This window comes from Nicotiana tomentosiformis, chromosome 6 (genome assembly GCF_000390325.3).
Source record: "Nicotiana tomentosiformis chromosome 6, ASM39032v3, whole genome shotgun sequence".
Classification (NCBI taxonomy): domain Eukaryota; kingdom Viridiplantae; phylum Streptophyta; class Magnoliopsida; order Solanales; family Solanaceae; genus Nicotiana; species Nicotiana tomentosiformis.
Window position 1 is genome coordinate 73,403,446 of NC_090817.1, and position 72,089 is coordinate 73,475,534.

Here is a 72,089-nt window from a genome sequence, read left to right on the forward strand (position 1 = left end):
TGCCATGGTCTTATGTTTATCAATCCCCTCCTTCAATTGTACCAATAATGGGTCGTTGTACTGCTTTTCTTTGACTTCCACATCAAGCGATGAATCAACCCTATTTTGCACAATCACTCCTCCTTCACTAGAATCCGCAAGGCGAACTCCCAAACTATCCAACCAAAGAGCATCCTTGGCCATCGGCCTTTGCTATGCCTCTAAATGAGCCAAACTACCCATAGATTTCCGGCTAAGAGCATCCGCTACAACATTAGCTTTCCCCGAATGATATAGAATATCGATGTCGTAATCCTTGAGTAACTCAAGACATCTTCTCTGCCTCAGATGCAATTCCTTTTGTTTGAAAATATATAGAAGACTCTTATGGTCCGTGAATATATCCACATGGACCTCATATAGATAATGACGCCAAATTTTCAATGCAAACACCACCGCCGCAAGCTCTAAGTCATGTGTTGGATAGTTCTTTTCATTATTCTTGAGTTGCCTAAAGGCATAAGCTATCACCTTGCCATGTTACATTAATACACACCCAAGACCGATCCTTGAAGCACCGCAATATACCACAAACCCATTTGTACCCTATGGTAGATTTAACACTGGTGTCGTAGTCAATCTCGATTTTAACTCCTGAAAGCTCCTTTCACAAACATCTGGATATTCGAATATAACAGCCTTCTGCATCAATTTAGTCAACGGAGAGGCAAGGGTAGAGAACCCCTTCACAAACTTCTTGTAATATCTAACTAAGCCCAAGAAACTGCGAATCTCAGTTGGATTTGTAGGTCTAGGCTAGTTCTTCATCGCTGAAATCTTCTGAGGGTCAACCTTAATTCCTTCTATTGTGATGACATGACCCAATAATGTGACATATTGAAGCCAAAATTCACATTTCAAAAACTTCGCATACAATTGGTGCTTATATAGAGTCTGTAGAACTGCCCTGAGATGGCCGACATGGTCCTCTCAACTTCGCGAATATACAAGGATATCGTCAATCAACACTATCACAAAGGAGTCAAGAAAAGTCTTGAAAACTTGGTTCATAAGATCCATGAAAGTTGTCGGGGAATTTGCTAGCCCAAAAGACATTACCATAAATTCATAGTGCCCATACCGGGTCCTGAAAGCTATTTTCGGAATATCCTGCTCCTTAATATTCAATCAAACAAGTCATCTATCCTTGGAAGTGGGTACTTATTCTTGATCGTTACCTTGTTGATCTACTAATAGTTAATACACATTCTCAGTGACCCATCTTTCTTTCTTACAAACAGGACCGGTGCACCCCAAGGCGACACACCCGGCCGGATGAAACCCTTCTCTAATAAATCCTTCAATTGTTCCTTTAGCTCTTTTAATTCTGCCGGTGCCATTCTGTAGGGCGAAGTAGATATAGGTTGCATGCCTGGCATCACATCAATACCGAAATCAATCTCTCTGTCTGGTGGGATCGCATGGAGCTTATCCGGAAAGACCTCCGGAAATTCCTTCAAAATAGATACGGACACAGGTGTAGGTGTCTCAGCATCAGTGTCTATAACCCAAACCAAATGGTAGGTACACCCCTTGTTAATCATCTTTGTGGATTTAACGTAAGAAATAAACCTACCCTTCGGCACCACATCATCCCCCTTCTATTCAATCACTGACTCATTTGGAAATTCAAACCTAACGGTTCTGGTTCGACAGTCAAGCTTGGAAAAACATGAATAAAGCCAATTCATCCCCATTATTACATCAAAATCAATCATCCCCAATTCAATGATATCGGCCATGGTGTCCCGACTATACACCGTGACACTACAATCCCTATAAACCCACACAACCACAATAGAGTTGCCAACCAGAGTAGATACAGAGAACGGATCATGAACCTGTTTCGGTAATATCCCAAATACCAAAGCAACATAGGGAGTGACATAGGACAAGGTGGAACAGGGATCAATTAGAGGATACACATCATGAGATTAGATAGTCAATATACCTGTGACAACATCTGGAGAAGCCTCTGAACTCTTGCAACCTTTCATAGCATAGAAATGGTTGGGTCCTCCTGAAATTTGTGTACCATCCCTAGTTGCACCACGCCCTGCATGTGCTAAGGTTCCTTGATCTGGAGGAGGTGATACGAATGTAGTGGCTACAGAACTAGCTGGCTCTACTACATCCCTGCCTATGCTCTAGTGAGATGATCGGCAATCCCTCTGAATGTGACCCCTCATACCACACCCATAGCATATGGGCTAGTCCATGAAGCAGGCCCCAAAGTGCATCTTCCCATATCTAGGGCATGGGGGCCTCAGCTGCTACTGAAATCTCCCACCAAGCCGACCCTACTAGTAGGATCTCCTGTTGCCTTGGTTGGGCCTAAAACGGCTCCCCTGCTGCTGATTGGGCCCCGATGGCTGTGCACTAACTTAAGACTGGGCGAAAGACTGGGATTGTTCTGATGACCCTCCCCTAAATGCTAACCTTCCACCACCACCGCCAGAAATACCACTGAAGTTGCCCACAGAGCGGGCTTTGTTGCTACTCTCCCGCTCCATTTTACTCTTCAGTTTGCGGGTCTCCGTGGCTTGAGAAAATGCCACCATATTACCATAGTTCATATCAGAATTCAAGGAAGCTATAGCGGTCTCATTAATAACTAAGGGGCTAAGACCCTGCACAAACCGGCACACTCTATCCTCCATAGTGGGCAACATGTAGGTGGCATATTTGGATAGGCACACAAATCTCATATGATACTCCCACACACTCATGCTCCCTTGTTTCAGGCTCTCAAACTCAGTGACACGGGCTGCCTTAGTCTCGGCAGGTAACAAATGATCAATGAAAGCATCGGCAAACTCACTCCACCTCGTCGGAGGGCTCCCCTCCTCACGGGAGACCTCCCACATCTCAAACCAAGAATACACCCCCTTCAGGTGGTAGGAGGACAATTCCACTCCCTCCATCTCAGTAGCACGTATAACTGGGAGGGTCTTGTGCATCTCGTCAATAAAATCCCGGGGGTCCTTCTCAGGATCAGTTTCTGTGACCACTGGAGGATCCAATTGGTGAAACCTGTTCATCCTAGAACTAGTGGAATCCCCTGGCTGACTAGAAGAAGTGGGTGCAATATTTGATCTCTGGGCTTGGTAAGCCACTATCTGAGCCAACAGCTGTATGACTCCCCTAAGATCCCCATCAGATACACCGGGATCGGAAGCTGGGTCTGGAGGTGGAACAAGAATATCAGTTGGAGGGACCGTTTCAATTGCACGTTCTGTTCTAGATTAAGCAGGTCTAATTTAGGGAATTATCGATAGGCTAACAAAAAAAGACAATCATGGATTCATTGGAATTCTCACATTTATTTGGAATATACATATTTCGGATGGGTCACACCAATAGGATGAACCAAATGAGTTCTGCATCATGAACTTTGTACTGTGCACATTACTTAGATGGGTTCTAGAAAGGCATATATGAAGGAATAGAGAAATCCGCAATGAAGAAATCGAATATGAAATAAAAGACAAAGAAATGAGAGAATATGGGATTCTAATTCTTTGGATCTGAGCTGAATCTTATTTATTTCAACCCCCCTTTGGATTCCTATCTAATAATCCCGGACGTAATCCTGGACGTGAAGAATAAAATAAAAAGGGTTTTTCCTTGCTTGATTTTCAAATTTTCTTAAGATTTGTTCTATTCCACGCATTTAACTAAGAATAAGAACAAAGGATTTCGAAATTTGAAAAAAAAAATAAAGTCATCAACGGAAAGAGGGGGATTCGAACCCTCAGTAATCCATGTTGTATATTTGAAAGAGGTTGACCTCCTTGCTTCTCATGGTACACTCCTCTTCCTGCCAAGCCCCTTTTCTCCTCGGTCCACAGAGACAAAATATAGGACTGGTGCCAACAATTCATCAGACTCACTAAGTAGGGATCACTTTGATTGGCAGGTTCAATGGCAACGAGAAGGGGATTCATTAGCTCATTATTTAGTACAAATCAGTGAAATGACAAAATCCATAAAGATTATTCAACAGGCTCTGGAAGGAATTCCAGGAGGGCCTTACAAAAATTTAGATATCTGACGTTTTGACAGAATAAAAGATCTTGAATGGAATGATTTTCAATATCGGTTTATTAGTAAAAAACCTTCTCCAACTTTTGAATTGTCGAAACAAGAACTTTATGTGAGATTTAAAGCCCCAAAAGGAGAATTGGGAATTTTTCTCATAGGAGATCACATTTTTCCTTGGAGATGGAAAATTTGCCTCTACCATAATGGGCATTCAAGAATCGGTACATGAAATTTTAATGAATATGAAAGAAATTGTATTAAGAAGTAATCTATATGGAACTTCTGATACGTCTATTTGTGTCAAGTGTCCTGGATATGTAATTGCTCAAGATATCATCTTGCCGCCTTATGTAGAAATCGTTGATAATACATAACATATAGCAAGTTTAACGGAACCGATTGATTTTTTTATTGGATTACATATAGAGAGAAATCGTGGATATCTTATAAAAATATGGACATCTTGTTTGGGCTACTAGATTTATGTTCTTAATTTCTTGGCGTGGATATTGGCAGGAATTGATTGAAACTTTAGCATGGGCTCATGAACGCACACCTTTGGCCAATTTAATTCGCTGGAGAGATAAACCAGTGGCCCTTTCCATTGTACAAGAAAGATTGGTTTGATTAGCTTACTTTTCTATATGATCTTTTAGCATATAATCGGTTAATTATGAAAATAAAAATAACTCTTTCATTTCCAGATTACCCTTTCTGTCACGCCCCAAAACCGAGGAGCGCGACCGGCGCTCAACAGAGTGAACCCGACTGAGCAAGCCTGTTCGATTTCATTTTACCCAAATTTATTCGTGAATAAAGAGGAGATGTACTCCGTTAATCAAATACTGAAGAGATTTCATTAACCGCTTCCATATCATTCCCATTAATAGCATCATTCAATATTTCCAAAGTAGTACGAGTTTATAGATTTAATGAAAAACATGTTGCCAAATACCAACAGTTCTAATTCAATTCCCAGCATCAAATACCACCCACAACCTGCCTACGGAGCCTCTAAGTACAACTGAAGAGTAATATGAAAATGCCGGCAACAAGACCCCGGCTATACCTCAACCACAAAGTACATGAGAAACAAAAGATACATGACCCCGAAATGAAGTGGGGCTCACCAAATCAGCTGAAAAGAGTGTACTGCTATCACTTATCAATAACACCAGCTGTAGAACAACCTACATCCATTAAAGATGCAGCGCCCCCGGCAAAAGGGACGTTAGTTCTGTCGAATAGCACTAGTATGTATAGCTAGAAATCCTCTTTCAAAATAGAATGCCCATATGATCTATACGTGGAACACATAATATAATTTAATTGAAACAACCTGTACAAACAAGGACATGAAAATGGCACCTATTGTCTGCATTAATAATATGTCTCATTAGACCGTCCTTAGTGTTCACATATCATATTATACACTTATGCGTTTCATAGACCGTCCATAGTGTTTATTCATACCATACACCTATACCTCTCACACACCATGCACCTATGCGTTTCATAGACCGTCCACATGATTTCATAACACAATATACATATGCATTTCATAGACCGTCCACATGATTTCATAACACAATATACCTATGCGTTTCATAGACCGTCCACAGGATTTCATAACACAATATACCTATGCGTTTCATAGACCGTCCACAAGATTTCATAACACAATATACCTATGTATTTCATAGACCGTCCACATGATTTCATAACACAATATACCTATGAGTTTCATAGACCGTCCATAGGATTTCATAACACAATATCCCTATGCGTTTCATAGACCGTTCACAGGATTTCATAACACAATATACCTATGTGTTTTATAGACCGTCCACGGGATTTCATAACACAATATACCTATGCGTTTCATAGATCGTCCACGAGATTTCACAACACAACATACCTATGCGTTTCATAGACCGTCCACGGGATTTCATAACATAATATACCTATTTGTTTCATAGACCGTTCACAGGATTTCATAACACAATATACCTATGCGTTTCATAGACCGTCCACAGGATTTCATAACAAATTTGAAACAAAAGTACAAATACGTACATCTCATAACCTTTCACACCACATATCACCTAATCTGTACTTTCAACCACTTATAACATTATTATTTTATTGGCTCTCTTGGCCATACATGTGATTCTTTATTCATGGCGCAATGGCCGTATTTCATATTCTACGCTTTCATTTCTTCCCTTTCATAGATCATCATCATAATTATCAACAAGTAGAATATTTCGGAAATCATAACATTAAGTTCATTAGTAATGAAGGTTTTAAACACAATTGATTTCTTCCCAATAAATGGAGTAAAATGATTGGCAATCGAAGCACAAATTCAAATCATACACAATCTCCACTCACGAATATGTAAGAACGCAAAACACATTGAAAATTACTTACAAAGCATAGCATTAGCTAAAACAGCCACATATGGGCATCACTTAAGTTCATAAACATTTAGCCGATTATATTGTCGAAGTCAATTTTGGAATAGTAGACTCAAGCTCATTTCATAATCTTTCTCACATTATTTCATTTCATTGGCACCATTGGTCACAAGTATAACTTTTACTGTTGGCATGTTGGCCACACTTTATATCCCCAATTCACTGTCAACCATCTATATAGGTTATCAACAATAAGACATTCCAAATCAAGACTTTAGGTACACATATGAGCAATTAAGAGTCTTAAGAATATTGGGATTTTCTCACACAATTTGGCATAGTAGCTTTCATTTGAAATACGATTCAAAGCCACAACATTTTAATACGCAACCCAAACTTTGAAACTCACGGGAATATTATGGAATTCAATTCCAAGAGAGAAAGTTTAGCCAACATACCTCAATTGAGCTTTTCTTAATTTACCACAACGTTCCGGAAATTCTAGCAATCCCAATCTATTTTGAGACATAACAAAATTTAACAACAATTAGGAAGATATTCACGGTCTCAGCTCTTTTGAGCATTTTATCAAACACTAGGTGTGCAAATTTAACCACAAGGTTCTTCTACAAGATTTCCTTCACTACACAACCCAATCCTTACTTATTTAAGCTCAACAATCTTCCCACAAATCTTTTTGGTACATGCATGTATAGATAATACTCTCATACCCAAGAATCATACTCCTAATCAACCATCTTCTACCCAAATTCGAAATTAAAAACTAGGGTATGGAACCTTACCTCTTAGATGAAGAACTTGTGGGTTTTTCTTGTTAATCTTCCAAGATTTGAGCAAGACTTGATGAATAATTAGCCTAGGGTTTTCTATCTCTCTAAAACACTCTCCCTTCTCTCTAAAACATCAGAATATTTGCTCAAAAATGACCCTTTGCGTGTATTTAACGAATTAGGGTCGGGTTTTAAAATAAAAAAAATGGAGCTCCGGAATGGTTCTACAGTCGCATATGCGACCACATAAGGGATATGCGGACCGCATATCGGTCGCATAATTGCTGACAAAAATGATCAAAAATATATCTGTGTATGCGGTCACTATGCGGTCCGTATAACTGTTATGCGGTCGCATAGCTGCTTCCAGAATGGTCCTCTCCTGCTTCATTTTTGCGGCCATTATGCGGCTCGTAGAGTGATTATGAGGTCGCATAAATGCACTTTTTCACCAAAAATTTTCTTTTACTTTCCCGTGCATTGTTCAACCCAAAAAGTTCGAGCCGCGGCGAGCAAGCTTGCCGCGAAGAATTTCTACAATCCTCAAACACGTAAGCCTAGTCCAGCAACATGAAACATTATTTTCTTTTCAAACTTTACCAGGCTTTACACTTAAGTACTTCAAAATTTTTTGGGGTGTTACACTTTCAAGTAAATTAGAACCTCAAAATTTCTTCTAATTCCAACACGTCCAAACACAACCTTTTTGATATGCTCGACAATATTCATATCAATAATTACTCTACCCTATCTATACAAATAGAATACCCATTTATACAGAATAGTAAAGGGGCTTCTATGATCATCGACCATAGAGATAGAAATGAAGCGTTAATCCTTACCAATTTGATCTTGTTGCTCCTGGCAACAAACATGCATGAACCATTTCACGAAGTATGTGTCCGGATCGTCCAAAGTCTCAATAGTTAGCTCTCGGCCTTCCGGTCAAAAAACAACGTCGATGAAGGCTAGAGAGACTGAAGATGATATTTCTTTTACTAGGTTATGGAGATAGTTAGGCGAACCGAGAGGATTCGTGGTTAGGGTATAGAGGAAGCATTTGAGAAAAGGCCTCGTCGTGGTTTTAGTGGTTCCTCATCGGGAGGCAAGAGTTTATTTGGTAGAGGTCATTCTACCAAGCCAGTTCAGTTAGCACTGCATGTATCTCACGGTCCTTCAGGTAGTCACGGGTCTCATTCTGAGCAGCCAGTATTCAGTGCACGTTCAGCTCCTATTAGTGCACCACCGCTACTGAGTTACTATGGTGGTCATTCGAGTCATTAAAGATCATCTCAGACTCAACAGTTACGCCAGCCACGGGGTTGTTTTCGGGTGGGAGGATACATGTCATATCATGAGGTATTGTCCTACAATGAGGAGCAATAGACCACAGCAAGGTACGCGTGCTATGATTCTAGCACCGGTTGCTCCACCACCCGCTCAGTCAGCTAGAGGCAGGGGCAGGCAGCCTGAGGTAGTGGTCAGGCCGTTACAGGTGGAGGCAAGCCCATTAGAGGCTGTCTGAGAGGCAGAGGTTAAGTTGGTAGGGCTCAACCCTGTTGTTATGCATTCCAAGCGAGATCTAAGGCAGAGTCATCAGAGATCCATTAGTTTTATTTTATCCGGGTTCTACTTATTCGTATGTGTCATCCTATTTTGCTTCATATTTGGATATGTCTTGTGATTCTTTGAGTATTACTGTTTATGTGTCTACGCCCATTGGGGATTCTATTACGGTGGATTGGATTTATCTCTCTTGCTTGGTCAAAATAGGGAGCTATGAGACTAGAGTTGACCTCCTATTACTTTATATGGTGGATTTTGATGTGATTCTGGGCATGGATTGGTTGTCACCATATCATGCTATTTTGGATTGTCACGCCAATACTATGACATTATCCATGTCGGGGTTACCGTGATTGGAATGAAGAAGGACTCCTGGTCACTCCACTAGGAGGGTCATTTCATATGTGAAGGCTCGGCGTATGGTCGAGAAGGGGTGTCTAGCATATTTGGCCTATATCTGTGATTCCAATGCAAAGGTTCCTTCCATGGATTCGGTTCCAGTTGTGCATGAGTTCCCAGAGATATTTCCTACAGACTTGTCAGGCATGCAACCAATAGAGATATCGACTTCTGCATTGACTTGGTTTCGGGCACTCGGCCTATTTTTATTCCACCATATCGTATGGCCCTAGTTGAGTTGAAGGAATTGAAGGAACAGTTGCAGAATTTGCTTGATAAGGGATTCATTGGACCGAGTGTCTCATGGTGTACCAGTGTTGTTTGTGAAGAAGAAGAAGGATGCATCGATGAGGAAGTGCATAGATTATTGGCAGTTGAACAAGATCACTATAAAGAACAAGTATATGTTGTCAAGGACTGATGACTTATTTGACCAGCTTCAGGGTGCCAAAGTGTTTTCCAAGATTGAATTGAGATTTGGCTACCATTAGGTGAAGATTAGGGCATCGGATATCCCTAAGACAACTTTCTAGACTCGGTATGGTCACTATGAGTTCTTGGTGATGTCATTTGGCTTGACTAATGCTCATGTAGCCTTTATGGATTTGATGAACCAGGTGTTCTAGCTTATTTGAATTCCTTTCTGATCATCAACATTGATGATATTTTGGTTTACTTTCACTGCAGAGAGGATCATGAGTAGCATCTTCAGATCATACTTCAGATATTGAGAGATAGTTAGTTATTAGCCAAGTTTTCAAAGTGTGAGTTCTGGTTGGACTCGATTGCCTTTTTGGCCATATTGTATCTTCCAAGGGCATCAAGGTGGATCCTAAGACGACTGAGGTAGTTCAGAAATGGCCTAGACCTACTTCAGCTACAGAGATTTGGAGCTTTTTGGGTTTGGTGGGTTATTATCGCCGGCTCGTGGAGGGATGTTTTATCTATCTCAGCCCTATTGACCAAGTTGACCCAGAAGGGTGCTCTTTTCAGATGGTCCAATGAGTGTGAGGTGAGGTTTTAGAATCTCAAGACTATATTAACCATAGCCCTAGTGTTGGTATTGTCTACAGGCTCGGTATCGTACACCATGTATTACGATACGTCGTATATTAGACTTGGTGCTGTATTAATGTAGGACGGTAGGGTGATTGCCGGCGTGTCTCGACAGTTGAAGGTTCGTGAGAAGAATTACCCTGTGCATGATTTAGAGTTGGCAGCCATTGTTCACACGCTGAAGGTTAGGAGGCACTATCTATACGGTGTTCCAATTGAGGTCTATACCGACCATCGAAGTCTCTAGCACCTGCTCAAGTAGAAGGACCTTAATTTGCGGCTACGGAGATGGTTAGAGTTGTTGAAAGACTATGATATCACCATACTATATCATCCGGGGAAGGCCAATATAGTGGCTGATGTATTGAGTAGGAAGGTTGAGGGCATGGGTAGCTTTGCATATTTACCGGCAATGGAAAGGCCACTAGACATGAATGTTCAGGCTTTAGCCAATTAGTTCGTGAGGTTAGATGTTTTGGAGCCTAGCCGGGTTCTTGCTTGTGTTGTGGCATAGTCATCATTGTTGGAGCGTCAAGGTTCGCCAGTTTGATGATCCTCACTTATTGGTGTTGAAGGAAACGGTGCAGCGGGGTAGTGCTAAGGAGGTTGTGATTGGAGATGACGAGAGTTATGCAACTTCAAGGCCGGATTTGTGTTCTAAAGGTTGATGGGTTAAGAGAGTTAGTGTCACGCCCCATCCTCGAGAGGCGCGACCGGTGCTCAACCGAGTGAACCCAGTTGAGCAAGCCTGTTAGATACTTTCTACCCAACTCACCCATGATCAAGAAAAGACATGATTTCATTAATTAGACATAAGGAAGTTCATACATATAACATTAAACCGTTTACTTAGCTATTTCGCCTTTAAGTCTCAAAATACACAGATTCTTATAGTCTGAGTGGAACAAGTGATCAAACACAACATATACTTGTTTAACATTCCCAACACCCATATACAATCCACATAGTATCTACGGAGCCTCTAAGGATACAAAAGAGAGTAAAGATGGTGCCGACAACAAGGCCCCGGCTATACCTCAAAAAGTGACCACAATATAAACAAAAGGTACAATACATAACCCTGGAATGAAATGGGGCTCACCGAGTCCGCTGAGAAGAGGATGCATTACTATCTATGATCAACATTGTCTGCTATGTAACCACCTGCATCCAATTAAAGATGCAGAGCCCCCGGCAAAAGGGATGTTAGTACCGTCGAATAGCACTAGTATGTAAAGCTAAACACCAACTCAATAGAATGAATAATAATACAAGAGGAACAGTCAAGAATTCAATAAGGGCTTCAAATAATATTAGAACAACAAGTTAAGGATCATATACGTTTTCAAGTCAATTTCCATATTATTAGGTTGACTGATCTTTAGTACCGATATTCCACAATTTACAATACTTTCGTATTCTTACACGGAGTCCGATCTCGACTCGATCGGCTAGGTCATCTCATTTGAGACATTACCACAATTGTGTTATAATTTCCAGCACAGTACCACCATGTGTGCAGCATGGCGTCCGATCACGGCTCGATCGGCTAGGCCATCTCATTGAGACATTATCCATTTTCACAATTTCATCCACAATACCACCGTGTTCTTACACAGAATCCGCTCTCGGCCCGATCGGCTAGGCCATCTCATTTGAGACATTACCTTTTTCAGTCAATCATCTCACATCGTACTTCTTTCATATACTTTCAATTCATTGGCACTAGTGATTACGATTACAAAGTCATTCTCGGCACTTGGCCGTATTTCATAGTTGCAGTCCCTTTTTTCCACATTCAAACATCATTATCATTATCCACAACAATAAGGCTTCCCATTGAAGACATTAGATTCACATATGAGCAATTTGGGAATCTTAGACACATAGATACTTTTCCTACAATTTGGCATAACAACTTTTATTTCGATCTTGACATGAAGTCTTAACATTCCTAACACATATTTCACATTTTGAACATATTTTTAAATGGAAAGATGACATGATGAAGCATTTAGAATAAACATTGAACAAACATCCTTCAACATAACCACATTAGGAACAACCAATTCAATAATGATCAAGGACTTACTCCAATTACATGAACACCATGGGATTCGATTCTAAGAAGAAGGGGTTTTAGCCAACATATCTCAATTGAGCTTCTCAAACTCTAAAATAACCCGGAATTCTTAGAAACTTCAATCTATTTTAGAAATATAACAAGTTGGACCAAAATTAGGAAGATGAACATGGTTTTAGCTCATTTGATCATATTATCAAATACTAGATGTGCATCAATGTTTTAAGGCCCTTTTTGTGGAAGATTCCATCATTCCCCAACCCATTCTCTATCATTTTTAGCTCACAATCTTCCCACATACTACAAGGATACATGCATGCAAGGTAAGCACTCCCATCCCCATGAATTACCTTACTAATGGCCCATTCCAGTTACATTTTGAAATTAAGAGTTTGGGTGATAGAATCTTACCTCTTAGGAAGAAGACCTAGGTGCCTTTCTTGATAATCTTCAAGGTTTTAAGTGAGAATTGAATAGCAAATTGATGAAGTTCACTTCCTTCCTCTAGGACCCTCCCTCTCACTCTAAAAATATCAGAAAATATGATCAAAATGGTCCAAGATAAGCGTTTTATTGGAATAGGGTCGGGTTTAAACATCTCAAAAATGAAATGACCGCGGAACTGGGGTGCCAAAACTGGAAAAAATAACTGACCGGGTCTGCGGTCACTATGCGGCCTGCAAACCTGTTCTGCGATCGCATAATGCACTGCAAAACGGTTCTGCGATCGCATAGTGCACCGTAGAACCTCCCTCCGAAATATCTCAAGGCGGGATCTGCAACAAGAGTGCGGCCCACGAAACGGTTATCCGATCTCATAATGGCCGCGAAATTGACAACAAAAATGCCCCAGAAAACTGTCCCACTCTGCGACCAGTCTGCGGTCCGCAGAGTAGTTCTGCTGCCGCAGAATGGGCCGCAGAAATGCCTACTTCTGTCCAACATTTTTCATCAAATCCCTAGCGCAAGGTTCAATCCAAAAAGTCCGAAGAAGAATTTCTACTAATATTAACCTCTACGCCTACTATGGCATCACGAAATCCGGGTTTTTAGGAAATCAATTATGGGGCCTTACAGTTGGTCCTTGATGTGGCTCACAGTTTACGCTATTCCATTCATCCAGGTATCACGAAGATGTATCGTGACTTGAAATAACACTATTGTTGGCGGAGAATGAAGAAAGATATTGTTGATTATGTATCTTGGTGTTTGAATTGTCAACAAGTGAAGTACGAGCATCAGAAATTGGTTGGGTTGACTCAGAGATTGGAGATACCAGAGTGGAAGTGGGAGCGCATCACTATGGATTTTGTGGTATGATTACCATGGATCTTTAGGAAATATGACGCATTCTGGGTTATTGTGGACCGATTGACTAAGTCCGTACACTTCATTCCGGTGATGACTTCCTATTCATCAGAGCGGTTGGCTTAGATTTACATCCAGGAGATTATCGCTTGCACGGCGTACCTATTTCCATCATTTCTAACCGAGGCACGTAGTTCACATCGCATTTTTGGAGAGTCGTGCAGTGTGAGTAAGGCACATAGGTCGAGCTCAGTACCGCATTTCATCCTCAGATGGACGGACAGTCCGAGCGCACTACTCAGATGTTGGAGTATATGTTGCGCGCATGCTCTATGTATTTCCGGGGTGTCAGTGGGACCAGTTTTTACCTCTAGTGGAGTTTGCCTACAATAATAGCTAATAGTCGAGTATCCAGATGGCTCCATATGAGGCTTTATATAGGAGGCGATGTCGTTCGCCGATTGGTTAGTTTGAGCCCGGAGAGGCTAGATTGTTGGGCAATGATTTGGTCCGTGATGATTTGGAGACGGTTGAGGTGATTCAGTAGTGACTTTGTACAGCTCAGTCCAGGCAGAAGAGTTATGCGAATAGGAAAGTTCGAGATGTGGCTTACATGGTGGGTGAGAAGGTTCTTCTCTGAGTGTCACCTATGAAGGGCGTGGTGCAGTTTAGGAAAAAGGGCAAGTTGATCCTGAGGTTTATTGGCCCGTTCGAGATCTTGTATATAGTTGAGGAGGTTGCTTATAGGCTTGCATTTCCTCCTAGCCTAGCAGGGGTACATACAGTGTTTCACGTTTCCATGCTTCGGAAGTACCATGAGGATAGATCACATGTTTTGGACTTCATCATGGTGCAGCTTGATGAAAAAATTTGACCTATGAGGAAGAGCCGATGGCTATTCTAGACCGTCAAGTCCATAAGTTGAGATCTAAGAGTTTTACTTCCATGAAAGTGTAATGGAGAGGTCACCTGATTGAGGAGGCCACGTGAAAGTCTGAGTCTAATATGCAGAGTAGATACCCCCACCTTTTTACCCGTCCAACTACTTTTCTATGTCTGTTCGAGGGAGAACGTTTCTTTTAAAAATAGAGAATGTGATGACCCAGTAGGTTGTTTTGAGTACTAGACTTAATTTTTGTGTTGTGAGACCTCATATAGCTTCATTAAATGTTATTGATTTGCGTGCATGGTCTGTGTCACTTTTCAGAAAGTATTTTTGTAATATTTTGAAGAAAAAGTGATTTTTTGAATTAAAATAAGGCTACAGTTGACCACGGTCAACGTTTGTGGTAAACAACCTTCGATCGGTGTTTTGACGATTCTGGTAGTTTCGTATGATATTTTTAGAATTATATGCATGTTTGGTTGGGGTCCCGGGTGACCCGAGCATGTATTGGCGCATTATGTGAAAGATTGTGGAAAATGAGTTCTTAAGTTAAAAGCTTGAGTTTTAATGATCGATTCTTGTTATTTGATGTTATTAGGATGATTTGAGGTAGTGAGCAAGTTTGTATGATGTTATTATACTTGTGTGCATATTTGGTTTAGAGCCCGAGGGGCTCGGGTGAGTTTTGGATGTGTTACAGATGGGTTTTGGAACTGTTGGTGCTCAATAGGTTCTGGTGCAAGCCTATATCAGATCTCGCATTTGTGAGGTCTGGCTCATATATCTGAGGTCTGGCGCGCATTTGTGAGCATCGCTTTTGCGGCCAAATGATTGCATTTGCGAAAGGCACTAGGATTGAGGAGCTTTTCATTCGCGAAGGAGGAGATACTTTTGCGAAGGCTGAGAAATTGCAAATGCGACTGGGGTCTTGCATTTGCTACTCTCACGGCTTTGGGGGAAGCTTCGGAAAAGTGAAGCTTCGTTCGTATTTGCAGAGGGAGGGACCTTCGCAAATGCAAAGGTTTTGTTGTATTTGCGACTTTTGTATATATGATGCACTGATTGTACTTGCGATCGGTGTGTCGAATTTGCGGTCATCGCAATTTCGAACAAGAGTTCGCAATTGCAACATCTGCAGCTGGGTAAATGTTTGGAAAATCAATATTTAGCTCATTTTACACCATTTTTCAACCCTAAGCTCTCTAGAGGCAATATTTGAAGAACTGTTTCTCGCCAAATTCATTGGTAAGCATCTTCAACTACTTTTCAATCAATTTCAACTACTTTTCGTGAATTTTTATCAAATCTATGAATTTCATGGTAGAAATTAGGGGCTTTGGGTTTAATTTAGGTATTTTACAAAATTGACATTTAGACCTCAAATTGAGGTCGGATTTCAAAACAAATTACATATCCGGGCTCGAAGGTGAATGGGTAATTAGAATTTGGTCCGGATCTCCAATTTTGACCAAGCGGGCTCGGGGTTGACGTTTGTTGACTTTTGCAATTTTATTAAAGATTGAACCTTTTTCACTCGTAAGTAGTTTCTGAAGCTTATTTTGGACTGTTTGAATGATATTGCTAGATTCGGTTGGTTTGGAGGCTTGTTCTAAAGGAAAGGATGTGGTTGATTATTAATTTGATTGCGGAAAGACTTAAATATCATGTTTAACTTTGACTTGTGGGAAATAGGACTTGTTGATCTATTTTCTACGTGAATTATGTGTGGGGATGGCATATATGCGAGATGACTAATGTATATGTGTTGTAATGTGTTAAAGCATGCGGGTTGGGCTATTTACCTTTATGTCATCACTTAGACTATTTTAGGTCTCGTTACATGCTTTGATTTCCACATGTCCTTACTTGATATTCATGCCTTACTTGTTATCTGTCATTAATTACATGTTTCGGTTTTTTCACTCTTCAATCAATATCTGCTTACCTGCTATATGTTCCTACCTGTATTAATTACATATCTTCATTATTTCATGCATGTACTTGCCTTTATTATCTTTACCTTACTTGTTACACTTTATTATGTTGTGTTCGATTGTGGAAGTCCTTTAGATATTCTTTTATTAATGAAAAATCGAGGTTTGTGAATATGAGGTATTGATTATTCTCTGTTTGTACTGGTAGTGTCGAGGTGTTCTACACGCTTTATTTCCTTTTATTCTGAGATTACAGAATTTAGTTGTGTTGAGTTGCTCATGTTGATGAGTTGATATTGGCAACGGGTTGCGCGCTGCAATAATATTGAAATGAATTGATAATGGGAATGAGTTACATGTTGCAACATATATTGATGTGATATTGGGATCGGGTTACACGCCACAATAGATTTTGTGATAACGTTGGGGTCGGGTTGTGCTCCACAACGGAGTATGATATGTTGTAACTATTTGTAGCTGTAGTGCTCTATTTCTGTACTAATATATGAAGTCATGAGATGATGTTATTCTGGGGGCCTCTATTATTTGACCTTTGGGTCCCGTTCTTATGAGTTTACTGCTTTATCTATATTTCTATTGTCTTTTATTTTTATTCGTAGAGGTTTATAGGGAGTGTCATGTCAGCCTAGTCACTACTTCTTCGAGGTTAGGCTCGACACTTACAGAGTACATGGGATCGGTTGTACTCATACTATACTTCTGCACTTCTTGTGCAGATCCCGGCATTGGTCATAGCGGCGCATAAAGGAGATTGTTAGGATACGACTTCCTCAGGAGACTTGAGGTAGAGTTGCACGGTGTTCGTACCCCTTATGTCCCCGTCTATCTTGTTTTACTGTTTATCTAGCTTCAGTCAATTGTATTTCATTTCAGACCATGTTTGTAGTATTCTAGACGCTCATGTACTTGTGACTCCAACTTTCTGGGATTAGTATAGAATGCATTACTTATGTAATTATTTCATGTATTTCTGAGATTATCAATCGTTAATTATCATTATTTTATTTTTAAATTGCTAAAATTAGTTAATTCTTTAGCTAATGTTGGCTTGCCTAGCAATTGAACGTTAGGTGCCATCACGGCCCCGAGGTCGGAATTTCGGATCGTGGCATATCTTCTCCTTAACAGATGCTATAACATTGAAATCCCCTGTAACACACCAAGGAAAAGTGTAAATAGAGGATTTGTATCTTAGTACATCCCACTAATGTCTTCTTAGAACATGTTTGAATTTGGCATAAATAACTGTAATGTTTAAAATGTTCTCATCTTCTACATGTCACATCTCCAAGGATAAATGTTTTTCATCATGAACAATAACCTTAGCTGTGAATTCTTTATCCCTAAAAACCATTATTTTGTCAATAACATTTGAAGCCGCTTGATGCATGGAAAGTTGTATTTTGAAGAGGTTGATATATGAGTTATCAAGAAAGGGTTCAAGAATAGCAATGAAGGAAAGTTTGTGGATTTGTTTTAGGAATCTGAGCCTCTCAATGGCTCTAGAGGTCTTAATACCTCTTGCATTCCAAATGATTGTACTAATCATTAGAGATGGGATAGGGTTTTGGATTTTGATGGGATGTTCCATTGGCTGCTTTAACAAGGAGGTTGCAATGATCATCATCATCAAAATCCTCACTACATTCATTTTTATCTTATGTGATTCCCAAAGTCTCATCTTCATATTAGATAGGTTTATACTCAGCCTCTTCTGGTCATGTTGGAGAAAATATATTCAAAGGACACATTTCAATGATTGGCTCAAATGAGTTTTTGTGACTACGGCCAGGAATTCCTGTTGCTTGGGTAGTTGTTGCGGGAATTATTTTTGTACCATCATATTGTGCAGGTTGAGGATCATCTGGGGGTTTATCAATATCATTACAACAGTCATCTCCTTTATCCACTAACAGTGGTTGGAGGAGGGTATTAACAACCTGATTAGCATTCTATAATTTACTGATCCTAACCGAGATATCAGAGCCATCAATACCATAATCAGGAATCCACTTCTGTTGAACTCCTGGGCTTTGGGAGGTAGTATGAGCCTTTGTATTGTGACCGCCAGTGTTGACATTGATTGTTGCTGCTATTTGTCCATTCCTCTTTTCAAAACTCTTCTCTTCTCTTCTTTTAACTAGGATTGTTTTGGATTTGGGAGCCTGGATATGAATATCTGATGCCACATGATCTTTGCACAATCTTAATTGGTCTCATATTGTTCTTCCTTTGAACTACTAATCTTAATACTCTAATCTTCAACAATATGTAGATTGGTAGGTTGAGCAGTAGTTGCAGGAGATATGTGGTCCACACTATGGTCTGTCAGTGGTGCTAAAGCACACGTATGCAAAATAGGAAGAATCCCCACCTTTTTTGGATCCCCTTTCTTAATATCTATAGGTACATCCTGACAGTCTCCCTTTCCTCCACAGACTTCATCAACATAATTCAATTTATGGGGAATGGGGATACAAGAATTATGATCCTAAGCAACAGGATCAGCACCCCTCTCCATATTATATGGAGGATCTCTATGAGGTTCAGAAGTTTTACCTGAGGGAAACCATCATTTGATTGTTGCACATTCATTGAGCCTGGTTTGGCATTTATAGTGGAATTTTTTGTTACAACATTCCTTTGTGTTCCTGATGTCTACTTTGGTAGAGGAGTTTGGTACCGCTTCTTGTTGTTCTGCCCCCTAAAGTGCCGTTTTTTAGTTTGCCAATCATCTGTTGAAGGTTTGAGCCTTGTATCTGGGTTTTACTTCCCTTTCTGGTATTCTCCAACTTTGAGATCCCTGATGTGATTAATTTTCTAGTTTTCTTGATTCTGCTGGCTAGATGGATGTTTCTATGAACTTGAGGAGTTGGTCTTCATCTCTACTCTAGCTTTGCCCTATTGTTGTTGGTCTTCCGTGCTTACTTCATACATAGTGGTTTCCTTTCTCCTCTTGTTTTCTTCATCCTTGATTCTGGTAGGGCATGCATGCATGTTATAATCCAGGTGCTTGCAGTACAAACAATAATGAGAGATATTTTCATATTAGATTTCAAGCCATTTCCCTTCTCCATTATCATCATGATTGTCATCAAACCCCAGCCACACATGATGAGGCCTAGATCTGGTCAAGTCAAACTCTACTTTAACTTTGACCACACTTTTTCTAATCTTTTGAAAGGATGCTAAGTCAAAATGCAAAATTGTTCCTACGGGAGATAAGAGACCTATGAGAATCTCCATGTAGTAGAAATTCCAAGGTAGTTCTGGTTTGACAACCCATATAGGAACTATAGGTGAGCCTTTAGTGGGATTGAAAGTAGGAGTCCAGGCTTCCAATTTCATCTTTGCCCTTATATGTACATGAATTGTCTAGTCCAAACAGTGAAATGATCATACTCATTGCCTAAATCAATGTTGACGGTTCTAGCATTGAACTGAGCAATTTTAACTCCTCCTTGTAGTTTAGTTTGAGCCACAAAATTTCTTCTGATAACTTCCATCCTAGGCATAATATTAGAGAACATTGCAACCACAATGAATTTACATCTAGTTTCAAGTTTAACCATGTGATCTTCTCTAGTGAAGTGGACAAAAGGCTAGCTTTGCTTTGTGGTGATCCTTGGAGGTGTGAACTCTATAGGTTCTCTTTCTGCTTCATGTCTAGCTCTGAGTTTGTTAACATATGAATTGTAACAATGGGTGGTAGGGGTGGATTGGTGATTAGCTCTTTAGGTTTGGAGTTGTCTTTAGGATTTTGTGGTTTGGTATAGTTGTTACTGGAGTTGATTTCCGAGAGGGCTATTGTATGTGAGTTTTTGGATTGACTGTTGTTATGACCCGACCAATCATTTTGAGAATTTGTGTCACATTCAGTGGTTTAAGGTCTCGAGCAGCTTCGTATCATATATTATGACTTGTGTGTGTGGTCAAGTTCGGTTTTCGAATGATTCGGGATTGATTTGGAAAAACAATTTTTATTGTAGAAGCTTAAGTGAAAAGAGTTTACCGGAGTTTGAATTTTGTGTAGACGACTCCGGAATGGTATTTTAATGATTCCAATAGCTTCGTATGATGATTTTGGACTTAGGCGTATGCCCGGATTTGGATTTGGAGCTTAGTAGGTTGATTTGATGCATTTTGGCGAAAGTTGAAAAATTGAAATGTTTGACCGGGAGTTGACTTTGTTGATATCGGTTCGGATTGCGATTACGGGAGTTGAAATAGCTTCGTTATGTCATTTAGGATTTGCATGCAAAATTTTACGTCATTCCGGGCTGATTTGATATGATTCTGCATGAGTCATAGAAGTTGAAAGTTAATAAGTTCATTAAGTTTGATTTGAGGTGCGATTCGTAGTTTTGATGTTGTTTGATGTGATTTGAGGCCTCGAGCAAGTCCGCATTATGCTATGGGACTTGTTGGTATGTTAGGACGGGGTCCCGAGGGGCTCGGGTGAGTATCGGGGTGGTTTAGACCATTTCTAGGTCATTTTTAGTTGCTGGTTTTTGACCACAGGGGTATGCATCGTGATCGCGGACATTGGGTCGCGTTTGCGAAGAGCAATTTTGCTATTTGGGCACTGTGAATCGCGATCACGGAAGCACTTTCACGATAACGTTGAGGAAAATTCTGCTACACTGACCTGACTTTGGCAGCTTATATCTTGCAATCTATAAGGAATTTGGAGATGATCTAAAAATAAAAGTTCTTGCCCTTTATGTCTAGTTTTCAGAAAATTAAACCGTTTGGCATTTCGAGTTGTGTAAAAAAGGTATAAACTACAGGTTATCTAGGAAGAGTTTTGAAATCGTTGTTGAAGAATTTATCCATCCTCACTTTGGAAGCTTATATCTTGCAATCTATAAGGAATTTAGAGATGACCTAAAAATGAAAGTTGTAGCCCTTCGTGTCTAGTTTTCGAAAAATCAAATTTTGGTCATTTGGATTTTTGCAAAAAATGTTATGGCTATTATACTACATGCTGTCTGAGAAGCGTTTGGGAAGAGTTAATAGAATTTGTTCATCGCGATGCGGGGAAATGGCCGTGATCGCATAGAGTAAAATTGTTCTGGAAAATTTGTGCTTCGCGATCGTGAAGGGTAAATCCCTGGCAGCAGAACTTAAGTTCTGAAAATGAGATTTCGTCTCATTTTTCTATTTTTGGAATTTTTAGCTCAGTGTGAGGCGATTTCTCGGGATATTTTCAAGGAATACATTGGGGTAACAATTCCTAACTCGATTTTGGTTAAATTACACTAATCAATTGTTATTTTTATTGACAAATTAGTGAATTGGGTTGAAAATGGTAGAATTTTTCTAGACTTTAAATTGAGGATTTGGAGGTCGAGTTAATGTCGAAATTTGGTAAATTTGGTATGGTTGGACTCGTGGTTGAATGGGCGTTCGTATTTTATAACTTTTGTCGGATTTTGAGGCATGGGCCCCATGTTGACTTTCGGTTGACTTTTTAGTCTTAAATTAAAAGGCAAAGTTTTATTAATCGAAATTGTTTCCTATGAATTTTAATGATGTTATGAAATTATTTTTGGCTAGATTTAAGCCGTCCAGATGTCGTTCAACGCGAGAAACCCATTTTGGAGTATCGACTAACTTCGTAAAGGTAAGTATCTTGCCTAACCTTATGTGAGGGATGTACCCCTTAGGGATTGAGTCTTATGTGAAATTTGTGTAATGTGAAAGTCGTGTACGTAAAGTGACAAGTACGTACTCGGGCTTATATGTGCAAATTTTATCGGTTTAAGCTCTTAGGCTTCTTTTATGTATAAATTGGAGATCATGGGCACACATTATATCCTTTATTTGCCATGTTCATCATTACATGCTTTATCTATAAATCGTGGTTGCCTGCCGCATTCTTTACTGGCCAAGTTTGTTTTTATATGCTTATTTGGACTTGATACTACTTTAGCATCTACATGAAACCTGTGATTATTGAGTTGCCACTTTGTGGAAGATATTTTCATTATTGAGTTTTTCCTTAATTAAATAATTGGAATTTAAGTAATTAAGAGGCATTAGTTTAATTTATTTGAGGTTGTGTTTAAAAGAGATATTGTTGTTATTGAGATTTTATATACGTCGTGTTGAGTCGTGGGCTATCTATTGTGAAATTATTTGATATCGTTGAACCTTTGGAAAGGTTGTGGCCCACAGGAATTTGTAATACGAGTTGATTATGTGGTGTTGCTATGATAATAGCACGTGTGAATTGTTGTGTGATTTGTATTATTGCTTTGCTGAGTATAAGAGTGGCATTCCATTGTTGTAATTATGCGGGGCATAAGGGTGGCATTTCACTATTGTTTTATGTGTTTTAATGTTGTCCGGGCGGAGTGATAACGGTAGCTATTATACGAAGTGATAAGGGAGGCTATTATACAGAGAGATAAGAGTGGTTATAGGATAGATAAGGGTGACTATTGATATTGTTTGGGCGGAGTGATACAGGTGGCTATAAGAGAGATAAGGGTGGCAATGTTAGGGATGATATGTGATGATGTGGGGTTATTGTGTTGGTGATTTTTATGTGATGGTGTTGCATTATTGTGTTGGTGATTTTGTATGATGTTGTGATTCTCCTTGTGTTTGTTATACACCTTGTGTAACTTGACTTGTGTTTTCGGTGAGCTAATTGATATCCTTGATATTTCTTATAGATTTGGGCTACAGTAATACACTTGCACATGCATACACTGTAGCATGCCACCTATACTAGCTCGCAAGTACGTAACCTGATAATTATCTGATTTGTGTTGAAATTGTGGACACGAGGTGCCGTGAGTATATAATGATTATGTTATTGGCACGTGAACTGTCCGTGCAGATGTGATATGAAATGTGGGCACGAGATGCCGTGGGTATATAATGATTATGATATTGGCACGTGAATTGTCCATGCAATTGTGATATGAGATATGGGCACGAGGTATCATGAGTAAATAATGATTTTATTATTGGCATGTGAGTTGTCCGTGTGAATTTTATATGTTGATATTTTGGCACCTGAGATGTCCGTGCGATTTTGAAAGAGATATGGGCACGAGGTGCCGTGAAAATAAGAAAGTAGGTTGAGACCCGTGTTTTATGATTATGAGATGAGGTATCACGGAGTGACTTTGTTGTGGAAAAACTTGTATTTGAAACACTTGTTTAATTGACTGTACTTGTATTCCTTATTTGGTTGGACAATATTTATGGTGTTCTTATTGCTTTGTTGTTTATATTACTGGTTGTTTCTTGTTGCCATCACTACTATTTGTTTTCCATTATTATCGTATATTGCTATATTGCACAGTTTATTTGACTAGTGAGTGACTTGACTCTACCTCGTCACTACTCTACCGAGGTTAGTCTTGATACTTACTGCGTACCGAATGTGGTGTACTCATACTACACTTCTGCATATATTTGTGCAGGGTCAGGTATTGGAGATATCGGACTCAGGAAGAGTTATTGTGTTGATCGCAAGGATTCAAGGTAGAGCTGCTTGGTCGTTGCAGTCCCTTGGAGTCTTTCCATTTTATTGTACTGTCAAATATTATTCAAACAATAATGTATATCCAATCCTTGAGATCATTTCATGTATTCAGTTAGAGTTTATGACTCAGTATTACCAGTCTTGGGAGGTTGTTATAATTGTTTCCATTTTTGGTTTCGAAACTTCTATTAAATTCTATTTTAAAAAATGACTTGAATTGTTATTGTAATCAGCTTATCTAGTCTTAGAGACTATGTGCCATCATGATGCTTGTGGTGGGATTTTGGGTCGTGACAAGTTGGTATCAGAGTCTTAGGTTCATAGGTTCTACGAGTCACGAACTAGTTTAGTAGAGTCTTGCAGATCATTACGGAGATATCTGTACTTATCTGTGAGAGGCTACAAAACTATTAGGAAATTTCCACTTCTTTCATTCCTTTCGTGCGAATTTGTTGATTTTTGAGTTTGAGCCCTTGTATCTCTATTCTCACACAGATGGTGAGGACACGCGCTACCAGGTCAGCTGGACAGACACCCGCGCAACCTACTAGAGCCGAGAGAGGCCGTGGACGAGGTAGAGGTCAGAGAAGGGCACATATCGCAGCTAGAGCACCTGTCAAAGCAGCAGTTGAGGAACTGCCAGTAGCTCCGGTTGGGGGACAGTTACCTGAAGCACCTGTTGTTACCCTCGGACTTTAGGAGACTTTAGCACATTTCCTGAGCATGTTTGGTATATTGACTCAGGCGGGATTGATCTCTGTTGCACCAAATATTTCACAGATTAGGAAAGTATCTCAGACTCCTAGCGCGTGTACTCCAGATCAGCGGGTTCACATTGGTCTGGTTCCGGTTGTGGTGCTGGTACAACCTGTTATTCCGGTTCAGCCTGAGATTAGGCCAGGGGCATCAGAAGAGGATCAAAAGAGGCTTGAGAGCTTCAAAAGGTAAAGTCCACCTACTTTTCGTGGAATGGCTACCGAGGATGCTCAGGGATTTCTAGAAAAATGTCACTGTATTCTTTGCACCATGGGTATTGTGGATGTAAGCGGAGTTGCCTTTACTACATTTCAGCTGTCAGGAGCAGCATATCAATGGTGGCAAGTTTATAAAGAGGGCAGACCAGCCGATGCAACACCACCCACTTGGGCTCCGTTTTCAGAGATATTTTTGAGGGAGTTTGTTCCTCAGACCCTCCGGGATGCATGGGGCACAAAGTTTGGACGGTTGTTCCAAGGCACCATGACGGTGTCGGAATATGCCATCAATTTCAGTGAGTTAACCCGTCATGCACCTACTTTGGTTCTTACACTCAGAGAGCGAGTCTGCAGATTCATTGAGGGGATCAGTTATGATCTTAAAATCTGCATGGCTCGAGAGTTGCAGACTAATACTCCATTCCAGCAAGTTGTGGAGATTTCAAGGATGTTAGAGCATGTTCGGGGTGAGGAAAGGGAGTCTAAGGAGGCCAAGAGGTCTCGAAGTTCTGGAGGATTCAGTGGATTCTACTCTGCAGGTATGACTCATTATGGCAGAGGCTCGGACAGTCAGCCAGCCTAATTCGCGCTTCAGACTACTCGTGGTACTCAAGTTAGTCAGGGTACTCATGTGGGGCAGTCATCTTTTAGTTCACCACCGGCACGGGATTCTTACAGTAGTTATTCCAGTTATACGGCACAAACTCAGTATGAGCAGCCGCGCCCGCAGAGGGGTTGTTATGAGTGTGGTGATACTAGGCACATCATGAGAGATTTTCCCAGACTTGGGAGAGGTGGATTTCATCAAAGCACTCAAGCTACAGGCTCTGTTCCAGTTAATACTCCACCTGCACAGCCAGTTAGGGGTGGAGGACACGCGGGTAGAGGGCGCCCTAGAGGGATAGGCTTGGCCCATTGATATAATTTCTATGGGATGGCTGAGGCCACTACACCATATGGTGTTGTTATCAGTATGATTTTGATGTGCTATAGAGGAGCACTATTCTTATTTTGATTCAGTTCCGATTATCGAGGTGAGACCTCCTATCATGCTCCACATTTGGTGAGTTTCGTGAGTTTGTACTCCGCTCATGTGTTTATCCATGTTGGGAGATTCTATAGTGTTAGCCCATGTCTATCCTTTTGTTTATGTTCACTACTGAGAGCTATGAGGCTAGAAGTGACTTTTTGTTACTCAATACAGTTATTTTGATGTGATTTTCGGATGATTCGATTGTAAATTATGATTTAAATGCCTACCGGTATGGGGGCTCATTATGTATTATGATTTTTGTTTAACAAAAATAATGGAAGGTTTTGATTACTTTATTACTTGTGATTCAGAGTTAAGGATGGGACCCTCGCGTTCCATATAGTTTGATATGTTTGAACCGGGCTACGTACCGCGGTGGAAGTTATATCAGGATGACATCCTTGTGGTTAATTCATGTGTTTTAATTCTCCCTTGTGAAATTGATTTGTATTATAGTACAGATATAGAGTTATGCCTTTTGGGCTTATTTGATAGTTCTCTTATGTGTTTCTCTTTGCATAATTAGTCATATTTGCATTGTGTTTATTGGGATTTAGCTTATGAAGTGTGTTCCTAGATGGCATTAAAAGTGACTCATTGATTCGGATGAATAATTACAAGGTCTTCAGGTTTCTTACATCGTTGTCAGTATTGTGATGGTTTGAAACAAGGTTTAAAGTAAGATGTGGTTAATTGTCGGTGTTGTATTTTGATTATGGGCAGTTATTGTGGACAGAGTTATTATTATGGGCCTATGTATGATGTGTTACGTTATGTGATTGTGTCATGCGAGAGTAGGCATGAATTGTTATAACTGGTTTAGGCTGATATCGTGTGTTGATGTGGAAATCGGGTCTTTTAGAAATGATCAGATAGTGAGAAATATGGTTTTAAGGTTTATGAGTGTGGATAGTAGAAATAATCTTCAATTGAGATGGTGTTATCAGACTTATTTCAATTGGGGTGACATGGGATCACCCGCGAGTATATGTGTAAGAGTACGTTCAGTTATTTGATAACTTCGAAATGGTTCCTAACACGTTCGAGTACAAACGATTGTTTAAGAGGGGGAGAATGTAACGATCCGACCGGTCATATTTAGAATTTATGTCTCATTCAGCGGTTTGAGGGATCGAGTAGCTTCATATCATGTATTATGACTTGTATGTGTGGTCGAGTTCGGTTTTCGGATGATTCAGGGTTAATTTGGAAGAACAATTATCGTTTTAGAAGCTTAAGTTAAAAGAGTTGATCGGAGTTTGACTTTTGTATAGACAACTCCGGAATGGTATTTTGATGATTCCAATAGTTTCGTATGGTGATTTTGGACTTAGGCATATGTCCGGATTTGGATTTGGAGGTTAGTAGGTGGATTTGATGCATTTTGGCGTAAGTTGAAAAGTTGAGAGGTTTGACCGGGAGTTAACTTTGTTGATATCGAGTTCGGATTGCGATTCCGGGAGTTGAAATAGCTCCATTATGTCATTTGGGACTTGAATGCAAAATTTGACGTTATTCTGGGTTGATTTGATATGATTCTACACGAGTCGTAGAAGTTCAGTGTTCATAAGTTCATTATGTTTGATTTGAGGTGCGATTCATAGTTTTGATGTTGTTTGATGTGATTTGAGGCCTCCAGCAGGTCCGTGTTATGTTATGGGACTTGTTGGTATGTTAGGACGGGGTCCCGAGGGGCTCAGATGTGTTTCGGGGTAGTTTCGGACCATTTCTAGGCCATTTTTAGTTGCTGGTTTTTTTTCCACAGGTGTATGCATCGGGATCGCGGACATTGGGTCTTCGCGAAGAGCAATTTGGCTGTTTGGGCACCTTGAATCGCGATCGCGGAAGCACTTTCGCGATCGCGTAGAGGAAAATTCTGCTGCACTGACCCGAGTTTGGAAGCTTATATCTTGCAATCTATAAGGAATTTGGAGATGATCTTAAAATGAAACTTGCAGCCCTTTGTGTCTAGTTTTTAGAAAATCAAATGGTTTGGCATTTGGAGTTGTGTAAAAAACGTTATGGTGGATATACTAAAGGTTGTCTGAAAAGAGCTTGGAAATTACTGTTGAAGAATTTGTTCATCCTGACTTTGGAAGCTAATATCTTGCAATCCATGAGAAATTTGGAGATAACCCAAAAATGAAAGTTGTAGCCCTTCGTTTCTCGGGAGATTTTCAAGGAAAACAATGGAGTAAGAATTTCTAACTCGATTTTGGTTAAATAACGCGAATCTATTGTTATTTTTATCAACAAATTAGTGAATTGGGTTGAAAATGGTTGAAATTTTCAAGACTTTAAATTGAGGATTTGGAGGTCGAGTTGATGTCAGAATTTGGTAAATTTGGTATGCTTGGACTCGTGGTTGAATGTGCATTCGTATTTTGTAACTTTTGTCATTGTTAATCATTGTTACCTGCCTCATTCTTTACCTGCCGAGTTTGTTTTTATATGCTTATTTGGACTCGTTACTACTTTAACATCTATGTGAAACCTGTGATTGTTGAGTTGCCACTTCATGAAAGATATTTTCATTATTGAGTTTTTCCTTAATTAAATAATTGGAATTTAAGTAATCAAGAGGCATTAGTTTATTTTACTTGAGGTTGTGTTTAAAAGAGATATTGTTGTTATTGAGATTTTATATACGTCGTGTTGAGCCGTGGGCTATCTCTTGTGAAATTGTTTGATATCGTTGAACCTTTGAAAAGGTTTTGGCCTACGAGAATTTGCAATACGAGTTGATTATGTTGTGTTGTTGTGATAATAGCATGTGTGAATTGTTGTGTGATTTGGATTATTTATTTGCGGAGTATAAGGATGGCATTCCACTGTTATGATCATGTGGGGTATAAGGGTGCTATTTCACTGTTGCTATATGTGTTTTAATATTGTCTGGGCGGAGCGATAAGGGTGGCTGTTATACGGAGCGATAAAAAAGGCTATTATATGGAGCTATAAGGAAGGCTATTGATATTATCTGGGCAGAGTGATACGAGTGGCTATAGGAGAGATAAGTGTGGCAATGTCAGGGATGATATGTGATGATGTGTGGTTATTGTGTAAGTGATTTTTATGCGATGATGTGATGTTATTGTGTTGGTGATTTTGTATGATGTTGTGATTCTCCTTGTGTTTGTTATACACTTTGCGTAACTTAACTTGTGTTTTCGGTTAGCTAATTGATATCCTTGATATTCTCTTATTGATTTGGGTTTTAGTAATATACTTGCACATGCATACACTGTAGCATGCCACCTATACTAGCTCACAAATATGTAACCTGATAATTATCTGATTCGTGTTGAAATTGTGGGCACGAGGTGCCTTGAGTATATAATGATTATGTTATTGGCACGTGAACTGTCCGTACAGATGTGATATGAAATGTTGGCACAAGGTGTCGTGAGTATATAATGATTATGATATTGGCACGTGAACTGTCCGTAGAATTGTGATATGAGATGTGGGCATGAGATGCCGTGAGTAAATGATGATTTTATTATTGGCATGTGAGTTGTCCATGCAGTTTTTATATGTTGATATTTTAGAACGTGAGTTGTCCGTACGGTTGTGATAGAGATATGGGCACGAGGTGCCGTGAAAATATGAAAATGGGCCGAGACCCGTGTTTTATGATTATGAGATGAGGTAACACGGAGTGCCTTTGTTGTGGAAAAACTTGTATTTGAAAGACTTGTTTAATTGACTGTACTTGTGTTCCTTATTTGGTTGAACAATATTTATGGTGTTCTTATTGCCTTGTTTTTTATATTACTGGTTGTTTCTTGTTGCCATCACTGCTATTTGTTTTCCATTATTATCGTATAATGCTATATTGCATAGTTTATTTGACTAGTGAGTATCTTGACCTAAGTTGCTCCGACATAGTGGTTTAGCTGTCGTACCCATGTCGACACGATATTAGTATGGGTGTGGGTCTGGGATCCGTACAGAATCTGGTAAAATAATTTGGGTACTTTGACCACGACGGACGAAAAAAGTCGAGACGAGGTACAATTTGAATCCCGAAATCAAAACCAAAACTGGGGAAGAAAATAACTTACTGTATCTAGGAAATCAATCATTTACTTATCTACAACTTGAGAATAAAAAAGAAATCCACATTTTACAAGTTATATGTAAGTATTCCTCAAATATTTCTTATAATTTAGAGATAGTTTTATATTTTTATTTTCTTGAATTATTTTTAGCCGGGTCCCTGCACCCGTATCCGTACTAGGATTTGTATACGCGAATCTTAGAATTTACATATCCGATCTCTAGATTCGCACCCGTGTCGGACACCCACACCCGTGTCCGAGCAACATAGGTCTTGGCTGTACCTTGTCACTACTCCACCGAGGTTAGTCTTGATACTTATTGGGTGCCGACTGTGGTGTACTCATACTATACATCTGCACATTTTTGTGTAGCACCAGGTATTGGAGATATCGGACTCACGAAGAGTTAGTGTATTGATCGCAAGGGTTCAAGGTAGAGCTGCTTGGTCGTTGCAATCCCTTGGAATCTTTCCGTTTTATTGTACTGTCAAATATTATTCAAACAGTAATGTATATTCGATCCATGAGATTATTTCATGTATTCAGTTAGAGTTTGTGACTCAGTATTACCAGTCTTGGGAGGTTGTTATAATTGTTTCTGCTTTTGATTTTGACACTTGTATTAAATTCTATTTCAAAAAAATGGCTTGAATTATTATTGTAATCGGCTTACCTAGTCTTAGAGACTAAGTGTCATTACGACGTCTGCGGTTGAATTTTGGATCGTGACAATAGTTTTATCAAAGTTGGAAGAAACTTTAGGAAGGGTGTGTTTGTTTGTACAGGGGTGATATTTCGAGGGAGCCTGAGGTTGGGTCAAAGGGGTAGGTTGAGGGATCTTTTCAACAGACTTTTTTGGGCTGGCAGATCTGCGGTGTGGTGGATTTCTGGGTTACTAAATCTTTGCACATGGGTTCATTAGCATTGGGTTGAGTTTCTATGATAACTAGACTAACAAGGGAAGCCTTAGAATTCAAATTACTATTTTGCGTGTAAGAATACCTGATTCTTTGTATTGAGTTGTCGAGGCAGCCTGCTGATCTTTGGATTGAATGGGGTTGTTAGAAACAATGTCCATAGTAACATGAGGCGCCTCCAATTAGTTTGGAATCATGTGATCAGCTGTATCACCATCTCCGACCAACTGTGACTTAGCTGAGTTTTGTAGGCAATTAGAGCAATCAATTCCCACGTTGGATTGATGTGAAACTTTGATGTGTAGATCCTCATGCTCCAAAAAAGAATCTCCGTTGGAATTGCCTGAATTGAGCAAGAATTAACGTTGGCATTTTGTCGAACACCTGCAGCATCCTCACGGTCTGGGCATTCACTTTGAAAATCAAAGCGATTAGTTGGTACCCATGGTGAATTGAGTTGATATTCATGTTCTCCTCATCAATGTGAAGATATTGGCATTGAGTTTGTATCAACTAGACCATCGGAACTCCATCTCCGGCCAACTGGAGATCATTGGAGCTCTACAACTGACCGGGGACCTCTTTTACCACGGTAAAAGGCTCCAAATATTTTGATGTAGATAGAACGCAACCTGGGGAAGATGTTTCAATGTTTGAAACAACTCGATTTGGCTCAGAATTCACAAGGGAAATATTTGAAGATGCCAGGCAACTTTTCTATAGTGATTCCAGCGCCATTTTTGAGATTTGCAGTAGCTGGGGAGGAGTTTTGGGATGAAACCAATTGGGGTTTGTGCGCAATGATTGGGTGCATCTTTTGGGATTGATCCGATGGTTGTTTACTGCCGGACAACGGAGTAGTGACCATTTATCTGTCCATGTGCTACTATTAACTTCAGTCGCCTGTACAGAGAGCTTTTGCAATAATTTTGAGCGACTGGTGCAAATGAAGCACGGATGGGGTACAATGTTTAGGTTACAAGGCTTACGTTTTAGGGTCTTGAGTTCAGAGTTTAGGATTTATAAACCATGTGAGGAGCTTATTGCAACGAGATTTTGATGGATGACAACATACGTTGTTAGCACTATACATCTCTACGTGGCCTTCACTTAACTAACCTCTATTCTCGACTTAAAAATTACTCATTTGACCCGTTCATATAAGCCTCAGCACTCACCCCACATTATAATTTTAATTTAATTTTTAGGAAAGAGTTTTTTAAGCTGAAATATGAGTCAGGGCTCGATTGTGTCTTGTGGGTCAAGAAATAACTGTCATTGCGGTATTGCATCTAGCTAATTTGGGGCTACAACTCCGGTGAATGCTGGTAGGCGATTTTAAAAGTATTTGAATCCTAAAGTAAGATAAATGTAACAATTTCTTCTCCTTTCAATTTTGGGTTTAGTGAGGCTAGTATGATTAAAATCCGATCTTGTTGGACAGGATAAAAGATACCATTTTTGAGAATGGGCCAATGATGAGCTTGATCCAAAGGTTGCTGACCTATTATGCCCTTTGAAGTACGATAAGGACGCTCTTAAGCATGAAAGAAGAGTTTTGCAAGTGAAGGTGGCTGAACTTGAAAACACTTTAGCGGGAGATGTTGATGTTAGGACTGTTTCGGAGGCAGCAGATATTTTTGTAGAAGATGATGTTGGCAGGATGATCAAGGCAAATAAAAAGAGGCAGAATAAGTGAATTATGCTTTGATGAGTCGCTGTTGGATTCGCGACAGCTTCGGTGATGAAATGAGAAAGGGATGTTGGTTAGTTGTTCATACGAATTGTTTATCCGGTTGCTTATCCTATTCCATGTTCCCCTTGTTGGAAGTGCATTTGACCCATGTAATGTTATGTTGTTAATTATTCTAGTGAATTTGGGATGTACTATTTTGTTTCCAGTTATATTATATACAACTCGTAATGTAATTGTGCACCGGACCGCATATAGTATGTGATAAAGTTATTAAACTCGACTATGAGTTTATACCGAACAAAGTAGCTAAATTATTGTTCGACCCATTATTTAAAATAAACCAAGCAGAATGTGAATGTCACATACGTCTATTAAAGAACATAAAAAGGTGTTTCCATATAGACGAAACAATATCCATTACAAAAAGGTAGATGTAGTACCAACAACTGCACATTTGACCCAGAAAGGTATTTCTAAATGCCAACAACAAAAGTTAACCAAAAGGTATTTGTCCCATGACCCAATATTTCCAATATTATTACAAAACCAAAATTTCAACTATTAAACCATTAAATATAACTAAGAATGATTCATCCTTCCCTGATGATATCCACTGTAAAATATTTCCTGAACATATCCATTTGTTTGTCGTTAAGCTTCACCATCGACATATCAGTTAGAAGGAAGTCAATAAATTTTACTGCACATGCGACATTGATTTTACTACAATAATCAAGGACATCATTCGTCACATAACGAACCTATATAAAGAATAAAACTAATGGTTAATGTCAATTTTACCTTTGTTAAATGGATGAGACGTCCAAAATATGCTCCCATGATCATTCTTTTAAAACTACATCCTAGTATAGGCATTTAAATTTGCCACTTTTCATCAAGATCCTGGGCATCATGTGTGCCCGAGGATGAACAAATGCATCAAATTTAGCATCATCATACAAACTAATGTTGCTATCGTAAATTTGAATTACCCCTTCTGTCAAGTGGAAAACAACAGCCGCAAAGTGAGTGTTCTCAAAGTGCCAAATACAGTACAATGCTTTAGGTTGTGGTAATGTTTTTCGAGGATAAATCATTAGCTTTGTAATGTTTTATACTTCAATGCCACACAAGAGGGGGTGATTTATGTGGTGTCTAATTTTCGCGCGTACTGATTATAGAAGGACCTGGTTCTTTTATGTGTTCCTTATACTACTGTTGCGGAAATAGTAAATGCGAAAAATAAAGAACACAAGTATTTTTACGTGAAAAACACCCGACTCAAAAGGTGATAAAACCACTAGCTACTACTCAGTAGGATTTTCCCCAACACTTCACTAAATCACTGAGCCAAAACAGCATTTACAAAACTCACTCTAAACCTAAGGATTACCTCTAATCTCGTTGTGGCAACCAGCCTCTAAAAGTTGCGACAACTTCAAGTTAACTCTAACTTGAATATTGAGAGTACCTAATACAATTGCCTCTAGATAAAGCTGAAAGGTACAATTTGAAAAGCCTTACTACAATTGAACTAGAATAAAAAACAGACACTTGGAGCTAGTTCTTCTATCTAGTTCATGTAGCTTCAGATTCAAACACTCGAATCACACAAGAATTGCTTGCAAAATGCCTTGCTATTTTTCTCTCAACTCAAGTTTAACTTCAGCATTTGTGCGTACCAGTAAAATAAGAACACCCTGCAATTTATAGAGTTAGTAGAATAAAAAATAACTAGAGTTCTAATGATATACTCTTCCACGGTGGAACAATTCTAGTTATCTTCAACTTCTAACTCATACCTTATCTAGGATAGAGTTCTCTCGAGTAAGGAGTCCTTCTCCTTATCATTTATGCAACCTTTTCGTTAAGGAGATATCAGATATAACCACTTAACCTTATCTCCTTCACTTGCATGCCTTGTGCTTGAATCTGCCCGTGTCTGTATACAATGTGTATGGACCTGGTTCATGCTTGAGTTCCTTTATCTATCATCAAAACAAACTTCACTTGGGCCAATAAATTCCCCATTTTTGATGATGACAAACTCTGTGCTTTTCATAAGCATAGGCCCTGTGTCAACTCAGCTCAACATCAACACAATGTTAGAACACTTACCATTTTAAAGTCACAAATTATCAAGGACCAGGTTCATTAGGTTATAAACATCACAGTCCATAGTAAAAAAGCACAACCTATCTTCCCCCTTTTGGCATAATCAAAAAGTTGCATAATTATGTTAGATAACCAGATTTTAATAGAAATTACTCATGGCCACTGGACTACTTCAAATGTAATCATGGATTCAAGCATCCTTTATCAATCTAATGATATTAGTCAACTAAGAAGCATTAACAAATAGTTAGAGCACAAAAACAGTTAATTATCATTGATACTAGTCATCAGCAAAGCATAAAGAGAAATAAAAACACTGGATCATGAGCAAAAAGATCAAAAAGAAATCCCATCCGGGTCACTGGTTTGTCTAACTAGGCTTGGAAGGTTTTAAGGCTGGGAAGGACCAGGTTCTTGGTTCTTGTCTTGAAGCAGTTTTAGCATATCATGAAGAATGCCATCATTCTTCTCCTTTTCCTTTGCAAGCTCAGCTCTGAGAGCATCTCTCTCAGTTTCTACTTCTACCAACCGCTTCTCCAATCTTTCAGTTTCAGCATCCTTAGCCTCACTTTCTTGTACCAAAGCTCGCATTTTGCTGTTCACAGGTACCTTCTTGGATGAACCAGGTTCTTTGGGATTGGTGTGGACTTCATAGTTATAAGCAGTCAAAGTGTTTGCCCCAAAGTGATCCTTGATTGTACCAACTTCCCATTTCTTGATGGGTACCTTGAAGTGTGTGAGTATAGCCATAAGAATGAGACCATAGGGTATGGCATGAGTTTTGGTGCCAGTCAGAACTCTATCGAGAAGTTGGACTATAAATCCAAGCCAATTGATTTGCCTTCTACTGTCCAGACATTCCATAAGGACCAGGTCCATGAATGTGGCAATGTGCCTCATTTCCTGCCTAGGCATCACAACTTTGTTAACAAATTCGAACAACACTTTGTGGGGTGGCTTCATCTCACGTATATATCCTTGGGATGAAGCTCTCCTTCATTGTCGCCAAACTTCCTTGTAATGGCAAGAGAGGTAGGGAGATTGTCTAAACTTGGCCATTTGAGTTTCTTGTAATCATTGTACCCTTCAGCAGGTACACCTAAGATCTCTCCCATATCCTTGTCATCAAAACTCACTGTCACCCCTTTTACCATACTGGTGACTCTGCCATTTTTGATCTCACAATTTGCCATGAACTTCACGATCTCAGTTCTAACAAGCTTTCCATCCATCTTAAGGATCATGTCCTTCCAAGCCTGTAGTTATAACTATTCCAGCAGCATTATCATACGTTCCTCCTCCAAGACCCTGAGGAGTCTACCTTTCAAGATGGTTCTTTTCCAAACTTAAACATCTTGTCCTTCTTTGCATTAGATTCTTCTTCTTCTTCACTCTCTTCTTCTTCCACCATTTTCACTTTTCGAGACTTCAAGGTAGACCTGGTTCTTTTAGCCAAGGTAGAGGGCTATGCAGACTTTGTCTTTGAAACAGACTTCTTTGTGGAAGTCTTTATTTTCTTTGCCTTTGGAATCATAACCTCCATTTATTCTGCCTACTCTTCATCACGAAGAACCAGGTCCATCTCCTCAATTTCAACTGCCTCAATAGACTCAATCACCTATTTGTTTTACCTTTGCAACAACTTTTCTCTTACTTTCTTCTAGGGCCTTTTCTAGTTCAGCCTCACTCTGCTTCTTCTTACTCCTTGTAGCTCTTCCTTTTGTAGGAGGAGTCACTGCAGGGATAGAAGAGGAAGTCTTTCTTTTCTTATTTTCCCTAGCAGTGCCGGGAATTTTAACTCCTGGACTCTTTTTCCTTTTAGGATTGTAGCTGTCAGACACTCTTTTGAATAGGTCTTCGAGGGTTTCCTGCATAGATGGAACATGTTCTTGGAACCTCTTCCTCAACCTAACCAACCCCTCAGTAGCTTCTCCAGACCCACTTCCCCCTTTTTCTCTCACACTTTCTTCGTCTCCAGCAGATTCCTCACTCCATACTACCATAGCTCCTGTTTCTTCAGTCAAACCAACATGAGTGGGTTAAGATTCAGCCACTCCTTGTCCCGTTCGCCTCACATTGCCTTGAACACCTTAATTCTCCTTTTCTTTTCTCTTTTTATTTTTACCACCAATTTTTCTAGACTCAGTGGTCTCTACCCCAGCCACAGTCCCTACCAAAACATAACTTTTTTCCAGATTTGTAGCAACCTCAGAGATTACTTCAGATGTTATTTTTGGACCAGATGTTACCTGCTCCATTTCTGATGAAACATTTTCTTCCCCATCAGCTGCAGAATTAAAAGAATCTTCATATATTTGGGGTTCATCTTCCTGACTTGCCTTCAGTTGCTCATTGATTTTCTTGATTTGTTCTCCTCCAGCGACTACTTTGCAAACAAGCATCTTGAATCTTCCTTTCTTAGAGATAGGTATGGTTGAGGGTGTGGTTGAAGGAGTGGGTATGGATTCTTTGGGTGGTGATGAGGGATTTCAGAAGTGTTAGCCATTGATGGTTAGAGGATGAGAGAACATGATTATGTGTTTTTGGAAGATGAGAAAAGAATAGAGAGAATTGTTTGGCGGTTGTGAATTAGAAGTGATGAAATGACTTAGGCCAAGAGTCTAATCAAATTGGGAGTCAGTTTGAAGAGACGTTGATGACTCTCCCTAGAATCTAGGCACTAATTGCATTTTTGGGACTCTTTTGGATGAAACTAGTTCATTTCGTAACGGATAAACTCAATGAGGTTAGGATCAAATGGGACTCTCCTTTTGATCATTATCCAAATATAACTATTTCAAAATATGTAGAGTGGAGAGTACGCACCCTGTAATCTGGATGAACTAGATTCTTCACTGAGAAATCTCTTGTGTAAGTCTAAATTTTCCAAGAAAATAAAGATAATATCTTTAGAGATTAATGAGGCATTTTATCACATGGCACAAGAGTATACTGATGAAAGTCTGAGACTGAGAAAAACCTAATCTAATTATGTACAAAAATTCATAGATTTTCTAACCAATTGTTTTGAGTTGGAACTGGTTCCTTTTAGGTAATCTTAATCATCCCTAATTCTAACCTGCTCATTTCAAAGTGATCTCTACTTAGAGATTTTGTGAAAATGTCAGTTATTTGCTTGTCAGTAGCACAAAATTCCACATTTATCAAACCCTTTTCATAGTTGTCCCTCAAAAAGTGATGCCTAACATCTATGTATTTAGTTCATTTGTGATGAACTGGGTTCTTGGTCATACTAATTGTACTGGTGTTATCACAAAAGATGGGGATGCAACCTACATCAATTCCAATGTCCATTAATTGTTGTTTGATCCGTAACAATTGAGCACAACATGAGGCAGCAGTAACATACACAACTTCAGCAGTAGATAAGGCCACAGAATGTTCCTTTTTGGTGGCCCAAGACACAAGACATGAGCCAAGAAAGTGTGCCATACTTGAAGTTCTCTTCCTATCCACAAGAAAACCTGCATAATCAGCATCAACATATCCCACTAAGTTGAAGTTACGACCTTTTGGATACCATAGACAAAAGTCAGTAGTGTCTTTTAGGTATCTCAAGATCCTTTTGACAACAGTCAAGTGAGACTCCTTTGGATTTGCCTGAAATCTAGCACAAAGGCCTACACTGAAAACAATGTCAGGTCTGCTAGCAGTAAGATATAAAAAAAGAGCCAATCATTCCCCTGTACAACATCCATTAAAAAAGAGCCAATTTGATGTACAACTTCATCTACATCCAATTTTTTGGTTGTTGCAATAGGAGTATCAATTTATTTGGAATCTTCCATTTAAACCTTTTAAGCAACTCTTTCACACACTTCTGCTGATGGATCATAGTTCCATTTGAATTTTGTTTAATTTGTAAGCCTAAAAAGAAATTAAGCTCACCCATCATACTAATTTCAAATTCACTCACCATTAGTTTAGTAAATTATTTACTTAACTTATCACCAGTTTCTCCAAAAATTATATCATCAACATATATCTGAACTACCAAGAGATCTTTACCATTTTCTTTCAATAATAAAATATTGTCAATTTTACCTCTCTTGTAGCCATGTTCAAGGAAGAATTTTGATAATCTTTCATACCAAGATCTTGGAGCCTGCTTGAGCCCATAAAGTGCCTTGTCAAGATTAAACATATGATCAAGACATTCCTTGCTTTCAAAGCCCGGAGGTTGCTTGACAAACACTCTTCTTCCTTTAGATAGCCATTGAGGAAGGCACTCTTGACATCTATCTGATGGAGAATGAATTCCATATAAGCAGCAAAGGCTATAAGGAGTCTAATTGCCTCCAATCTTGCAACTGGAGCAAATGTCTCATCATAGTCTATGCCCTCCTCTTGACTATAACATTGAACCATCACTCTTTCCTTGTTCCTTGTAACTGTTTTATCTTTGTCAAGTTTGTTTCTGAAGACCCATTTTATGTCAATTACTGATATGCCCTTGGGTCTTGGTACCAGATGCCAAACTTAACTTCTCTCAAATTGGTTGAGTTCTTCTTGCATTCGGTTCACCCAGTCTGAATCAAACAAAGCCTCAGCAATAGTTTTAGGTTCAATAAGATATTGAAAAGCATCAAAAGTACAAAGATTCTTCAAAGAAGATCTGGTTTTGATTCTAGAGGTTGGGTCAGTAATTATGTTCTCGATGGGATGAGAACTTTGATACTTGTAAGGTTTCACAACCAGTTGGTTTCCCCTCGATGTTCCTTCAATGTTTTGTTTTTGAGGAACAGGTTCATGTACAGGTTCCCTGGACGTTTGAGGATCACTCCCTCTTTGTTCAGTTCCCCTGTAAAGTTGCCCTGGGTGGAAGGACTTGTTCCTTCTACTAGTACAGCTTTAGTCTGGGCTGTGGTTTCATTTGAGTTTCTTACCAGCCCAATTGCTTTATCATCATGTTCCTACCTTTCAGAAAGAATGTTAGTTTCATCAAAAACCTTATGTACACTTTTTTATACACACATAGTTCTTTTGTTATAAATCTTACAAGCTTTATTATGTGAACAATATCCCGAGAATACCCCCTCATCACTTATGGATCAAACTTACCTAGGGAGACTTTACCATTATTATGCACAAAATATTTGTATCCAAATGCCCTAAGATGGGATATGTTTGGCTTTCTCCCTTTAAGTAACTCATAGGGAGTCTTCTCTACAAGAGGTCTAGTCTTGTACCTATTTATGATGTAACATGCATTGTTCACAGCTTCTGCCCAAAAACTATGGGGCAGTTTACTAGAAAGAAGCATAGTCATAGCCATATCTTCAAGTGTCCTATTCTTTCTTTCAACTACTCCATTTGGTTGTGGAGTCCTTGCAGTAGAAAAATTATGATATATGCCATGCTCATCACAAAATTCAGCAAATTTAGCTTTCTCCAATTCAGTACCATGATCAGACCTAATTTGTCATGACCCAACTCCACGTCAGGCCGTGATGGTGTCCAGCACCGTTGCTGGACAAGCCAACAGTGAACAACTTAGTGATTTCCCATTTTTGTTTATTAAGCAATTACAACATTTAGCTTTGCTTACATTTAAAGCATTTGATAGATAACGGATTTTTAAGACAAACAAACGAAAACATCTAAAAGCAGTTATAACTATTGAACTACAACCCAAAAATCAAAGTCTACTAATACGTGCCAGGATCTAGTGTCACAAGTGTGTGGGAAACTAGTAGAATATACAAAAGATGATTATCCTACAGTTTGAAACAGATTAGATAGATAAAAACAAAAGAGAAACTCTGGCATGCTGCTGAACGGCTCAGAAGGGGGCAGCTCACCATGAAGTCTTGATCCAAGATCAGGTATGCGTGTCGGGTAGGTAACTAGATGCACCAGCCTCAGATCCTGTACAATTAAGTATAGAAACGTAGTATGAGTACATAAACAATATGTACCCAATAAGTATCCCGCCTAACCTCGAAGAAGTAGTGACAAGGGGTTGACTTGACACTTACTAGAGCCAATAATAATGCAATTAAAGTGTTATGCTAAGTATAGATGTCATGAATAATTCTGACAGTTCAATAACGGGAAGAGATAAATGCTTCTTTCAAAAATTAAAATCTCAATTTCGGTCATATCATTTAACCACTTACATTTCAAGGCATTTAAGCAGTATAAATCACGGAGAGTTCCAAATAATTAACATGCGCAATTATGCCGAGGTCGTACGGCCCGGTCCAACATAATATTAAATTTTGCACTGCCGGAGGGTCGAATGGCGTGAATCATAGATGTATCTATTTACTACTGAGGTGCTTGACCCGATCCAGAAAAAGCAATTATTTTTAAGGAAACACAAATTCTCATTTTTACAATCAATTATTCTAATAAACTCTCTAAATAGGTGAACTTAGCCCTTTTTCGAATTCTTTTGTCAAATTCTAACATGATTCGAGTAATTGAATTAACAAGTAAGACACAAACATTTCGAATAAGGTATGATACGGTTCCTAAACTACCCGGACAATAGCACAATAGTAGCTACGTATGTACTCTCGTCACCTCGTACGTACGTGGCCCCCACAAATAGGTACACATATTTATTTAATTCACCTGTGGGGTTAATTCCCTCTTACAAGGTTAGAAAGGAGACTTAACTCGCCTCAAAGCCTATTTCCCAATTCAAGAACGCGCTCAAACCTCCAAATTTGTCTCCAAATGACTCGAAGCTAGTCAAACATTACATAAACTAATAAATCTATGCTCAAAAGTTGATAATTTCACCATTTAAGTGATTACCCAACATAAATTGCAAGATTCCTAAAATTCACCCTGGGCCCACATGCTCAGCTTCCGGAAATGTTTAAAGAAGGTTGTTACCCATAACCTTAGGAACATTAATATATGATTTTTACTGAATTCAATATTAAATTTCATGGTTAAATATGATTTTTATCAAAAACCTAGGTTTTCACCTAAACCCATGATTTTCACTAATTTACATGTTATAATCTACCCATAAACTATGTATTTAAATCACATTAAGTAAAAATTACTTACCTCACAAAGCTAGGTCGAAATCCACTCCTTCAAAGATCTCAAATCGCCCAAGGGTGAGAGAAAATGTGATAAAAATGGCCTAAGTCTGTATTAAATAAGCCCTCATTGCCCAGTGAGTTTCGCACCTGTGGTGCTTTGGGCTGCACCTATGTCAAATGCCTCGCAGGTGCACCTTTCCCTCATCTGGTCAGGCTCTGCATCTGCAAGCCTAGCCGCACCTGCAACCATGTCTCTCGCACCTACGCTTACATAGGTGAGCCCAGTCTTCTGCATCTGCGGATTCTAGGCTGCCCTCCATTTCTCGCTTCTGTGGCTCGTGCCTCACACCTACGAGCCCGCACCTACGGCTGACCAAGCACAGGTGCGATTATGACAGATCTGGGAGCTTCAGCTAATGCTCCAAGCTCCCAACTTGGTCTGAGCCTCGTCTGATTGACACTCGGGGCCCCGCTCGAACATACCAACAAGTTTAGAATCATAAAACGGACTCGCTCGAAATCTCAGAATGCCCAAAAGAACATTAAAACTAAGAATCACACTCCAAAACCAATTGAATCAAACTTATGAACTTCAAGTTCTTCAATTCACTCAAAATGTGCCGAAATGTACTTAGACTACTTGGATTGACACCAAACTTTGCGTACAAGTCTTAAATTATATTACGGAGCTATTCCCAGTCTCAAAATTCCGTTTGGACCTCGATATCACCAAAATTGACTCCAACCCTAATTTAAAGAACTTCTAAAATCTTCAAGAACAAACTTTCACTATTAGACACTAAAAGGTTCCCGGGTCATCTAAAACCCAATCCGAACATACGCCCAAGTCCAAAATTACCATACAAACCTGTTGGAATTGTCAAATTCTGATTCCGAGGTCGTTTGCTCAAAATGTTGACCGAAGTCAAACTTTCCCTTTTCAAGCCAACCTTAAGGAACCAAGTGTTCCGATTTCAACCCAAACGCTTCTAAATCCCGAACCAACCATCCCTGCAAGTCATAAATCAGTAAAAGCAAGTACGGGAAGTCTTATTTAGGGGAACGGGGTTCTAGCAAGTAAAAAGACCGGTTAGATCGTTACATAATTGATGCAAGTTGATTACCTAGTTGTTTCTAAGTTTTTCTAACAAAAGAAATGAACATGTCAAATGCTTCATCTTTAGATGTTAAAAACAATGTCCAAGTAAAACTATATTAATCATCAACAAGCACCATCACATATCTTTTACCACCTCTACTCAATGTTCTCATTGGTCCACAAAGATCCATATGGACTAGTTACATGGTCCTGGTGGTGCTTACTACTTTCTTTCTTTTCAAAGTGGATCTTACCTGATTCCCCTTGCACAAGCCTCATAAACTTTATCTTCCTTGAACTCAATGTTAGGCAGCCCTATCACCAAGTCCTTGGCGACTAGTTTGTTGAGTTGACTTAGACTAGCATGTCCAAGTCTCTTATGCCAAAGGAGGGGATCATTATCCAACACACTTAAGCAAGTGAGTTCATTATCTGAAATGACAGATCTACAACATATATGTTGTTCACTCTTTTTCCCTGCAAAATTATCTTGTCAGTGGTAAGATTAATCACAAAGCATTTTGTAGAGGTGAATGCTACCACGTAACCTCTATCACACAATTGTGATATACTTATTAGACTGTATTTCAGTCCATCTATCAAGTAGACATTCTCAATAGAGTGAGAATAAGTCTTACCTACTTTTCCAACCCCAATAATCTTACCTTTCTTCCCATTTCCAAAGGAGACATTACCTTATTTAAGGTCCTTAAGTAAACAGAACTAGTTCTTATTTCTTGTCATGTGCTTTGAGCAGCCACTATCCATGTACCATATTTGGTTGCACCCCTTTACTTAGACCTGCAAAAGGAAATCAAGGGTTAGTCTTAGGAACCCAAACTAGTTTTGGTCTCTTTCTATAGGCAAAAGGATGAATTAAATTCTTTTTAGCCCAACTTGGTAGCCTATTCTTCCCTTGAACAAGTTCTTTGTTCTTTTGTCTTGCCTTTTCTTTTGCAGTGCATTCACTTTTATAGTGACCTGTTTTACCACAGTGTGTGCAAATCTTGTTCTCAGGAAGTGTGAGGTACTTGCTTTTGGGATCCCACTTAGGTGCTAGGTTCCCAAAGCCAAGTCCTCTTCTATTGCTACTATGGTATTCTTGTAGCCATGAAAATGCATCGGAGGACCTATTCCATTTACAAGTTTTGTCTATCTCATGCTTGACCTTACTTAGATCCTCATTTAGGATTCTTACTTGATCATCCCTTTTATACAACTCATCTTTCATTTTCCTATATTTTCTTCTAGAGTGAGTTGTGTGTGATCAGCTGTCTTTTTACTTGTTCATAATTTCAGTTTTAGATTCTCAGATCTAAGCTGTAGGACAGTTGAATCAATTGCATGAACCTGGTTCTTCAACATTGTATTTTCACTTACAGTTTCGCTAACCCTATGTTCTAGGTTTTTGCACTTAGCCTTCAAAATCATGCATTCTTTAGACAACAGTTCCTTTTCATTGTGTACATCCCCGAATTCATCAATTAGTTCTAGAAGTAACTAAGATAACCTTTCTTTAGACAACAATTTAATCTTATCTTTGAGATGCATTACACTTACCTCAGTTTCTTCATCAGATTCTCCAATGAACTTAAGTGCTTGTTCATCCTCATCATCATCATTTGAGCTTTCTCCCTAATTAGCGACCATAGCTTTGGTTGATCCTTTGTTGTTTCTTTTCTTACGTTGAACCTATTTCTTCTTCTTGTTTCTTCATTCAACTCTTTCCTTCTTCCATTTGATTTCCCATAAAGGATAGTTCTTGATGTGGTGATCAGTCTTTCCACACTTGTAGCAGCCATCATTGGTTTGCTTTTCAGGAGCTTTTGACTTGCTATAGTTTCCACTTCTTGAAGAACCTTTTCCTTTACTCAGGTACTTCTTGAAGTCCTTGGTGATCATAGCCATTTCATTATCTTCTAGATCAGAACCTTCAGTGAATCTGATTGCCAAGCTCTTTTCCTTCTTAGGTACATCCATTTTCATGGTTTGTCTCCTAAGTTCACAGGCAGTGAGATTTCAAATTAATTCATCAAGTGAGAGAGTGTAGTGAACCTTGTATACATCTCTTGAATGGTTTCTCCTTCCTTTATAGCAAATTTCTCATATTGAGAATACAATAGAGTTCTTCTGGATCTCTTCACCTGAGGTGTTCCTTCATGTGACACTTGCAATGTGTCCCAAATTTGCTTAGCAGTGGTACAACATTGGATTCTGTTGTACTCATCTGGACGAAGTCCACAAATAAGTCATTTCTTGGATTTAGCATTCTTCTCCCATTTTGATGTTTTATACGCCAATACCACACAAAGTTGGGGGTGATTTGTGTGGTATCCAATTTTTGCGTGCACTGATTATAGAAGGACCTGGTTCTTCTAAGTATTCCTTATACTACTGTTTCAGAAATAGTAAATGCAAAAAGTGAAGAACACAAGTATTTTTATGTGGAAAACACTCGGCTCAAAAAGTGAAAAAACCACGACCTACTACTCAATAGGATTTTCCCAACACTTCACTAAATCAACGAGCCAAAACAGAATTTATAAAACTCTTTGTAAACCTAAGGATTAACTCTAATCCCGTTGTGGCAACCAACCTCTAACTGTTGCGACAACTTCAAGTTAACTAGAACTTGAATACTTAGAGTACCTTATACAATTTCTTCTAGATAAAGCTGAAAGGTACAATTTCAAAACCACTTTCTACTATGAAACTAGAATAAAAGACAGACACTTGAAACATGTTCTTCTATCTGGTTCATGTAGCTTCAGGTTCGCACACTTGAATCATACAAGAATTGCTTGCAAAATGCCTTGTTATTTTCCTCTCAACTCACGTTTTAACTTCAGTGTTTATGCGTGCCTGTAGAATGAGAACATCCTGCAATTTATAGAGTTAGTAGAATGACAAATAACTAGAGTTCTAATACTACTCTTCCTTGGTGGAAGAGTTCTAGTTATCATCAACTTCTAACTCCTCCCATATCTTGGATAGTATTCTTTTTGAGTAAGGAGTCCTTCTCCTTATCAATTATGCAACCTTTTCAATCAGGAGATATCAGATATAACAAGTTAAGCATATCTCCTTCACGTACATCCCTTATGCTCGAATCTGCCTGTGTCTGTGTACACAAGGGATCGACCTGGTTTATGCCTGAGTTCCTTTGTCAATCTTCAAAACAAACTTCACTTGGGCCAATAAATTCCCCCTTTTTTATAATGACAAACTGTGTGCTTTTCATAAGTGTAGGCCATGTTTCGACTCAGCTCAACATCAACACAATTTTTGAACATTTTACCTTTTTTTTTAAGTCACTTATCATCAAGGACCAGATTCATTAGATAACTAGATTTTAATTGAAATTACTCATGGTCACTAGGGCTACTTCAAATGCAATCATGGAGTCAAATATCATCGATCAATCTAAGGATATTAGCCATCTAAGAAATATCAACAAACAATTAGAGCAAAAGAAGTGAATTTCATTGATTGATAATATCCTACCACAAAGCATAAAAAGAAATAAAGACACTGGATCATGAGCAAAAGAAGCAAAACAATCCCGAACTGGGTCACTGGTTGATCTACACTAGGCTAGGAAGGACCAGGTTCAAGGTTTTTGGCTTGAAGTAGTTTCAACATATCCTGAAGAATTCCATCATTCTTCTCCTTTTCTTTTGCCAGGTCAGCTCTGAGAGCATCTCTCTCAGTCTCCACTTCTGCCAACCTCTTTTTCAGCCTCTCAATTTCACCATCGTTAGCCCCACTTTCTTGCACCAAAGCTCCCACTTTGATATTCACTGGTACCTTTTTGGATGAACCAAGTTCTTTGGGAGTGGTTTGGACTTCATAGTGTAACATCCCAAAAAATTTCGAAGTATTTAAGTGCTATTAAGAAAGTTGATGTGCGCTAATTATATTATTTTATGCGCAGACAGAGGCTATTATAAGAATTATATCAATTGATCATGATAATATATGTATGAGGTGCATTAAGAATGGTTTATGGTCTAAGAAGAGGCCCAAGGCTAAGTCAAGTTGAAAGTTTTATGATAGGATAAAGTTTCAAGTGAGTTCGCACAAGACCTAACTTCAAATGATCTTACCTCTCTTGATATGAAGAATTATATGGTGTATTACCTATCAAAAGAAAGGTCAATGTGTCTAGTTTCCAACTCTTCAAACCGTTCATCATGTGGACACTCCTACAAGAAGTTATGACCAAATTATAAAAGGCTGGATCTGCGATCAATTTCGCGACCGCAAAACAATTCCAAGGACCGCATAAGCATCGCAAACTGGAGCAGAGACGGACAAACTATTAAACTGCAATTATATTGTCGCATAATTGATTATGCTGCAATTATGCAGTCGCATAATAATTATGCTGCAATTATGGTGTCGTATAATTGATTATGCTGCAAGTCTGTTGCCCACAAAACGATTATGCTATATCATAATTGCACCACATAATTGACTTCAGGGGTCAGTTTTGAAAATTTTCATATCCGATCCAATTATAAGGCCTTAGGGGGTCATGTTAGAAGGTAAAATGTGATTTTTTAGACAGAGGAGAGGGCTATCTTAGAGAGATAAAGAGAATACCTAGCTATTTCGTTCATCAATTCTTGCTCAAGGCTTGAAGATTTCACAAGATCTTAAACTAATAGGTAAGATTCTACTCCCTAGCCCTAAATTTCGGGATTTTGATTAAAAGTAGGTCATGAGAAATATGATTCTTGGGTGTGAGAGTATTATGCATACATATATGTACCAATAAGGTTTGTGGGGATATTGTTGAGCATAAATAAGTAAAGATTGAGTTGTGGAATGAAGAAAATCTTGTAGAAGAACCTTGTAGTTAAATTTGCACACCTAGTGTTTGATAAAATGCTCAAATGAGTTGAGATTATGAATATCTTCCTAATAATAATTCAATTTTGTTGTGTCTCAAAATAGATTGGGATTGCTAGAATTTCCGGAATGTTGCAGTAATTTAAGGAAAGATCAAAGCAAGGTATGTTGGCTAAACTACTTTCTTAGAATTCAATTCAATGATGTTCTTATAAGTTTTAAGTATGGTTGTCTCAATTTCTTTATTCTATGTTTCGAGTTATTCCCAATAAATTCGATTATCCCGAATAAGCAAAGTGTCGAGAATTAAGTATTCAAAACATGTTCTGAATGTTCCTAACACATTATGTTATCCTTTGGGAATGTGTTCAAGAATGATACGTGAATTAAAATGCTATGTCTTTAAGTTATGTTTCAAATGAAGGTTATGATTTCAAATTGTGTGAGAAAACTCAATATACTTAAGACTCTCGATTGCTCATATGTGTACCTAAAGCCTTGTTTGAAAATGTCTTACTGTTGATAACCTATAAAGATATGAAATAAGTATAAAATGCGATGATTGATATAAGTGAAAGTTATACTTGTGGCCAATGGTGCCAATTAAATTAAAAGATGTGAAAAAGTATGAAATGCGATGATTGATATAAGTGAAAGTTATACTTGTGGCCAATGGAGCCAATGAAATGAAATAATGTGAGAAAGGTTATGAAATGAGCCTTGATTCAACTATTCCGAATTGACTTCGAAAATAGAATTGCCTAAAAGCCTATAAAATCAAGTCATGCTTATATGTGGTTGTTTTAACATACGTTATGATTTGTGAGTATTTTCAATGTGTTTTGCATTCTTACATATTCGTGAGTGGAAATTGTGTATTGCCCTTTGTGTGGAAAATGTGTCAAGAATAAATGTTGTGTTATTTGTTGATGATTTTAACTTGCGCATCAATTGCCAATCATTTTACTCCATTTCTCGGAAAGAAATCTATGGTGCTTAAATTGTTCATTTCTAATGAACTTAAAGTTGTGATTTCCGAAATATTATATGTATGTTGATATTTATGATGATATACATGAGGGGGAAGAAATAAAAGTGTGGAATAACAAATATGGCCATCATGCCTTGCATAAAGAATCTTGAGAATGGCCAAAAGAGCCAAGGAAATATTGTCATTTTGAATGACTGAAAATACTAGTGGAGATTTATACAATGTGGAAGATGATGATGTAAATACATTTGCACCAATAGTATTTTGTGAATTATTTCCCTTATTTGGAATGAGATTGATGTGATAAAATTATTCCTCTTAATTGGAATGAGATTGATTGATATAAAAGGGTTTATGTCTCGAATAAGACAGCCTAGCCGATCGGATCATGATCGGACACCATGTCGCACACATGGTGGTGATTGTGCTGGAAATTGGTATTGATAATAATTGTGGTTGATTCTCTAATGAGATAGCCTAGCCGATCGGGTCGTGATCGGGCTCCGTGCTAAAATTACGGTGGTATTGGTATTGATAATAATTGTGGTTGATTCTATAATGAGAGAGCCTAGCCGATCGGGTCGTGATCTAACTCCGTGCTAAAATTATGGTGATATTGGTATTGATAATAATTGTGGTTGATTCTCTAATGAGATAGCCTAGCCTATCGGGTCGTGATCGGACTTCGTGCAAAGATTACGGGTATTGGTATTGATAGTAATTGTGGTTGATTTTCTAATGAGATAGCCTAGCCGATCGGGTCGTGATCAGACTCTGTGCTAAAAGCCATCGGTATTGCGAACATCGGTATTGTGAACATTGACATTGTAATCATCGGTATTGTGAACATTGGTATTGTGACCATTGGTATTGTGAACATTGGTATTGTGAACGTTGGTATTGTGAACATTGGTATTGTGAACAGTGGTATATCAGCATTAAAGATCTCCCAACCAAAGATAATATTATCATCATAATTTGATTATCACTTCCTTGTGCTATCTTCATATTTTGGAAATTATTATGTTTTAACTTGGCATTTGAATATCATTGATTGTGACTTGATGTTTCTATGGATTTCCCCTTCTTACATTGGTATTATATTTTGAAAGAGGATAATTAGCTTTACACACTAGTACTATTCCATATGTACTATCGTCCTTTTTGCTGGGGGCGCTGCATCTTCAATGGATGCAGGTGATTTATCAGCGGTGCAACTTTGGTCCTCATTAGTAGTTACTCCCTATTCAGCAGGTTTTGGTGAGCCCTATTCTATTCCGGGGCCGATGTCACTTGATGTTACACCTTGTGTCTTGAGATATAGCCGGGGCCTTATTACCGGCACTTCCATACTATTCTTCTATCATATTTAGAGGCTCCGTAGATAGGTTGCAGGTGGTGTATGATGTTGGGAATCAAACTAGAAATATTGCTATTTGGCAAACATGTTTTGCATTATATCTATAAACTTGTAATTCTTTGGAAATTATGAATAACATAGCTAATGGAATGAAATGGGAGTTGTTAATAAAATATTTTCAGTGTTTGATTTATGGAGTGCATCTCCTCTTTATTCATGGATGAGTTTGGGTAGAATGAAATCTAACAGGCTTGCTTGACCGGGTTCACTCGGTTGAGCATCGGTCGCGCTCCCCGAATTTGGGGCGTGACAAATTTGGTATCAGAGCCTAAGGTTTTAAAGTGTCCTAGGATGTCTCGGAGTCGTGTCTAGTAGAGTCCTTCTTATCGGTGTGTTGTTGACCACATCTATAATGAGGAGGCTACTTGGACATTTAGAAAATTCACACTTCTTTGATACTCCAGATCGTGCGATATAACTCAAGATAGGAAGCTAATTTTCTCGTCATGTCTCATTTTCCATATGAGTAACCCACGGGTTCGAGTAAACGAGAAGGGAATGAAAGAACCAATTGCTAAGGGAAGTGTCCCTGTTTTTATTAATCTTACCCCGCCACCAGTTTATGTGGCGCGAGCACCTAAGAAATGAAAGAGGATTATTGGCATCAATAAGACGAAATGTTTGATATGAAAGAAGAGCCATTCGGGTTTAGCCACTTGGTTTATGTTGGATGATTCTTGAAATATATTATGGTTGTGGAAGGGGGGGGGGCACGAGAAGAAAAAATTCCCTTAGGTTGGATATACCCATCCCGGTCTGCCCGATATGCGGGCGAAAATAATTTGCGTCATGTTGTGAGTATGCTCAAAAGCGTGTTAGGGGTGGTAGATTTGGGCAATTCCAAAAGTCCATACAGTGAGCTGTTGCAGAGATTGTTACTCCCGCCATGAAGACTTGGAGGAAGACTAAGGGGAATGCTTATGATGTATGCAAAAAGGGTAAAAATCGTGTAAGTGGTGAGAATCAATTTAGCGGACCCCATCCTCATTGTGTGAAGTGTATAAGATGTCATTTGGGTATATGTCACTATGGTACTAATGTATGTTTTGGATGTGGAGTAGAAGGGAATTAATTAAGGTACTGCCCTGTCAATCTAAAGTCATCAAGTAAGTCACTCCTTAGTACATCATTATGAACACCGTATTATTTCCTTGTTGTATATGTACATCCATATTGAAGAGGCCTACATAAATATGGGCTTAACCAAAATGTTGAATCACAAAACATTGCATATATTTACTCTTTGAACGAGACACATTATTCGTGAATCCACTCTATCACAAATTCTCTTATTTACATCCTCTTGTGGAATTGAGCTCTATAATTATGTCCTTCAATTGAATTATAACTCTAGGATTAATACTTCCCACTTGCTTTCCTAAATTCTCAACAAAGGACTATACCTGATGAATTTCGTACATAACCTTTTTATTCAAATGGATAACATCTGGTCATTTGTGCATATGCACGCACCGCCATAATATTTACCTATGTGGTATCAAATCTAATGTAAAACAACCTATTGTTGAGATCCTTCTTGAGTCACTCTTTTTCTCTCCGGTGTATGTGGCTTCTATGGTTTGAACAATCACTTTGTTCCTTTGTGTATATTATCACGAATCCTTTTCACCATCTAGTAACATGAGAGCATATTGATTTGAAAGACAAGTTGTCGTATCTCTAGTCCTCTCATATAGGATCAACTATTGGCAAAGATTAAGTTGTGAGAATGATAATAATCTCACGTGTTCAACTTCTTTTTCATCCCCATGAGCTTGTGACATAGATTCCTTGTGTCAGTTAATGTTAAGAGTGTAATGCAATTTCATGCATTTTGAAACCCATATCACATTCGGGGTGCTAGAATATTTTCATTTCGAGTTAAACTGATTTTTCCTACACTCCAGGAGACGACTGGTGTCACGTACTTGGCTATTTCTCTTTGAGGCCTACTATTGAGAAACAAGGCATATATGGAATGAAACAATTGTTATTGTCCCTTTCATGAATAATAGTCTTCCAAGAATAATTGGTGCTAATGTCTTTATCCTTCCGATTATGCCTCCTATATGTCATATGCCAAAGAAGAAGTGTCATCCCGTGATCAAATATATTGGATAGGAAATTTTATGGTCATATTCAAGCTAGCACATCTTAGACTAATTGTTGGAGGTTACCAAAGGCTTAGGTTGGGTATCCGGCATAGAGATTTAGAGTGGAAGAAAGTGAACGGGTTATTCTCAATATTGTTTTCCCATGAGGATGCTATGTGAATTGTTAATAAAGGTAGAGTACGTGTAGTCACGTTAGGAATTATGAAATCTTAAAGAAAATAGGCCAAACTATGAGTATGATGTTTCCTATTATTGTTCTCTGTGTAGCCGGTGTTTCATGTGTCTATGTCTAAGAAGGTGAAGTTAATGGATAATTGGATTATGAGGAGAAACTATTTGCTATCCTTGTTAGATAAGTCCGAAAGTTAAGATTTCCTCTGTCAAGTGTTATGGCTAAGTCTGTGAGTCGAGGAGATTACATCGTAGGTCGAAAGTGTTGAGGAAAGGAAATATTCTCACTTGTTTGTAGAGCCAAATGGTTGTGGTTCAAAAACGTACCTTCTATGCATTATGGTTTAAATGTGTACATTTCATGTCAAGATACCACTATTGTTAATGTAATGCCATAATATTGAGATCGGTGTTGTTGATATATACTGTGATGCGTCATTGAGTAATGGATATATTGTTAGGGTTGATTTTTGGGATTCTCTGATAGGTGGATAGGCCCAGTTACAGGAGAAATTCTGTCAAAATTTTTTCAAATTTGTAAAGATAGCCAATTTTAAGGGCCATAAGTAAGTTGAGAATTTGAAAGGGAAGTATAAGACCCATGTAGTCATAAGAGCCTATGTATAATGGTTGGAGGTAAAAGGATGGTAACTATATTCTTATAAGGGACTTTCAAAACATTCGAGGACGAATGTTCTTAAGTAGGGGAGAATGTAACACCCCCAAAAATTTTGAAGTATTTAAGCGCTATTAAAAAAGTTAATGTGTGCTAATTATATTATTTTGTGGGAAGACAGGGGCTATTATAAGAATTATATCAATTGATCATGATAATATATGTATTATGTGCATGAAGAATGTTTATAGTCTAAGAAGAGCCCCAAGGCTAAGTCAAGTTGAAAATTTTATGATGCGATAAAGTTTCAAGTGAGTTCGCACAATACCTAACTTCAAATAAGCATACCTCTCTTGATATGAAGATTTATATGGTGTATTACCTATCAAAAGAAATGTCTATGTGTCTAGTTTCCAAGGCTTCAAACCGTTCGTCATTTGGACACTCCTACAAGAGTTTATTACTGCATTACCCAAGGCTGGATCTGTGATTAATTTCGCGAACGCAAAACGGTTCCACGGACCGCATAAGCATCGCAAAGTGGAGCTGAGACAGACAAACTATAATGCTGCAATTATGCTGTCGCATAATTGATTATGCTGTTGCATAATTGATTATGCTGCAATTATGTTGTCACATAATTATTATGCTGCCGCATAATTATTATGCTGCAATTATGCTATCGCATAATTGATTATGCTGCAAGTCTGCTGCCCACAAAACGATTATGCTATAGCATAATTGCACCACATAATTGACTTCGGGGGTCATTTTTGGAAATTTTCATATCCGATCAAATAATAAGGCCTTAGGGGGTCATTTTAGAAGGTAAAATGTAATTTTGTAGAGAGAGGAGAGAGCTATCCTAGAGAGATAAAGAGAAGACCTAGCTATTTTGTTCATCAATTCTTGCTCAAGGCTTGAAGATTTCACAAGTTTTTCATCTAATATGTAAGATTCTACTCCCTAGCCCTAAATTTTGGGATTTTGATTAAAAGTAGGTCATGAGAAGTATGATTCTTGGGTGTGAGAGTATTATGCATACATATATGTACCAATAAGTTTTGTGGGGATATTGTTGAGCTTAAATAAGTAAATATTGAGTTGTGGAATGAAGAAAATCTTGTAGAAGAACCTTGTAGTTAAATTTGCACACCTAGTGTTTGATAAAATGCTCAAATGAGTTGAGATTATGCATATCTTCCTAATAATAATTCAATTTTGTTGTGTCTCAAAATAGATTAGGATTGCTAGAATTTCCGGAATGTTGCAGTAATTTAAGGAAAGCTCAAAGAAAGGCATGTTGGCTAAACTACTTTCTTAGAATTCAATTCAATGATGTTCTTATAAGTTTCAAGTATGGTTGTCTCAATTACTTTATTCTATGTTTCGAGTTGTTCCCAATAAATTCGATTGTCCCGAATAAGCAAAGTGTCGAGAATTAAGTATTCAAAACGTGTTCCGAATGTTCCTAACACATTATGTTATCCTTTGGGAATGTGTTCAAGAATGATACATGTATTAAAATGCTAGGTCTTTGAGTTGTGTTTCAAATAAAGGTTATGATTTCAAATTGTGTGAGAAAACTCAATATGCTTAAGACTCTTGATTGCTCATATGTATACATAAAGTCTTGATTGAAAACGTCTACTGTTGATAACCTATAAAGATATGAAAAAATTATGAAATGCGATGATTGATATAAGTGAAAGTTATATTTGTGGCCAATGGTGCCAATGGAATTAAAAGATGTGAAAGAAGTATGAAATGCGATGATTGATATACGTGGAAGTTATACTTGTGGCCAATGGAGCCAATGAAATGAAATTATGTGAGAAAGGTTATGAAATGAGCCTTGATTCAACTATTCCGAATTGACTTCGAAAATAGAATTGTCTAAAAGCCTATAAACTCAAGCCATACTCTTATGTAGCTGTTTTAACAGACGTTATGATTTGTGAGTATTTTCAATGTGTTTTGCGTTCTTACATATTCGTGAATGAAAATTTTGTATTGCCCTTTATGGGAAAAAATATGTCAAGAATAAACGGTGTGTTATTTGTTGATGATTTTAACTTGCGCATCAATTGTCAATTATTTTAATCCATTTCTCGGAAAGAAATCTATGGTGCTTAAATTGTTCATTTCTAATGAACTTAAAGTTGTGATTTCCGAAATATTATATGTATGTTGATATTTATGATGATGATACATGAGAGAGAAGAAATAAAAGCGTGGAATAAAAAATATGGCCACCGTGCCTTGCATAAAGAATCTTGTGAATGGCCAAAAGAGCTAAGAAAATATTACCGTTATGAATGACCGAAAATACTAGCAGAGATTTATACAATGTGGAAGATGATAAGGTAAATACATTTGCACCTATGTTATGTTTGTGAATTATTCCCCTTATTTGGGATGAGATTGATGTGATAAAATTATTCCTCTTAATTGGGATAAGATTGATTGATATAAAAGGGTTGATGTCTCGAATAAGACAGCCTAGTCGATCGGGTCGTGATTGGACACCATGTCGCACACATGGTGGTGATTGTGCTGGAAATTGTTATTGATAATAATTGTGGTTGATTCTCTAATGAGATAGCCTAGCGATTGGGTCGTGATCGGACTCCGTGCTAACATTACGGTGGTATTGGTATTGATAATAATTGTGGTTGATTCTTTAATGAGATAGCCTAGCCGATGGGGTCGTGATCGAACTCTGTGCTAAAATTATGGTGGTATTGGTATTGATAATAATTCTGGTTGATTCTCTAATGAGATAGCCTAGCCGATCGGGTCGTGATCGGACTCCGTGCAAAAACTACGGTGGTATTGGTATTTATTGTAATTGTGGTTGATTCTCTAATGAGATAGCCTAGCCGATCGTGCCATGATCGGACTCCGTACTAAAATTACGGTGGCGTTGGTATTGTGAACATCGGTATTGTGAACATTGGTATTGTGAATATCGGTATTGTGAACATTGGTATTGTGACCATAGGTATTGTGAACACTAGTATTGTGAACATTGGTATTATGAACGTTGGTATTGTGAATATTTCTATTGTGAACAGTGGTATATCAGTGCTAAAGATCTCCCAACCAAAAATAATATTATCATCATAATTTTATTATCACTTCCCAGTGTTATCTTCATAATTTTGAAAATATTATGTTTTAACTAGGCATTTGAATATCATTGATTGTGACTTGTTGTTTCTATGGATTTTCCCTTCTTACATTGGTATTCTATTTTGAAAGAGGACATTTAGCTTTACATACTAGTACTATTCCATATGTACTAACGTCCCTTTTGCCGGGGCGTTGCATCTTCAATGGATGTAGGTGATTCATCAGCGGTGTAACTTTGGTCCTCGTTAGTAGTTACTCCCTATTCAGCAGGTTTCTGTGTGCCCTGTTCTATTCCGGGCCCGATATCACTTGATGTTACACTTTGTGTCTTGAGGTATATCTGGGGCCTTATTGCCGACACTTCCATAATGTTCTTCTATCATATTTAGAGGCTCCGTAGATGGGTTGTGGGTGGTGTATGGTGTTGGGAATTGAATTAGAAATGTTGCTATTTGGCAAACATGTTTTGCATTATATCTATAAACTTGTAATACTTTGGAAATTATGATTAAAGTAGCTAATGGAATGAAATGGGAGTTGTTAATAAAATATTTTCAGTGTTTGATTTATGGAGTGCATCTCCGCTTTATTCATGGATGAGTTTGGGTAGAAGGAAATATAACAGGCTTGCTCGACCGGGTTCACTCGGTTGAGCGTCGGTCGCGCTCCCCGATTTTGGGGCGTGACACATAGTCACATGCAGTTAGAGTGTTTTACCCAAAATGATCCTTGCTTCTTCCAACTTCCCATTTCTTGATGGGTACCTTGAAGTGTGCAAGTACAACCGTGAGAATAAAGCCATAAGGTATGGCGTGAGTTTTGGTGCCATTTAGAACCCTATTAAGAAGCTGGATGATGAATCCAGGCCAATTGATTTGCCTCCTACTGTCCAAACATTCCATAAGGACCAGGTCCATGAATGTGGCAATGTGCCTCCTTTCATGCCTTGGCAACACACATTTGTTAATAAATTCGAACAACACTTTGTGGGGTGGCTTCATCTCACTTTTGTAAATAGCCTTGGGCTCAAATTCTTCATCATTGTCACCAAAATTTCTTGTAATGGCAAGGGCAGTAGGGAGATTCTCTAGACTTGGCAATTTGAGCTTCTTATAACCATTGTACCCTTCAGCAGGCACACCTAAGATCTCTCCCAGTTCTTTATCATCAAAAGTCACTGTCACCCCCTTTACCACACTGGTGACCCTACCATCTTTGATCTCACAGTTTGCCATGAACTCCACAATCTCATGTCTGGCCAGCCTTCCATCCATCTGAAGGACCATATCCTTCCAACTTTGCAATTGTAGCTTCTCCAGCAGCAGTATCTTACCTTCCTCCTCCAAGTCACTGAGGAGTCTGCCTTTCAAGATGGTTCTCTTCCCAAACTTAACCATCTTGTCCTTCTTCCTCTCCACTCTATTCTTCTTCCTCCACAATTTTCACTTTTCTTGATTTCAATGCAGACCTGGTTCTTTTAGCCAAAGTAGATGGCTCAGCAGACTTTGTTTTTGAAACAAACTTCTGTGTGGAAGTCTTGACTTTCTTAGCCTTTAGAGTCACAACCTCCACTTCGTCTGTCTCATCTTCTTCCCGAAGGACCAAGTCCATCTCATCAATTTTAACTGCCTCAATAGGTTCAATCACCTTCTTCTTTCCCCTAGCAGCAACTTTCTTCTTACGTTCTTCCAAGGCTTTTTCCAGTTTAGCCTCACTTTAGTTAAACTAATAGGAGTGGGTGAAGAATCAACCACTCCTTTTCCCATACCCCTCACAGCACTTCAAGCACCCTCACTCTCTTTTTCTTATCTCTTTTTATTTTTACCACCAACCTTTCCAGACTCAGTAGTTTCAACACCTGCCACAGTTCCTACCAGAACAAACCTAGTCTCCAGATTTGTAGCAACCTCAGAAAGAATTTGAGAAGTAACTTTAGGGCCAGAAGTTACCTGCTCTATTTTAGAAGAAATCGTTTCTTCCCCCTTAGTAGCAGACTTGAATGATTCAACAGATTTTTGGGGTTCTTCTTCTCGACTTGCTTCCAATTTTTCATTAATTTTCTTGAGTTGTTCTTTACCCGCAACAACCTTGCGAGCAAGCATCTTGACTCTGCTTTTCTTAGAGGTGGGCATGGTTGAAGGTGTGATATATGGTGTGGGTATGATTTCTTTGGGTGGTGATGAGGGATTCTCAGAAGGGTTTGCCATTTCTGTGTTTGGGAATTTTGGGGAAAATGGGTTTGTGTGTGTTTTGGAAGATGAGAGAAGAGCAAAATTCTTGACGATTTGAGAATTGAGAAGTGAGGAAGCAACTGAGGCCTAATCAATTTAAAGTGAAAGTGTTTGATTTGGTAACGACAACCTTTGCAGAAGTCTAATCGAGCTGGAATTCAGTTTGAAAAGACGTTGAAGAGTGTCCCTAGAATCTAGGTACTTAATGTGGTTTGGACTCTGTTGAATGAAACCGGTCCATTTCGTAACTGATAAGATCGAGGGGTTTAGGATTGAATGAGACTCTACTATTGATCATAATCAAAATATAATTATTTCAAAATATGCAAAGTGGAGAGTACGTACCTAGTAATCTTGATGAACTAGGTTCTTCACTGAGAAATCTCTTGTGTAAGTATAAAGTTTCTAAGAAAATAGAGATAATATCATTAGAGATTAATTTTAGCACACGGCACAAGAGTATACAGATGAAAGTATGAGACTAGGCAAAATCTAATCTAATTATTTACAGAAATTCACAATTTTCTAACCAATTATTTTTTGAGTTGGAACTGGATCATATTAGGTGATATTAATCATCCCTAATTTTAACATGTTCCTTTCAAAGTCATCTCTACTTAGAGATTTTGTGAAGATGTCAGCTATTTGCTTGTTAGTAGCACAAAATTCCACAGTGATCAAACCTTTTTAATAATTGTCCCTTAAAAAGTGATGCCTATATCTATGTGATTCGTTCTCTTGTGATGAACCGGGTCCTTAGTCATACTAATTGCACTAGTGTTATCACAAAAGATGGGGATACAACCTACATCAATTCCAAAGTCCATTAATTGATTTTTGATCAACAACAATTCAACACAACATGAGGCAGCAACAACATACTCAGCTTCAGCAGTAGATAAGGCCACAAAATTTTTCTTTTTGGTGGCCCAAGACACAAGACATGAGCTAAGAAAATATTCCATACCTGAAGTGCTCTTTCTATCCATAAGAAAACCTATATAATCAGCATCAGCATATCCCACTATATTGAAATTACTACCTTTTGGATACCATAGACAAAGGTCAGCGGTGCCTTTTAGGTATCTCAAGATTCTCTTGACAGTAGTCAAGTGAGACTCCTTTGGATTTGCCTGAAATCTAGCACAAAGGCCTACACTGAAAACAATGTCAAGTATTCTAGTAGTGAGATACAACAAAGAGCCAATCATTCCCCTATACAACTTCTGATCAACAGATGAACCAGGTTCATCTACATCCAATTTTGTGGCTGTTGCAATAGGACTATCAATTTATTTGGAATCTTCCATTTTAAAACTTTTAAGCAACTCTTTCACATACTTCTGCTGATGGATCATAGTTCCATTTGAATTTTGTTTAATTTGTAAGCCTAAAAAGAAATTAAGCTCACCCATCATACTCATTTCAAATTCACTTCCCATTAGTTTAGCAAATTCTTTACTTAACTTATCAGTAGTTGCTCCAAAGATTATATCATCAACATATATCTGAACTACCAAGAGATCTTTACCTTTTTCTTTCAAGAATAAAGTATTATCAATTTTTCCTCTCTTGTAGTCATGCTCTAGCAATAATTTGATAATCTTTCATACCATGTTCTTGGAGCCTGCTTGAGCCCATAAAGTGCCTTGTCACGCTTGTACATATGATCAGGACATTCCTTACTTTCAAAGCCCGGAGGTTGCTTGACAAACACTTCTTCCTTTAGATAGCCATTGAGGAAGGCACTTTTAACATCCATCTGATAGAGAGTGAATTCCATATAAGCCGCAAAGGCTATAAGGAGTCTAACTACATCCAATCTTGCAACTGGAGCAAAAGTCTCATCATAGTCCATGCCCTCCTCTTGACTATATCGTTAACCACCAATCTTGCCTTGTTCTGTGTAACTGTTCCATCTTCATCAAGTTTATTTCTGAAGACCCATTTTATGCTAATTACTGATCTGTCCTTGGGTCTTTGTACCAAATGCCAAACTTGACTTCTCTCAAATTGGTTGATTTCATCTTGCATTGCGTCTGCATCCTGCAAAGCTTCAGCAATATTTTTAGATTCAATAAGAGATAGAAAAGCATCAAAACCACAAATATTCTTCAACGAAGATCTAGTTTTGATTCCAGAGGTTCGATCAGTAACTATGTTCTCAATAGGATGAGAACTTTGATACTTGTAAGGATTCACAAAAAACTGGTTTCCCCAAGATGTTCCTTCAATGTTTTATTGCTGAGGAACAGGTTCATGGACAGGTTCCCTTGAGGTTTGAGGATCACTTCCCCTTGTTCAGTTCCCCCTGTCAAGTTGCCCTGGGTGGAAGGACATGTTCCATCACCTATTCCTACTTCTGGTGAAGCTTCAGTCTGGGCTGTGGTTTCATTTGAGTTTCTTACCAGCCGAATTTCTTCATCATCATGTTCCTGTCTCTTAGAAAGAATGTTAGTTTCATCAAAAACCACATGTACACTTTCTTCTACACACATAGTTCTTTTGTTATAAATCTTATAAGATTTACTATGTGAAGAATATCCCAAGAATAATCCTTCATCATTTATGGGATCAAACTTACCGAGGGAGTCTTTACCATTATTATGCACAAAACATTTGCATCCAAATGCCCTAAGATGGGATATGTTTGGCTTTATCCCTTTAAGTAACTCATAGGGAGTCTTCTCTACAAGAGGTCTAGTCTTGCAGCTATTTATGATGTAACATGCATTGTTCACAGCTTCTGCCCAAAAACTATGGGGTAGTTTACTAGAAAGAAGCATAGTCCTAGCCATATCTTCAAGTGTACTATTCTTTCTTTCAACTACTCTATTTGGTTGTGGAATTCTAAGAGCAGAAAAATTATGATCTATGCCATGCTCATCACAAAATTCAGCAAATTTAGCATTCTCAAATTCAGTACCATGGTCAGACCTAATTGATGCAAGTGGATTACCTAGTTGTTTCTGAGTGTTTCTAACAAAAGAAATAAACATGTAAAATGCTTCATCTTTAGATGTTAAAAACAATGTCCAAGTAAACCTAGAGTAATCATAAACAAGCACCATCACATATCTATTACCACCTCTGCTTAATGTTCTCATTGGTCCACAAATATCCATATGGACCAGTTCTATCGTCCTGGTGGTGCTTACCACTTTCTTTCTTTTAAAAGAGGATCTTACCTGCTTCCCTCTTGCACAAGCTTCATAAACTTTATCTTCCTTGAAATTAATGTTACGCAGTCCTATCACTAAGTCCTTGGAGACTAGTTTATTGAGTTGACTTAGACTTGCATATTGAACTCTCTTGTGCCAAAGGAGGGGATCATTATCCAACACACTTAAGCAAATGAGTTCATTTTCTGAAAGGGTGGACAGATCTACAACATATATGTTGTTCATTCTTTTTCCCTGCAAAACAATCTTGTCAGTGGCAAGATTAATCACAAAGCATTTGGTAGAGGTAAGTGCTACCATGTTACCTCTATCACACAATTGTGATACAATTATTAGACCGTACTTCAGTCCATCTATCAAGTAGACGTTCTCAATAGAGTGAGAATCAGTCTTACCTACCTTTCCAACCCCAATGATATCACCTTTCTTCCTATTTCCAAAGGAGACATTACCTCCTTTAATGTCCTCAAGTGAAAGGAACTGGTTGTTGTTTCCTGTCATGTGCTTTGAGCAGCCACTATCTATGTACCATATGTGACTGCTCCCCTTCACTTGGACCTGCAAAAGGAAATCAGGGGTTAGTCTTAGGAACCCAAACTAGTTTGGGTCCCTTTCTATAGGCAAAAGGATGAATCAAATTCTTTTTAGCCCAACTTGATAGCCTATTCTTCCCTTGAACAAATTCTTTGTTCTTTTGACTTGCCTTTTCTTTTTCAGTGCATTCACTTTTATAGTGACCTGTTTTACCATAGTGTGTGCAAATCTTGTTCTCAGGAAGTGTGAGGTACATGCTTTTAATGATTAGGCACGCGCGTTCGCGAATATTTTGAGGAGGAAGTGCTTCGCGATCGCGAGTGGGATTACGCGATCACGTAGAAGGCAGGCAGGTGGCGGGCACAAGGAAATTGTTCTATACGTTCGCTTTTCTGGAATCGCATTCGTGTAGGGGCGGAGGAGTTGGTCACCGTGTTTGCGACCAGTGCATCGCGTTCGTGAAAGGGAATTTTGGATATGGAGAAAGATCCTCATCGCGAATACGAGGGTAAGGCCGCGTACGCAAAGAAGGTCGGGCTGCGCAGTGTCATTTTAAAACACCGGGTTTGGCTCATTTTCACTCTATTTCTTCATGGGATCCGACTTTGGGAGCGATTTTGGAACACTATTTTGATCATCAACCAGGAGGTAAGTGATTTCTTCTTATTTTGAGTTAAATACATGAATTATACATGGATTGGAACATGAAAATTTATGGAAATTGTGGGATTTTGGTTGAAAACCTAAAAATCGTATTTTTGATTTTGACCACGAAATATGACATGAAATTTAGGATAAATTATATATTTGAGTTCGCGCCGTTATGGGTAAAGTTTATCTTCAAGAATTTTTGGAATCCAGACATGTGGGCCCGAGGGTTGACTTTGTTGACTTTTCGAGCGGAGTTGAGAATTATTATAAATTGATCAATTATTCGCATTGGAGTATATTTTGATTGAATTGCACCTTGTTTGACTAGTTTCGGATCGATGGGCATTTGGTTTGAGGTGTTAGATAGGCGTTGGAGCCGGTTATGAAACTTCGAAGCGAGGTAAGTCTTCTGTCTAACCTTGTGAGGGGGAATGTACCCCGTAGGTGTTATATTCTTATATGTTACATGTTGTGGGAGCTACACACATATGAGGTGACGAGTGGCTGTGTGTATGCTAGAATTCATGATTATGTCCAGGTAGACTTAGGTTCCCGCCATGCTTTAATTGTACTGACTGTGTTACCCTTGCCAGTTTAATTCCTTTAGTTCGCGTTGCGACCTGAAACTAGGCTTGCGTAGAGGGATAGACTCACTATTGTAGAGATATGATGAGCTACTTGATTAGCCGTGAAAGAATTGTGTTTCCCTTAAGAATTTCTCTTATGTTGTGCATTTTCATTGAAAAGCTTCTTTAAATTTCATAACTCACATGTATCTTCGTGAGTGGGGTCAAGGATCTGTTAAAGCTTCTTATTCTAATGGGATCGGGCCGTTCGCATCGGCAGTATCATATTCTCATGAGAGCGGGCCGCTCGCCTCGACAGTATAATAGACGCATCTATGGTTCGTGTCGTTCTACCCTCGGCAGTGTACACATTATTATGGGATAGGGCTTTATGCCTCGGCATTTCTATAAATACTCTTATGGGATCGGGTTGTTCGCCTCGGCAGCATTGTACGTAATATTTGGCAAGAAGCTATCTTATCCATGAGGTTTCCTGATTTGAGTTGTGACAGTCTATATGGTGGGGACCATTTTCCATATATACTCTGGTTGAGGAGGTGACTAATAATTGAGGGCTTGTGTTTACTGTTCAGAGGAGGATCGTACCATGTGGTTAAAGTTGTTTACACTGTTTTTACCATGCCTCACACTTGTTTACTTTCTGTAGTACTTGATTTATTAGACCACTAGTAAGTGTCGATGTCGACCCCTCGTCACTACTTCTCCAGGGTTAGGCTAGATACTTACTAGGTACACGTTGATTTACGTACTCATGTTACACTTGTTGTACTTTTTGTGCAGTTGTGTATATATATATATATATATATATATATATATATATATATATATATATATATATATATATATATATATCCGGTGGTCTTTTGGGCGCAGAGGCGCGAATATTGCAGGGACTTTATGGTGAGCTGCATTTTATGTTATGATCCGCAGCATACAGAGTCTCCATTAGAGTTATTTACATTCTCATGTCTAACTTGTATTCCAGACAAATATTGTATTTTATTATATTTCTCGATGCTCATGCACTTGTGACACCGGATTTTGGGGGTTCCTTCTGGATGTTCGTTATTGTAGTTTACGTAATTATTATCATTTTATCTTGTAATTTATACTTTATACGGAAATTTATAAAAAGAATTAACGGGCTCCTACGGTACCCGATGTTTATTTTATTTATTTAATGGGATATATGATTTCAAAATTTTTAAAATGAGTAATTAAGTCGATAATTTATTGGTGGCTTGCCTGACGGCGACGTTGGGCGCCATCATGGCCTTTAGGGAATTTTGGGTCGTGACAACTTGGCATCAAAGCTCTAAGTTCACTTGAGTCTCACGAGTCATGAGCAAGTTAGTAGAGTCTTACGGATCGGTACGGAGATGTCTGTACTTATCTTCGAGAGGCTACATGGCTGTTAGGAGCAATTCCCTTCTTGATTCGTCATCGTGCGATTTGATTCCATTAAAGCTTATGCCTTCATTTTCTTTCTACTCAATCTTATGCCACGTGGAGCGCTTGTTAGCAATTGGGCATCAAGGAGTTCTAGTGGTACTGCATGATTGGTGTAGGATGTTTCTCCCTGCGTATTCGAGCGAGTTATTATCGTCGTCTTGTGGAAGGGGGTTCTATCGTTTCATCCCTGTAGTAGTATTGCCTAAGTTTTGAGGTTGTGCACAGATTGTTATGATGTTCGTGCGTTGTTATCATGCGGTGTTGTTGTGAATGGTAGATTGCTCATTTATGGGTCGCGGCAGTGAATAACTCGAAGGGAGGACTTCTCGGCTCATGGTTTGGAGGTTCGACATTTAATTCTAGTGGAGGAAAGGCAATCAGACTATGGATGTTCATGCTTTGGTTGATGGAGTAACGAGATTTGATATTTTCGAGTGTGTTGGAGTTCTTATTTGTGGAGTTTTTATTTTTGATATTTTCATCCTTTGAATACATTAAGGTTCGTCCGTGTTATGTTCTTCTTTGATTTGCCTTCGGGGCAGGGTGTTGTGGAATGGTGCCTGAGCAGTGATTGTCAAATATAGAGCCTATTTGGATGGGCTTAAAAGCTGGTCAAACCAGCTTCTAAGCAGTTTTTAACTTGTGGAAGTGTTTGACAACCAACCAATGGGCTTAAAAAAAGTTAAAATCTGCTTAAAAAAGCCAAAACTAATAAGTTGGAAAACCCAACTTTTTCTAAATTGGCTTAAAAGCCATATTGCTTTGACTAAGGATATTACATTCTCATCCCTTATAATTTTTCTTAATCCTGAAATTACTCCTACGTAAAAACCCTACAACATACTATTTTTTTCTCCATTCTTCAATATTTATCAATTTCTTGAAGTTCTTAACGTGAAGCAAACAATAGTTTTTTAAATAATGTTTCATACATTCCAATATTTTGTAAATATTATTCTTTTGGCTTCTTTTTTTGGTTCCATAACATTTAATTTTTTTGGTCATTGTATCCTTCCCTTTTTTGAATTGGTGTAACTATATTCTAAAATCAAATTATTAAATGAATTTACGTATTACCCCTGAATTTGAAGCTATGAACGGAAAATATAATATTATAGTCATTATCTTCTTTATAATGTTAACAACTTTAAGGATATTTCAATCATTTTAACAAGAAAAAGTGCTTACCAGCACTTGTTTACCAAACACTTCATCAGCTTGTTTTAAGTTTCAGCACTTTTATCCAAACACGTAACTGCTTATTGATAAAACAAGTTTCAGCACTTAACTTAAAAGTCACTTTTTTTAAGCCAATCCAAACGGGCCCATAGTGGTGCAAGGCGGTTTCAGAGTCAAATCGATGTTTCTAATATTAATGGCTCGAGAGAGATGATCTTTATGGAGTCTCAGAGTTGGTGGCAATTTACCCGTTCGGGTGCTACGAAGATGGATTATGATTTGAGGCAATATTTTGGGCAGCGAAGGATAAGGAAGTTCATGGTGGGAGGTGTCTCGTGGTGATTGAATCTCGAGCAGGTCAATTATGAACATCATAGGTCAATAAGTTGCTTGAAGGAGATGCTTTAACCGAAGTGGGAGTGGCAGAGTAGCATATGGATTATGTGGTAGGATAGCCACATGCCTTGAGGAAAGTTTAGAGCGATTTGAGAATCATGGTAGACAGTGACTAGGTCTACGAATTTTATTTGGAATGGTGGCAACTATGCTGAGGAAGGGTGAATATGGCAGAAAAAAGTTTGCTTGGAGTGTTTTGGGGGTGTAAGAGCTTGATTATCATTATGGGATACAACGTGACTTCGAGTTTGAAAGTCATTGTCGGAATTTCAATTGATGCCAATGGGGAATGAACAGACTTGTACAGCCGGTGGACGAGCAAGGGCTCAGGAGGGTTTACTGATTTGGTATTAGTGGTACCCAGTGCAGCGTCGTTGGAAGATGTCGGTATGGAATTCCAAAGGTGGGATATCTCCTATGGGCAGGTTAGCGGTTGCGTGATTTTGATGAAGTTTCTACGAAGCGTTCTACTTACTACTCGGCATAAGGGATTTTGAGAAATTTGGCGGGCTAACGGTGCGAGATCATGGTAAATTGAGAAGGAAGAATCCTTGTGGGTTCTAGATTTATGTGATTATTGCTTAAAGTGAAGTGGGGGAGCCCACCGTCTACGATTGGATAGTGTGGTTGTCTGCTTGTGTGGTCTCTGGTTATTGATACATTGGTAGATTATTTATGACTAAGAAAAGAAAAACATCAGGTGTAATTCGAGTAAAGAACTTGATGAATGTATGCTATATTTCACCTTTTTGATTCATGTGCAGGTTTTGGGAAGAATCAGAGTTTATGCTTCTTGTGGATGTGATGTACAAGGAAAAGAATTAATCTGCTTGCTTCTTTGGGAGTGTTTATCTGCTAACAGAGCGATGGAGTTTTGATTATATTAGGGACCGGGTCAGAGTGGGTGACTCTCAATAGTGGTTCTAATGGGTTCGAGGATGTAAGCGCGATGTCTAAGGATTTTGGGTTCGTTATGTGGCTGGAGATCGGGATTTTGCAGCAGAGTGTGAAGAATACTTGGTGAATTTCTTTGTTATCATGGGGTCTGCAGGTTAGTATTGGAGGAATGGGAGAAATAGCTTCGGATTCGCGGATGGACTTGCAGAATGGGTGTACCAGTTGGAGATGCTATTGTGCACTTGAGGAGGGTATGAGATGGTTCATGGGTATTGTCACGATCCAAACCGATGGGCCGCGATGCGCACCGGGTACCTTACTCAACCGAGTACCAACATAACGTATCTTTCGTATCATTCCATCATAGGTAAATGAACCAGAGTAAAGCATGAGGGAATAAACTTATACATATGACATACTGGCCTATAAGACTAAAACGATCACCCGTACACTGAACATAGGCCGACAAGGACATACAATATTTCATATACATGACATCCATCTATAAGACCTCTAAGAATACATAATTGTCATAAAGGTCAGGACAGAACCCCGCCATACCAAACAATACGCATCTATATCATACTGACCAAACAAGCAACTTCAGAGCAAATGGAGTGCACCAACATCTTCCATTGAGCTGATCGCCTACTTGGAGGATTCTCGACCGTTCTATCAGGACTTGCGAGCATGAAACGCAGCGTCTCCAGGAAAAAGGGACGTCAGTACAAATAATGTATAAAGTAAGTAAGGAATGAAAATCAGTAAATAATAGACATGAGAGAAACATGGAGTAAAAGACTCGACATGTACGTCTGCATAGCTCTGTGAATCATTTCAATGTCATGCATATGTGTATAAATGTCATACCATGCATAGGTATATGTGTTCATAACATCATCAAGCCTCTGAGGGCATCCCATCATATCATTTCGGCCACTGTGGGCAAATCATCAACGTATACCAGCTGATCAGGTGGTGGTGCGTATATAATGTCGTAACCTTTTCCCATATCCCATATACATATAATATACATATATACGCGTATATAAAACCATCTGGTCATGGGTCAATGTACATGTATAAATGCATGAAATGCATAAGAAATACTTTAATAAGATTTCTCGGAATGTCATAAAATCAATATGCCTTTCGGATAAACTTTGTCAAATACGTATTTTTCTGAGACCCATGAACAAAAGATATAATAATAAGACACATGGGGAATTAAGAACATAAGCATCTCTAGAATTTCTATGAATAGAGTCATTTATGGAAATTGTGCATTTGCTCGTTTTGTTAGTGTCGTATAGATCATGCCAAAAGAAAGAAGGGATAGCCTTAACATACCTGAGCCGATTCTCTTAACAATCCCTTTAACACTCGTTGATTGCGACAACACGTAACAGTGAATCGAAGTAGGGGAAATTCGTATGATGTTCTTGAGAAAGATTACACCGTATTCCCTTAAAATTGCAAAATCTCACGTTGCTAGGATACTAAGAATTCACGTTTGAATTCTTGAAGATGCTTATGAGATCTTGTTGAACTGTTGAAGATGCTAAAAAAATGTTCACGTTACAAAATGAATATGCCTCTCTCTTTTAAGTTAAAGATGTCTTATGTTATAATGGATGCGTTAAGAATGAATAAGTTACTCTTTCTTAATAGTGGATATGTGACTCACATTTTTTTTTAAGAATGCCAAGTCCCATATCTCAAATCTTGCCACATAATGTAATGGCTTAAGAGTCACAATTCATGGGCTGCCACGTTTTGGGGGGTTAAGTTCTCCAAAATCATTGATTATCCAAAGATTTTAATTAATCTCCCACTAAAAATTATTAATTACCCAATTATCCACATAATTCTCTAATTAATTCGGTAATATCCCATTACTCAATAATTAAGAATTATCTCAACTTACTTAAATTACTACTCACTTTTAACATACCTTGTACACCTTACTATCATGGCCATGTGGTACCTTGTATGGTACTAGTCCATAAATACCGGGTATTTTAGCTCGGGCCGTAATTTATCCCACACCAACAACCTTCAACGAAACTCATTTTCTTTGATTCGTTTACCCTCTCACTTTCACGAATTTACTACCACTTGTTAGAAATAACATAATGCTTAAAATCTCAAAATAATCTCATTCCCGAACTTACGTCGATTAACTTACGACGAAATTTTAACGTACAAAAATGCGGGATGTAACATCTCATTTTCGAGCTTTCATCTATTTATTTATGGCGTACTTTCACGTACGAAAATATGAGGTGTAACATCATTGCCCCCTTTGGAACATTCGTCCTCGAATGTTGACTTATGCACTTATCATTATCATAACCTATAGCTCTTGCGAATACTTTAATACTCTCATTGCCATCTAGGCAACTGTTCTATGAATAAATCCAAAGGCTAGGGCATTCCCCCCTTTAGGACTCTTTCTCACACCACGACTTGTGGTCGGAATCTGTTGCTACCTTCTGTCATGCAGCCTGTACGACTCTTTCCTTGTATGTGCGCCTATACGACTCTTCTCTTTAGCTTTTAGCCAATCTCTAGGCCTCACTTTTGGGAACATATACAAAACTTGACAAGATGTCCCTCTGGGCATCTATAGGTGTACTGAATTTCTTTGCTCAGTTCTTTGTTAAACTTACGAAGATTGCTTTATCTTATTTCATAGACCTGGCTATCCATCCGTATGATTTTGCTGCATCTAGGTAGGTCACATAGTACCATAACTCTTACTTCGATTTATTGTTACTAAGGTCTGCTACCAAACTCCGGGTTACTTTCGTTGCTTATCACATATGTATAAATCTAAGTCCTTTAATACTTACTCATTACTGTTCATCTTAAGAATGACGGCCTAATATCATCTCATACTTTGTGACTTTTGTCCATCCATTGTTGATGCACCTCAATATTGATCTACAATCTATCATTGATAACTTGAAACCTCTTTCATAATCACTAGGGCTCACGTTGCATCGTGGTACATTTGAAGTGATTTTCCTGATCCACCTGGGGGAGATACGATATATACTTCCGTAATCGTATTTCATAGCATCCCAATGTGATTCTCCTTACGTGGGTATTTTAATCCTGCACAATTCATCAAATCATTACTCAATCGAAGGCCCAATCGTCATCCTTTATCTATCACAATTACACCCTCATTGTAATATCAGGGCAGCATTTCATCTCTTCTAAATGCCATTAGTCTTGGACTTCTTTCAGTTCAGTCAGGCTATACTGAGCTTTCTATAACTTAGAGAAATCATCAACTCTATTATTTTCATGGGCTTAATCTTGAGGACTTATCCATTCTCGTCACCTTCTCCCTCGCCCTTTCTTATCCTTATTCCTATCATAAAAACTTGTCACTTTACTATACGTTAGCTTGTGACCTATACGTATATATTTATACTACTCGCAACCTTCCATCAACTTGCTTGCACCATAGATTTCCTTATGTCATCCCGAAACATCAAGCGAGACATCACGTCGTCTCTAACTCTTCTTTACTCTCTTAATTAGACCTCTCAATACTTAGAAACCATAGGTTGGCGGATATTCCATTGACGACGCCTCTACCATTCCTGGATACTGAATCCCAGTGCTTCTAACCTTCTTTCTGTAGTATGGATTATTTGCAACCTTCTGCATTTGAATATCTCATATGTTGTTCACCTTTACCTTACTTACCTTAAAATCTCGTATCGCGTCTTCTATCTCTTTCATGACCTTGCTTTAACACAGTATAATTCACATCCACAACTTGAAGCTCTATTATAATACTTGCACCTCTTGTGCATACACAATCCAGTGAGAGCTTCATGTTGACTTCTTATGAGGCTGCTACTCTTCTGACTGGCTTTATTGTAGAGCCGTTATAGAATATGGCTATTGTACTATCTGTCTTGTACCTCTGATATTAAGAGTGATTATGCACTGTTCTTAATCATGATGTTTATAACTTTCTTGGTCCAATAATCAGACTCCTAATTTACTTCATTGATGTAACTCTTTAGTTTCTTATTCCTTCTGATCAGCCTACATGTACGCTTAAGCTATCTTCCGATCTGTGGCTCCGTGTATTAGTTATTTAGCCTTTCATAGATGCTATGGAATACCAATGATACAATCTTCTAACAATTCAATCCTTTGTCTATGACCTGGACTCAATTCTTTCTTTAACTTATACCGGAGCCTTCTATGGTTGTATGATTGTCAACATATATACTACATGGATAATACTCCAAAATCTTAAGTGCGTTCATAATCTAACTAGCTCTGGATCATTGATCGGATAATTCCTTTTGTTCCTTCTCAACTTTCTTTAAACGTAAGCTATTACTTTTCCTGGTCTTTCTGCCCCCTTGTTGCGTGCATACTTAGCTTATCTTAGTTCCCACGCATGCCGGAATTTTTGTGCAACTCATGTGATCTTGAATATTTCTTTTGATTTTACTTCCCGTTCATTAGCCATGGTAGATGCCCCTTTCTTATGGAGTGCATACAATGTTGTAGTAAGACTGTTTTTACATGACCATTTCTTCTTCAAGTTACTATGCTTGGGTTGAAGCCTTCTTCCTTATTCCCTCAGCTAGTCTTTCATTGTAGTATTTAGGGAGGATCCTCTGACTCTTGTAAAGCTGTGAGCTTATCACATGGTATACTTGACGGA

The 72,089-nt window shown here is 38.6% G+C and overlaps 1 long non-coding RNA gene across 1 annotated transcript; it reads right to left on the reverse strand.

Annotated features, from left to right (window-relative positions):
- Positions 1-11,146: 11,146 nt before the first annotated feature.
- LOC138893339 (uncharacterized) lies at positions 11,147-32,175 on the reverse strand. The gene is made up of 2 exons (XR_011408658.1): positions 31,125-32,175; positions 11,147-11,479 (listed from the first exon to the last, which is right to left on the reverse strand). It is a non-coding gene; the product is annotated as an uncharacterized lncRNA (long non-coding RNA).
- Positions 32,176-72,089: the final 39,914 nt, after the last annotated feature.